We start from the raw sequence: 72,089 nt of genomic DNA on the forward strand, positions 1-72,089 counted from the left end.
CGACTATCAACAAAATTTTTGTGTTCTAAAGCTTGTACACCGCCTGTTCTTGAGGACACCTTCTAAAGCCGAATTCTTTAAGTGTTTTGTCTAGGCGTATATTCCAATGCCCTTGGAGCTTGTCGTAGCCCATAAAGGGCTTTGTTCAACCGATACACCATATGTTCCTTTCCTGTAATCACAAAACCATCAGGTTGAGAAACGTATACCTCTTCTTGTAGTTCCCCGTTCAGGAAGGCTGATTTTACATCTAAGTGGTGAACCTTCCACCCCTTCTTCGCTGCCAAATCCAGTAATAGTTGAATAGTTTCCAACCGTGCCACTGGGGCAAAGACCTCATCAAAATCTATTCCTTTCTGTTGTGCGTACCCCTTTGCTACCAAACGAGCCTTGTGCTTCAATACTTTTCCTTCCGCGTCCCGTTTCAGCTTATACACCCATTTTAAACCGATTGGTTTCTGCCCCCTTGGGAGAGTGGTCAGATTCCATGTGTGGTTCTTAACGATAGATTCAATCTCTCTTTTCATTGCCTCCTGCCAATCTTGATCAATTGCTGCTTCTGAATAGTTTGTTGGCTCACCATTTACAAACATTAATTCTTCTAGTTCAACTTCTATTGGCTCCGTTTCATCATAAATTTCAGATAGGTTTCGAAAACCTCGAACAGGTGTATGATCATACCTTGAAGAACTCTCGTCTTGGTGCGTATCTATCGGTGAATTTTGCACGTTCGTTGTGTAGGGTGTGGCATCTGATGCATTTTCTGAGTCGTAACTAGCTCCAGGTGATGCGAGCAGTGGTGAAGGTGGATCGTTTACATTGTCTTGGTTGATAGGGTTTTCAACCCAGCCTCCAATTGTTTGCTGATGGGCTTCTCTTTCGTATCCATTATTCATAAATGTTTCAAACCAAGATTCTTTTGATGTGGGCTCATGACCTTGGATACCGGCCCAAACCCATTTTCTTTTCTCTTCAAAGATTACATCACGTGATACCACTACTTTATTTTCTTTAGGGTTGAAGAAACGATAAGCCTTTGTTCCAGGCTCACTTCCTAAATATACCATCGTCGTGCTACAATCACTGAGTTTCATGGTCTGATTCTTGGGTTTCTTTACGTGTCCGACACGGCCAAACACTTTTAAGTGCTCAAATGTTGGCTTCTTGTTCTTCCACCCTTCGTATGGAGTCATTCCCTTCACCCCCTTTGTTGGAACTCGATTGATTATGTCGACAACATGTCGAACTGCCTCCCCCCACAACGTATCTGGTACACACATCGTCTTCAACAGAGATCTAGTGGCTTCGAGGATGGTACGATTGCGACGTTCCGCCACCCCATTCTGTTGCGGGCAATACGGGGCAGTTAATTGTCATTTGATTCCTTCCTGTTTACAAAAATCAACAAATTGTTGGGAGGTGAACTCCCCCCTCGATCAGTCCGCAACCCCTTTAGCTTCAAGTGACCTTCACTCTCAACCTGTGCTTTGAACCCCTTGAAGGTTTTAAGCGCTTCATCCTTACTTTTAATCATGTAAACCCACATATACCTACTATAATCATCGATAATCAACATAAAGTATCAATTACCTGCCATTGTGGGTGGGTCGATTGGACCACATAAGTCAGCATGGACCAATTCAAGGGGTTTAGTTGCATGCCATTTTGTATCTTTCGGGAAGGGTTGACGAGCTTGTTTAGCAACCAGACACCCTTCACAAACTTGTGTTGGATGCTTTATATTTGGTACTCCTCATACCAAGTTGTTTCTTACCATTGACTCGATGATTTGAAAGTTTATATGCCCCAACCTCGCGTGTCAAAGCCAAGCTTCATCATCAAGACTTGATGCGAGACATACTGGTTGAGTTGTGCGAAGCGCTATCTTGTACAGGGGGTTCTTTGACCTTTTCACCTTCATCATTAACCGACCACCTTCATCATGTATTCTCAAGTATTCATGCACCATCTCAATTTTATATCCAATTTCAGTCATCTGTCCCAGACTCAATATGTTGCTGTGTAGTGTTGGGATAAAGTACACCTCTGTGATTAGTTGTTGTTCGCCATTTTTGCATTCCAGCAAACTAGAGCCCCTCGCTGCGATTTGAACTCTGGAGTCGTCACCAAAACGTACCTGCCCAGTTATATTTTCATCAAGTTCAGCAAAGAATTCTCGCACCCCTGTCATATGGTTGCTTGCCCCATTATCTAGATACCATATATCTTCACCCTTCTCATTATTTGCCTCGTTTTGTTTTGGAAACACCTTCTCTTCATTTAGCAAGACCATGGTGGCATCTTCCTCTCCATACACAGTTAGAAGCAGTGTCGGTTCTTCTTCTTCTACTCGAGTCAAATTGGCTTCATCACCGTTCTTCTTTGGTGCCTTGCACTCAGATGCATAATGGCCATGCTCCTCACAATTGAAGCATTTTATATGCTTCTTGTCCCTGTTCTTTTGGTAGTTGATCCCTGAATTCCGCTGCCAACTGGAACCTCCACGGCCTCCCCTACCTCGGGTACTTCCTCTACCACGTGAGCCACTCCGACCACCTCTGTCATGATATTGTGAACCACGACCTCTTCCATTCGATGAACTTCCTCCTGGAGTTTTCTGAACATTCTTAACATCTACTTTAGTGAGTAGTAGAGTGCCCTGCTCATTAGTTGACCCACTCCGAAGTCGTAAGCGGTCTTCGTATGCTTTCAGTCTACCGATTGCCTCATCAAATGGCATTGTGTCAATATCTGCATATTGTTCAATCAAGGCCACCAGTTGGAGGTAATTATCTGGAACTGAGTCAAGCAACTTTCTAACCAACACACCATCTTCAAGAGTTGCCCCGAGACTGTTCTATTTTGCAATCATACCACTTAATTTTCCTACAAAATCATCAATGAACTCTCCGTCCTTCATCCGTAACGCCTCGAAATCACTTTTGAGTGTATGCAATCTTGCCTTCTGTACCCTATCTGCTCCCAGCTACCTTAACTTCAAAGATTCCCAAACCTCTTTTGCTGTCCTTTTCTTCGCCACTTGCAGCAGAATGTCTTCCGGTATTGCTTGAAAAAGAAAAGCCTGAGCCGACTTGTTCTTTTTCTCATCCACAGCTTCTCCGTCTACTGGTTCAATGGATTCCCATATTCCTTGGGCATCCATTATAGCTTCCATTTTGATCGCCCACGTGGTGTAGTTCATGGGAGTCAACATCGGACATTGAAATGACACTCCATCATTGTCTCTTGTAACGGTTTGACTTGAAGATGGCATTGTTTCGTACCGGATGTATTTGTGCATAAACTGAACCTGGTTAGCTCTGATACCAAGTGATGGAAATCAAGCTTCTACAGGACCTGATCACACTCAAGCAACTGAAACGAGAAGGAAGAAAGAACACTCCTTTGGAGCAATTTTCTCTGGTTTATTACTTTGAATCAAAATTGAATACACAGGAATAAAATGCAAGATATTACTACTATTTAAAGGCTAAAAACAATCCTTATTTTACTCAAAAACAAAACAGAAAACAACGTCCACTTTCTCCTAAATAGCTGGTAACCAAATGCCCATTTTCTCCAAAAACTCGGTCAAAAGCAGGACCTAGTCAGAGTTGACTTCCAACGTTGACGAGCTTCATTGGCCCTGTACCGGATGGTTTTGCGTTGATGTTTCGATATGTTAACCTCCATTACATTATCTCTACATTTGATGCCTTGTAACCCATTCTCCAAATCCTTGGCGTCTTTGATGTTAATGAACCTGACGAAAGCAAAGTTCTTTCTATAGTAATCTTTCTTCAGAGCAAAGTATACGTCCACAACCTTCCCTAATCTACCGAATGATTTGCATCACTCTTCCTTTCTCGTTCCATCATGAAATCCCGCCACATAGATATTAGAGATGTCAAATACCTTCTGGTGTCTGTTGTCAATTTTTTTTCCTTTAGACCTCCGTCCAGTCACCATTTGGGAGAACCATTGCTACTTATATTGTTACGATTCCAACAATATCTAACTTATATATATATATATATATATATATATATATATATATATATATATATATATATATATATATATATATATATATATATATGGTTAGGTTAATGTGAGACGACCGAGACCGTGAGACGTATTTTTTTTATTTTTTATTATTTTTTTTAGTTAATTCAAGTTCCGAAAATAATATTTAAAAAAAATTTGGATTTTTCCATTTATTTTGCATTTTAAAATTAATTTTTAGAATATGTACAGTATAATATCCTATTAGAATATTTTACTTATTTTTCAAAAAAAAATGGAATTATTTATTTATTTATTTTAGTTAATTCAAGTTCCGAAAATAATATTTAACAAAAGAATTTTTATATTTTTCCATTTATTTTTCATTTTAAAATTATTTTTTAAAATATGTACAGTGTAATATTCTATTAGAATGTTTCACATACTTTTCAAAAAAATGGAGATTTTTTGAATTATTTTTTATTTATTTTTTATTTTTTTTAGTTAATTCAAGTTCTGAAAATAATATTTAAAAAAAGAATTTTTAGATTTTTCCATTTATTTTGGATTTTAAAATTATTTTTTAGAATATGTCAGTGTAATATTCTATTAGAATATTTCACGTACTTTAAAAAAAAAACGGGATTTTTTTTATTTTTTTATTTTTTTAATTAATTTAGGTTCCGAAAGTAATATTTAAAAAAAAGAATTTTTGGATTTTTCCATTTATTTTGCATTTTAAAATTATTTTTAGATTTGGTCTCACGGTCTCACAAAATTAGAATGGTCTCAAATGAACCTGAACATATATATATATATATATATATATATATATATATATATATATATATATATATATATATATGGGGATAGTAATATATATTACAGCCCCACCAAAGCTTAGGTACTAAACCTCTAAAATTTGTCGTTTTAACTTGCTAAATATACCCGGTTTGGTTTCACTTGGTAAATATATCATCCTTCCTAACATTTCTTTTTTCCATTATCGTTTTACTATCTCTGGTTTCTTTCCTCCAATATCGTTTATTACTTCACCTAAGTGAACATTAGTAAACCCTAAACCTAAACCATAAACCCTAAACCTAAACCCTAAACCCTAAAACCTAACCCTAAACCCTAAACCCAAAACCCTAAACCTAAACCCTAACCCCTAAACCCTATTGTGTCAATCTTGAATTTATATCTTGAAGTATTAATCGTGAATCCATTAACGGTAATCTTTTTATAGTAAAACAATGTATTTTCAAGAGGTTTAGTACCTAAGCTTAGGTGGGGTTGTAATGTATATTCCTTTTTCCATATATATATATATATATATATATATATATATATATATATATATATATATATATATATATATATATATATATATAGAGAGAGAGAGAGAGAGAGAGAGAGAGTAGGTTAAAAGTACCGATGGGTTTCATGTTAATTTTTAAATAGAATTAAAAAATTAATTATTTAATAAAATAATATATCATTAATTTAGAAAACTTATAAATTATATTTTATGTTTTTTTTATTAACTTTATAATTTATAAGTATTTAATAAGTATGTAAGTTCAAAAATTTGATAAAATGCATGAGTTTGTACAATGCAATTAAAGACAAATAAGCACAAAAAGTCATTGAAATTGAATTGCTATAAAACAATCAAAACATTTCAGTAATGTAATTAACATAAAAAAAAATACATATTTATAGATAAATTAATTAATACGATGGATGGAGTGTGGTTTACTAAAAATGACTAAAAATATGTTTATCCTAAATTGATATACTATTGATAAAGTAAAATATGAACAAATAAAATTTATATTAGACACAATTAATATTTGTAATATGTAAACCCAAGACAATAAATATAATTTTTTTTATTATTATTAGAGTAGAAATTAGTTAATTATTTAATATGATTTTTAACATGAAATAAATATGAACATTAAAAATCATTGATACAAAATAAAAAGTTCATAAATTTTTGGTAAAAATTCAATTTAAATGTAATAGTTATTTGTAAATTTGTAGTATTATGTTGTTTGGTACGTTTCGAGAAATGAATCCCCTAAACCACATACCTAAATTCCACTAAATGGTTCGACCCTAAACCACATACCCTAATTATACGGATGAATCCTCCATTTACTCTATCCAACAATCCGATGTCCTAATCCATCGCTATTTGATCGAGTTTCATAATCGGATGATTATGAACGAATCATACCAACGGTTTGGAATCTCCTACGGTGAACTTCCGATTATGTTAGACACTGACGAGTTTTAGAGTTCAGACACTGTTAGTCTTCTATGTTGTGCGACAGCCTCTCATCGGTGTTGCATCTGGAAATGAGAAATTACATTTAGTCATTTGGGTTTCCGGTTGATTGCAATAGGTGGCGAGCCACCACTAATATTATAGATTATCCGGTGGAGTCGTTATCGCCACTGCCGCCAGACTGATCTGATACTTTCAGACGTCGGACGGTAGTTGATTTTAAGTTTCCAACTCCTGGTTGAGTTCGTTAGAAAGATGACGGGGTATAGGCTCGCAGATCCAGTGAACAGAAAAGAGTATTTTGATTACTCGAGGATTCAATGTATGATTGATATTTACTACATTAATTAATTCTTAAAAAATTATCATGAAAAATACCATAAAAACCTGTAGAAATTTAATTATATCCATGCTTTGATCCATCAAAAACCAGAAAAAGGAGAATAATACCCTTTTAAAAATTTACTACATTGATTCTTAAAAAAATTACAACAATCACTTATTTCCTTAAAGCAATGATATCGGTTATTTAAAAATTAAAACAATCATTTTTCATTTGATGCTATCTCATTTGTATATCAGGTACATGTATGGATGTTATCTCATCATGGTAGAGAATATTGCTTTTGTTTTTCTATAAGTAACTAAATATATAAATACGAAATATAGTTCAAATAAGCAGATTCAAATTACATGAATTTGTTTATAGTTCAAAAAAAAATGAATGAAAAATAGCATGACATTATCAGAATTTTCATATTTGCCTGTGTTTATGTACAAAAGCTTAACTCAACTCAACTAACAATAATGGTTGAATTGGAAAAAATAGAATTATACCTTTGTTTATTGGATTTGCTGCAGTAGAAAACGAATGGCGAGGAAGAAAAGCAAAGACAGAAAAACTTGAAAGAATGCTTATATATGAGAAGGTTATGAGCCGATTGTATTTTTAATCTCAAATAATATGTGAATGATGATTACAATCGGTGAAGATACAATTGAAAAACTAAAGGGATCATATTTTTACAATATTTAAGGTAATAAGTTGCGTGATTTTTATTGATAATAATTAGGGTGTTATATATTAAGGGGTAAATTTATGTAGATGCCAAATAAAATTGAAATGTTGTTCTTGATTTTCTGGGATTTTTTTTTCTAAACTATATATCTTATCCTTTGTTATCGACAGTAAAAAACAAATACATAATAACAAAAAAACGAAATAGAGATGATTGTTGTTAGCTATAACTTGCAGTAAATACAAAACACAATGAAATAAAGAACAATGACAAATTCAAAAGGCTAACATGATTTGCAATGTGTGGCAGAAGGCTATATATATGAACTTCAGAAACGTGAAACAATGAACGACAGAGGGGAATAAAATCGGGTGAGAATGACCGAACATTTTAAATAGTAACTTGAATTTAAATGAAATCATAGAATGATATTATCCCATTAAATATGTCATCTTTAATGCATTTCCTTTTATAAATTTGAATGCAGGTAAAAGCTTTATCAGAATTTGAATTTATTTACATGTATTTTCGATCAGTACAATGTTATTTCAGTAAGAATAGCCAAGCAAACAAAAGGATATTTATTAAATAATAGATCAATTTTATATGAAGTGATGTGAAAGTACAATGCTATTAACAAAAATTAATTTTTGTACTTTCACATGGCCTGTGAAATCGTACCTTAGAGCAAAAAATGGGAACTTGGTAGGCAAAATCAAATTATATAGGTAAAGAAATTATTGTATGTTGTTTAAACAACAATTGTTCTTTATACATTCAATGTACAATTTTTTTAATGAAAATTTGAGTAAAAACTATAAATCATAAACATAAAAAACGAATTATGAAAATACCAAGCTGCTGTTGTTTGATGTTTGTCTTTGGAGGAAGAGGTGAAGAAAACGAAAACAGTGAGAGTAGGAAAACCACTATGATATGCAAACAAAATGGCAGGGACAACGTATTCTGCAACCGCAATGAACATTTAAGTTCAACATGTAAATAAATAATATATGAAGAATACATGGATTGAAATCTATTTCCTGATTTTTTGAGATTCACTCTATTCTAAACGGAATGGAATGATGAAAAAATGTTGATAATCTGAACAAGAAAAAAAAACTAATTAAAGGGGAGAAGAAATGGTAATGTCGAATTCAATATGGAATATATATATATATATATATATATATATATATATATATATATATATATATATATATATATATATATATATATATATATATATATATATATATATATATATATATATATATATATTGTGGATAAATAGATTTTTTTATTGTTATGATTGAATTATATAAATTTTAAAATCATAGATGATTTACATGGATTACAAAAGAAAATGAAGGACATTTTAGGCAATTTAGTTTAGTAAAAGAAGCGGGAAAAATTGATTTTGGGGTGTTTGAAGATTGCCACGTGGCGAAATTATGCTTATTTATTAAATTAGGGGATATATATATATATATATATATATATATATATATATATATATATATATATATATATATATATATATATAATCATCTTATTAAATTACATGACATTAATTATGTTTTACTTACAGTCCAAAAGAATCTATATTTTTTATTTGAAGTCTAATATTCTTTTCTCTCTCTCTCTCTCTCTCTCTCTATATATATATATATATATATATATATATATATATATATATATATATATATATATATAATTTGTTTATTAAAAAATAAAAATAAAATAGAAAAAATGATGAATTAAATAAAAGTATTTTATTTTTGTAACCAATCTAAATATTATTTTTACATAATATTATAGATATGCCTATATACATCAAATATTATATATCTTTTTTACCAATTTTTAATTAAATAATTCGTTATCTTACTATATAAATAGATTTGTTATTAAACCCTAATTTCCACGGGTTATAATCTAGTAGACAATAGACTTCTATCCATTAAAGTTACCCATGGATTTCCCCTAAAATATAAACTTTAAATTATATACATATTAATATGGGTAGCATTTATGAATAGTGTCAAGGGTTTTCTTGGGTGGTTTCTGATTTTCATTTCGTTGGTTGGGATGATCCGCTTATCGGCTCTAATTTGTTTGAATTTTGTTGCATGCTCAATAGATGTTTCAATGTCGTGCATTAACTTATCATTGCTCTTTGGGATAATCTTCTGATTTTATGGCTTTGATTTCTTTTGCTATTGTTCTACGTTTTATTTTGGTCACTTTGGATTGGTGTATGCTTTCTTACACTTCTCTCTACAAAATATTGTTGCCTTAGATGGGTTTCAATTTTGCTTGCTTCTTTGATGGCTTCTGATTTTATTGAGGCAATGATTTTCTGATTTTGATTGTTCTTTACCAAGATTGAGATGATGATGAGTTTTATTTGTGAAAAAAGTTTGATTATCAGACATCGTGTGAAATTCACGGTCGTGTTTTGGCAAGTCAAATCATAAGGCATATTCGATTAGAATATGCAACCACTGTTCACAGCCATACCGGTGTTGGATCCCTTTCTTTTAGCCTCCTTTACATATTCTTTGTCGATACTGGGTATGTGTGTATATTTTTTATTTAGAGTTTGCTTTGAATCTCAATTTCGCTTTAGATGCTTTTGAAATTTGAAATTTCACGTGATTTTTGCAATGTTTGATGTATCCATGCAAAAAGGTGTTGAATAATGGTGCTCAAAACTTCCAGTAGCTTCTGTCCCTGTAACGACCGTCACTTGAGGTAATAATTATTTAATATTTCTTTAATTAATTGTTGGGCTAAGTATTTAATAGATGGATTACTTGAATGGACCATTAGTGAGTGGGTCGAATAGTTGGGCTGCCCAGAAGACGTACGTTGGGCGTAACCTTGGCGTATGCGGGGCGTAGAGGAGGTTCCCGAACTGTCAACATGAAAACAACACCCAATTAATGATTGGGTTCCAACACATAACCATAAGTCCATGCTTGGGGTAAAAGACTACTTTACCCCCCCCCCCCCCCCACCACCCCCATCTTAGCTTGATTCAAGCCCAATGCCCAATCCAAAGGCCCAAAAGTCAAACTATGAACCAAAGCCCAACATAAAATTAGGCCCAAACCTTTACATGGTCTTACCATAAGGCCCAACCATTTATTCCAGTCCAAACATTTGGCCTTCTAATAGTCCAATATCTCACAATCATCAAGGCCCAATTATGGCCCATTTATGACCTAATTTTCCAAATTAGGCCTAAACCCCTCACATGGGCCTTACCCTAAAGCCCATCCAAATATTCTAGTCCATATACTTGTTCTTGGATGGCCCATCAATAGCCCAATCACCAAAGCCAAATAGAAAGGCCCAAGTAAAATTAGGGTTTTCACATAAAATGACGATTAGGGCTAATTGTTTCTTACTTAACCCATTAAGGAATTAACCCATAAATTCCAATATTGTGTTACAATAATTATAGGGGCATTATTATGTATTATTTAGAAATTTAATTAATGACTTCAATGCGGGTCCCGACAATCCAAAACTAATCATCACCAAAAGTATGGTTTTCTAAACCCTAATTAGGGTTTCCAACCCAATCGTGTGTCAATCAGTCCAATGGTTAAATTTTTAGATTAATTAATGTTAAATAAGTCAGGTACCACCCACTACCACCTCGGGTATTGGTGGTCAACGGTGGCAGCCACCACCTCGTGGTGGTGGTTATGATTCTAGACCAAAATACATCAAGCCCATCCCAAACAACGGTCCAATCACATGTAAGAGCACACAGCTATCCAAAGTGGCGGTTGGTGGCGGCGAAATGACAACGTGAGGTGGCAGCCACCACCTTACGGTGGTGGTGGTGGGTGTTCCGGCCAAAAATCACACATACACATCGTACCCTAATAAAACTCATAAAATACGCTCCCACACACACACACACATAATCACGCTTCACGGTGGCTGGTGGGGGCAGAAAGAGAAAAGGTGGCGGCAGCCATGGTGGGTTTCAAAGCTTTCCGGCCAACAAGCACACACACCTGCATCCGACATAGCAGAAGAAACCCACCTACATACGAGCGAAGACACCACCGAATAGTTGCATGGAAACGCACCCTATCATAGTCACCATCTAGGTGACTAGTGGAAGTTGGAGCAGTAGCAACAAGAGGAGCAGCCGTTCGGAGCAGCAATGTGTAAGTCCCCAAAATTGCTTGTGTATCAATCAGATCCAATTGATGGTGCGGAATCCCAATCAATTGGATGATGTTAGATCAAATAGAAGAGAAGGAGAAGAAGAAATAAGATGAATCTAATGATGTATTCAGTAAATTGAGTGATGCTCCATATACATAGATTCTCTCACACACACTATTCTTCTCTCTAGAACATGCTCTTCTTTCTCTCATCTAGCCTTACACTCACATGACTCCTCACCCTATATATATGAGATACGGGCCACCAGCAGCACACGAGTGTACAACTGCAAAGTTACGGGAAAAATATATTTTCTTAGAAAAGCAAAGTATAAACCATCTTTTTGACCCAACAATCTCCCCCTTGGTTTATAGCTGTGTTTTCTAATTGGCCCAACAAACTCCCCTAAAAAGTGGCTGGCGTTTCTTGTTAATCGTCATTGGGAGCTTGGCTTCAGCTTTAATCTTCAAATTTCTTCACAACATCAAGATAAACATATGAATCTTCAATAAATGAATTCATCTTGAGCAGTTGGGATTTCTGCAGAATGTGACATTGAACGCACATTGGGTGAGGAGGCTTCTTGTAGAGATTCATGAAAGATGGCACTTTCAGCTTGAGAATCTTTAGAGAGAACAGAGAGAACGAATCTTCTGGATCACATCAGCACGTTTATAGATAGCATTAGATTGATTGAGGAGGCTTCAATGCAATCTGTCACATAATCTTCAATCACAGCTTGACCATGCTTCTGGGGTTGACAGATTGAATGTTGAAAGAATAATCTTCATTTCTTGCTCCTTCGAATGAAAATTCTTCGATGCTCACGGATGAAGCTTTGGCTCAAAAAATCTTCAATACAGTCTCCACGACTCTCATCTACGCCTGAAATCACTTTTCAAGACAAAACTAAACTAAAAGAAAAATTAGCACACAAAAAATATTTTTGGATTTTTAATATTTTCTAAAAAAAATAAAACAGAAATAACACTATTTTTTATTTTTAATTTTCTATTTTTTTTTTGAATATTTTTTTTAATTCTCCCCCTAAATTTGTGCATAGAGGAAAAATATGAACAAATTTAACAAAAACAAAAATATTTGGGATCAAAGTTGTTAGACAGTCTTAATCCGTTTGTCAGTACCTTCCCCTGCATGAATAGATCTGGTCGATCGTCGGTATTGTGGTCCACTTAAACACGAAAAATTATGACAAATTTTGGACATGCTATAAGTGACAAGACAAGTTGATCCTATGTTCCTAGATAAAACTTCTTAAGGACCATTCATCTGACGACGACCAAAGATATTGTTGTCAACCTAAGTTGAGCAGCGAGATCTACAAACAGTCTAGAATTGTTCAATTTTAGATGTACTAGAACATGTTTCCCGCTTCCTGATATACCCCAATAATCAAGAACTTTCGAGATACTCCTTACTTTAGGTGAGCAGACTATTATTCATAGAGAGGATAGATTTAGATTATGATTAATTATAGTTTTATGGGGATTGAGAAGTAGAAGGTTGCATATGCTGTGTACCAGGTCGGAGTGTTAATCACACAAAGGAGATAGCATATAGCTAACAGATAGGAAGAATTTCATAGACATAAGATGCAGAGAAATAGATTTGCATATGTTGCAGTCCAGGTCAAATATCTTCCAATCACATATAGGAGGCAACATATGACTAATAGTAAGAAAGAAAGAAAATAATTTTCTACAGACCTACTTTATTGGAATTCCCTAGTCGCTCCGTCAATACCAGAATTAAGGACAGAATCCGTACATCGAGGAAAAGTAAAACCACAGTTCTAGATACGGGTTCTTTAGTGTGACTGGTGGATTGTCATGTATATCTCCCTGCTCAACCTATCCGAGCGTTGTATTGTCAAGCTAAACGGATCTATCTAGGTCAAGAATTGTCAATTCATTTCATTTCTTAAGTTCATCTTTGCCTAGTCAAGCCCATTAAATTATTTTTGCCTACCAGCGCATCGAACACAGAGCCTAGACAATTCAGCTTTGGTACCTTACACAGATCCAGATTGCCTGTTATCACCTTTTGATATCACTTCCCAATAATAACTACTAACGAAAAACTATTAAGATAATGAAGAATTGTCTTTAAAATGAATCAGAGTAAGATAAACTCAGGAGTATAGAGAAGAAAAGCTCAAATTGTAAGTCACCGATTGAATTTGCATCCAGAAGGTCTGAGAACAGCACGCATAAACTCAGAACAGATCCGAAAATTCTTCACATCGTTAAGCACAAACCCTAATGTGTGATCCCTTCCTTTCTTCCTTTCCCGCAAATGACACATACTCTCAAACAAAGTTTTGAGTGTTGCACAATTGAGAGATGCCTTCTATCATGTGCCTGGAACAACCACTATCAACACACCGATGTCTAATGATATGCCTCCATAGCTGCTCCGACACATAGCGAGATCAGTTGGTCTTTGGAAACCAGTCCATTTTGAAACTGGGTCGACCTATGTCATCTTTGCAAGGAACATTCTCCCACGACATGTCCTGCTTATCACATACAGAAGATGTAGAAATATTAGAATCGTTAGAAGATTTGGGAGAGTGAGCCTTTGGAACCCATTTGTAGTTGGGTTTAACCCATTTCTTTTTCGATCTGATGGGTGGCTCAGTACTAGCTTTTGATCTTGATGTCGGCCGTTGAGATGACTTTGATTTTGGCTTCACGGGAGCATCTTTTGGATTTTGCTTCTTGGTCGGCATTCCCTTCATGCCTTTAGGATTCAGATTCTTGGCCTTGTGGGTTTGATTCTTGGCCTTCTGGGCATTCCAGTCACCATTTTGTGATTGTGATCTCGAATGATTTCCTTTGGAGAATCTCACTCTTGGCGCATTTTGCCATCCTTGTCCGTAGTAGGGAACATATACGCGATTTGGAAAATTTATGGCAATGTGTCCAGGTGTTCCACAGTGAAAGCAATTCTTTTTCTTCACTGGGAAGTTGTTTCTTCCTGCCCCTGGTGGCGTATCCTTGTCTTGTCTCTTGCTTTTCCCACACGCAGAATTGCAACATGCACTCTGTTTAGCTGTAAATGGTGGCCTGTATTTACCTACAATAGGTTGATTAGAAGCAACAGATTCAGAGTTTAAGGGTTCGTTTGTTTGTTCATTAGAACTCTCCTTGTTCTCATCCTCTATTACTTTGCCTGCACAAGAAGTAGAAGTATTAGTATTGTTCAGGTCAACACCCTCAGTTGTCTGTTCAACAGCTGGTTTACCGTATACCATAAATGGTTCTTGGTCAATCTCTTCCTGAGTCAAAGGTTTTGCAGTATAGTTGTGATTGAAGGGAGGAGAGACACTCTCAAAACCTAGTCCTACTTTCTTTTGGTTTCCACAAGTGACATCCTTCCACTGCATTTGGTTTTCTATTATTTTCGCAACAACTTCGCTTGACCCATCAAATTTTTTAAAATTGAATTCAGCATTTTCAAAACGTGTTTTCAATAAGTCAAGTTCAGCGGTCACAACTTCAAGTTTTCGTTTGATATGGTCATAGTTCTCACATTTGTTGCTGTAATCCTCTTGTAATTTCCTAAAGTCCTTTATTTTATTTTCTAGTTGAGTCTTTAAGGGTTTTTGGTTTTTCCTAAGTGTGTATCCCTCATATTTTAAGTCCTCGTTCTCTCTCTTGATTATATCTACTGATTCTCGCAAAAATTTCATAGTTTTAGCACAAGATGGAGAGCAATCGGATTCATTTACCTGAATTGTTGTGGAACTCATTTTCTTTTTTTTAATTTTTTTATTTATTTTTTTTAATTGTCCTTTGACTTAAAAAACTGAGAAAGTCAACCTTAAAAGTCAAATTTAAAAAGTCAAACTCAAAAGTCAAACTCAAAAGTCAAACTTGAAAAGTCAAACCGAAAAGCTAAATTTGAAAATTTAAAAGTTAAACGAAAAAGTCAAAGATTAAAGTCAAAGGTCAAACTTGAAAGTCAAAAACAAAATATGAAGGTCAAAAGTTAAAAATAAAGTCTAAAATTTAAAACTAAAATTTTTGGGATGAAAATGGAATTTAAAAATTAAAAAAAAATGATTTTTAGGGTTAAAAGTGTCAATTTTCGAAAGTAATAACCGAGAAAGAGTCTTTAAGAATTGAAAACGGGAGGAGAAGAACATCAGGGTTGCTAGAGCAGTTGGTAGGGCGCTGTGTTGTTGAACCAAGGAACCCGGGTTCGAATCCCGGCAGCCCCAATTCCCTTTCCCTTTTTTTTAAATGCGAAGGTTGCTGTGCGAGGATGGCTGCGAAGCGAGGACGAAGCCGAGAACGATGTTGCTGAGCCGTGAACCAGAGGCGAGACCGAGTCGTATATCGAAGCCGCACACCAAGGCCGCACACGGAGCCGCACACCGAAACCCTAGCCGCACACCTTCAACAGCTTCGTGAAAAAAACGACGTTTTTCACCCTTTTTTGTTCCAAAACTCGATCAAAAACTCGTTTTTATGAAAAATACAAAGAAGAACCCCTCCTCCCCCCCCCCCCCCTCTAATTTTCAGAGATCTATCCAAAAACGCTATTATCTTTTCAAAATAAGATCAAATAAGCTCCAGAACATGCTCTTCTTTCTCTCATCTTATCACACACACTATTCTTCTCTCTAGAACATGCTCTTCTTTCTCTCATCTAGCCTTACACTCACATGACTCCTCACCCTATATATATATATATATATATATATATATATATATATATATATATATATATATATATATATATATATATATATATATATGAGACATGGGCCACCACCAGCACACGAGTGTACAGCTGCAAAATTACAGAAAAATATATTTTCTTAGAAAAGCAAAGTATAAACCATCTTTTTGACCCAACACAACGACGATGGACATGGATAGAACGTAGCATCATGAACAGAGAAGAAGCTAAGACTACGAGCGATAGCAACAACAGTCTGATGAACGTCCGCTCGGGTCCTCGCTGTTGTCGGTAACGAAGCAACGATGGAGCTGAACAATGACCCACAATAATGGCAAGGGTGTCGGTCGATAATGGTGTTTGCTCGAAGGCGTGACTGGTCGGAGGAACGTGAACAAATGGCGATGACGGTTGAAGAGTCACACATGGCGGCTGACAAAAGTTTAGGGTTAGGGGTATGAATCGGTATCCTCCAAAACGAGAGGAAATGCGAATTTGACTGATCCCGTGAATTCAACCAAACATAGATCCATTTTTCCAATTCTGGTCCCTCTCGACAAAATCTTCTTTCAATTTAAGTCCCAATTTTACCAAACAGGCCCCTACCCTTAGAAATCTTTTCAAAATAAATTTGGATTTTACCTTTTAGCCCTTGCTTCCAAAAAATCAATTCACAATAAGTCCATAATTTACCAAACACACCCTCACTTCTGAAATCCTTTTCAAATTAAATCCATAATTTACTAAACAACCCTCAACCTTCAAAATTCTTTAAAACTAATCCGGAAATTACATTTTAACCCCCAAACTCTTAATTATGACATATTCAGCCCTTTCTTTTCTTTTTCTTTCAATTAAATCCAAATTTACCCAAATAGCCCCTCCTCTTAAAATTATTTTCAATATAAGTCCAAAAACTACAAAACGAGCGTAATTCATTATCCTTTAGCCATATGTTCAAATATTCTTTCCACTAAGAATCCTAAAAGCACTCTTTAGACCTCCAAAACAAATTATAACGCCAATTACACACTTTTTCACTAAACTCTTTATTTAAATATATACATCTATCAGAATAAAATAATACTTAAAACACATCTTCAGATTTTAAGGTTTGTCTTGGAAACGGGGGGTTACAACTCCAATGGATCCTTCAGAAACGTAATGAGGTGTAACGACCCAAATTTCACATCCAAAAATTTTCTTTTCAAATCCATACTTTAGAAAACGATTGTAATTAAAACATTGTCGGGTGAAACCATTTCATAACATACATCGTATCTGAAAACCGAAACATGAAAACAATCAACTATCAGAGTACAAAATCCCAGAATGACTCATGGTGCAGAAAACAAGGTGCGTGTATGATGTACCGCTACCGCGCCAGCTCCTTCCCCCTTTCAGAAGAGGTACCTAAAAACAAATCTATAACTCGTAAGCACGAAGCTTAGTGAGTTCCCCCATAATACCTCATACCATACAAACATACATTGAACAGCTAGGAGATACGAGCCTCAGCCACACTCCGCTAGCTGGGAGATACGCGCCTCACCCACACTCCGCTATCTGGGAGATACGTGCCTAGCCCACACTCCGCTATCTGAGAGATACAGGCCATGCCCACACTCTTCTATCTAAGAGATATGGGCCTCACCCACACTCCACTATCAGAGAGATACGGGCCTCGCCCACATTCACTGCTCAACCATAACATACAAGTATCACACAGACAACTAGTATAAACAACTCTATCATACTGGCATATATCATAATCAACTCAACTATGAGATACGGGCTCCGCCCACACTCCGACACTAACATATCGTTTATACAGGCCGACCTTGGTGCCTTAGACCCGTTGCTAAACTCACCTCGAAGAGTAGCTACCGAAAGTCTGATTGCTATACGTCTGGCTGCTGCACCGGCAATCCTCCGGCTACAAATCCATAAACATAGATTAGCCACTTATAAATACCCTTAGGTCAATTGACTGACCAACCCCTGGTCCGAGGTCAACTCCTTGGTCAAAGTCAGCTTCCAGTTGACTGGACTCGCCGAGTCATGGCACAGACTCACCGAGTCCTTCTCTTACTAACCTGGTCCTACTCGCCAAGTCCCTCTTCCCACTCACTAAGTCACCCTTAACTCACTACTCGGGACTATAGAACCGACTCGCGATCCGACTCGTCGAGTCCAAGAACAACTCACTGAGTCCCCACGAGCAGATCTCTCACTCGCTTCCAAATCCTCACCAAAGCATCCCTTAAGAGGATTTGGGGTTCTGGGACTATTGCTACACGTTAAATTGCTAATTCTGCGTGCAGATACAAAGGGTTGGACCTTCAACACTTAAACCCCTCTTACCCAGTGACAGTTCATATTGCTCGCCGAGTTTAAAGAACCAATCGTTGAGTTCCAGGCAATCTTCATAGGACTCGCCGAGTTGTTCATCCAACTCGCTGAGTCTAAGACCATCTTCATAGAACTCGCCGAGTCCCTTCGACCCACTTCCCATACAGACCAAAACTGAGACATGCGACGCTTCTAAACCATAGATCTATGCTTCTAGGGCATGCTTATCACGTAAAGTTGCAAACTTTACGTGCATGCATGGCCTTATTAGCTCAAGAAGGCAAATCCAAGCTCTTTAAGAGGTCATATACTCAATAGGGACCCCAATAACTCCAACCACAAAGACTTTACACTTCTAAGATGTCCATAAGGTCCCAATCTGAAGTCCTTTCAGAACATAGAGCATAAATACATGGAGTTTGAGGTTTTCGGGCTTGAAAACCACTAATTTGAGAAAAAAAAAGGGGTCTAATGAACTAGTGATCAAGGTAAGAACTTTTCTACCTGAATGGAAGCTTCCCATAGTGTAGATTCCGGATCTACCTCCCCTCCTTGTACACTTCAACCTCTTCCTTCTTCTTCTAAGCTCCAAACCTTCTTCACAAAGCCAAAATCACTCTCAAGAACAATATGGGGGCTAGGGTTTCGTTCTACAGCTCTCTAGAAGTGTTAGGGACAAAGGAGGCCAAGTTAGAGCGTTTAAATCGAGTGCAAACACCCGGATTAGGGTTTTTTCCCAGACAGGGTCTACTCGCCGAGTCCGGGGACCGACTCGCCGAGTCCAAAGTTCAGACCCCGCGACTTATCCCGCTCCTACTCGGCGAGTCGGTCCTTCAACTCGCCGAGTCCAAGGCTGTAACGCCCGTAGATCCGGGCTAGTCAATTTAGAGGCAATAGGGATCGAAAATGACTTTTCAACAAAAGATTATTTAGAATAAATAATCTTAAACAAATTGTATAATATGTCACAAGGTTTTCGTACATATAAAGAACGCCGAAATCCGAGTTATAACGAAGAAGTTATGACCCGTCGAAGTTTCGCGACAGAACCGGCACGACACCGGGAAGCGTAAATAGTGAATTTATGATAGAGCGAGATTTAGCCTTAGCGATCTAAACGAAAATCGTATAGTATTTTAAACTAAGAACATCGATAAAAAGAACTCCCAAATCTAACTTCGTATGAAGAAGTTATGATTTTTCGAAGTTTCGGATTAGCGGTGTACAGCCTGAAATTCGAATTTTAGTTCGAGCGGTTTTTGGCTTACGCGTCCTAAATGAGAGTTGAAGCTATCATTAATAGGAACTCAACGGTAAAAAGATAGACGAAAACGGAGTCCGTATGAAGGAGTTACGAATTTTTTGCGGCCATATAGCAGTCTAATCTCCTCCTACTGTTAAATTTAAGATCGGTCAAGAACTAGCCGATGGAGTCTAAATGAAAGTTGTAGATCTTGTTTTTACCTACGCGTGGAAAAAAATAACGTCAAAAACGGAGCTCGTATACGAGAGTAATGATTTTTCTAAGTCGAGAGGTTGTTGTGCGAAATCGGGTGACGTGGCGCAATCCTGGCCGTTGCTTCCTCCCCAAGGCTAGCCACCAGATGGTGACACCTGGCCATAAAACTCGACGAGTTTGAGGTAAACTCGACGAGTTTTGGTGATTTCCAGCCTATAAAAAGGGTGTCGGGGCATCCTCATTTCTCACACCTTCCAACTTCTCTTTCTCTCTGTAGAATCTCTCTCTAAGCCTCCTTAAGCCTCCTAAAGTCTAGGAAAACCCCCTAGCACCCGAAGGAAGCCCCGAGGCTCCCGGAGTCCCGAGAAAAGGGGTCTTTCGACTCGGGAACGCTGCTCCAACGAAGCCCGGTTTTCGAGAAACCCGCTGTAAGTGAGCTACGCCTAACCTATCTTTATTTTAGCTTACGTTTTAATATAGTAATGTTATTAGGACCTTATAATAAGTACTTGGGCTATTATTATGGGTTATATAAGTATCGTTTAATGCTTATATAATAATAATAATAGCTAGACTATTAATTAATCGCGGTTATCGTTAGACTAAACCCTAGTGGCAATGATACTAGGTTTTGCCAAAGGAAAAGTGTGTTAAGAGTAACGAAGTGCTGTCCAAGCGCCGAGTCACCACCTACTCAGGTGAGTGCATAGTTACTTTCAGCTTACACATAGATATGAAGTATTTTATATAAATTACGTGCTATGTGTGCATATTATTTGAATACTTGCTATCTATGCTGGATGAACATTGTTATACATGTTTTCAATGATTTAAACTGTATATGTATTTTATATCTACAAAATGTGTTGGGTAAAACATGGGTAGATGTAATAGTTGTTGTGTGACGAAATAAAATAATGAGAGGCCTCGTTATAGATGTTATTGATGAATCAGTCATCTAGCGGAGTATAGATGACGACCACGGACTATTCTAGACAGTCCAGTGGAACACTAGCAGGCTCACAACCTATAGATGTTTATTCGAACTGTGTGTTTATTTGAACTGTGTGCTCACCAGATGTACTCCATCCCCCACATGGTTGACTCAAGGACATTTATTGCTGAGGAATCCCCTTAGCAGTAGTGTCCGTCCCGATGATAATCCTTAGGGTAGGTCCCTTATGATAGATGCTTAGGGATGTAATGTGAGGATAACGGGAACGGGTAATCGGGTTTGTTTAATTTAATGAAGTTAATAAACTTATTTATTGTGGGTTGAAAACCCTATGTGCTCACCAGGCTCCCAAGCCTGACCCACTCAGTTTCTTGTATTACAGGTAGTGGCGCATGAGCATAGATGTGATGTCTTGGGATGAGAGATTAATTGGATATAGGCCTGTAGATATGTAATAATGTAGTAAGGCTTATATTGTACTGTTTATGCTTTTGATCTGTACGAACATGACATCCCAAGTCTTTTAATGAAATACATTTCTATGGAAATGCTTTTGATAAATCTTTATCATATTTTGTTTTGGGACAAATCCGCAACACTTTTATTTAAAATGTTACTCTGATTTTTAAACAAAGCATAAACAAACCGGTCTTTTATGGCCGTGATTTTGGGGATGTCACAGTTGGTATCAGAGCATTAGTTTAAGCGAACTAGGAATATGGATTTATTTATAGACTTAAACTTAGAATGCTAAGCAATGATTGTGAGGTGTGAGCACTAGATTATTTTAGGAATTATGCCTAAAATGCTTTATGTGCTAAATGCTTTGTGCCTGATATGCTATTATTTGTTCGGATCTATGGTCTGTTGCCGACCGGATCTGGAAACCTTATGTGTTTAGGATTCTAAACGTACGACTACGATATTAGAACTAGCATGTAAACGTTTCGGGGGTGATAAGGACGATTTGAACATCAGTCCTAAGTAAAGATCTAAATTCACCTTATTCGGTGTATAGATCAAGATGGCAAGGACCCGTAGCGGAAACGTGAATGCAAATGGGAACAGAAACCAACCCCCAGTGATTGAGCAAATACCGGTGATGGAAGCCGCTGCTGAGCCAGTCACAATGGCCGGAGTACAAGCAATGATCCAAGCGATGTTGGATCGTCAAATGGAGGAAACTAGACGTTTTCTCCAACAAAATCGAGAGGAAGCCACTATTTAGATCGAACAGGCCGAGTTGAACGAAGGGCAGACTGAGGAAGGAGACTACAGTGAAACTGTTGGTCAAGTCAACCCACCAATAGTTCAACAAAATAATCAAGATGACGGATTCGAAAGAAATAGATGCAAGTACAAGGATTTTCAGACTTGCAAGCCATCGAATTTCACGGGAAAGGAAGATCCAATTGGGGTCATGGATTGGATCTCGGAAATGGAGTTAGCTTTCATGACATGCGGTTGCAGAGGGAAGCTACAGATCACATTTGCAGTGCGTCAGTTTCGAGGAGGCGCTGTACGTTGGTGGAACACCTTGGGGAAGACTCTGAGCCCCAACCAGCCCCTGCAACTGACATGGGCAGAATTTCTGGTGCAATTCAAACGAAAGTACTGCTCAGCTCAAAACCTGCTCGAGCTAGAGAACCAGTTTCTAACCCTGAAGAAGGGGAGCATGTCAATCGATGAATACACGAACAACTTCACAGAAAGGATGGAATTTGCCTTGCGTCTTGTTCTGGATGAGCTGACGAAAATTGATAAGTACGCAAAGGGATTGCCATGGGAGTACGCGGTGCCAGTGCGTTAGGCACCTACCTTGGAGGCAGCTATCTGGGCTGCCAAGTCCGTGGAGGATATGATCAAGGGAAGAGCCGCCAACAAGACCGAGGTTGGTGAAAAGAGGAAGTTTGAGGGGTCTGCAAAGCCCGATGAGAGAAGCAAGACCAGTACCAGGAATTTTAGAGGAAGGAGTGAAGAAAGATGGTGCGAGAAGTGCAAAAAGAAACACTCTGGAAAATGCGGTGAGGAGGTGACTTGTTTCAAGTGTGGGAAGCATGGGCATTATGCCAACGAGTGCAAATTCAACAAAAGGGTGTGTTACGAATGTAATGAGGAAGGGCACTTCAAGCAAGATTGCCCAAAGAGAAAGGGGGGCTACAAAGCCAAATGTGTCGCCAAAACCAAAGGCAAGAGCATTTCAAATGATCCTTGATGAAGCAGATGACAATGCGAGGATTCAGGAGTGAAGGCTTGACATCCGAAGGTCGAGTTATGAAGTAGCCATAGAATCATATGATGTATCCTGATAAAGGCATAGTCTAGGGTGAACTTGAACACCTATGTAATAGTTTCAAGGAATAATAAAAAAAACCCCTTCGTCTTGATATTTGATGTGTTAAGCTGGTATGTGATTTTCTTGTGTGGTGACTTGGAAAACTACGGGACAATACTTGGGACGAGTATGAGTAGGTGTGAATGGTAGTAGAGGCCTATACTACCGGAAGCACATGACTCACACTTGGATCAGGGAAAGTCACAAGGTTACCAAGAAGCTAGTAATTGATTTCGTTTTATTCAAGTATGTCGTTACCATTATTTCGGTAATGACTAAGAAGATTGTTGTTATCCCGACCCTAGTGGTCATATCCCATTGAGTCCGACTACGATGAGTAGGTTACGTGGTTCAGAGAACCAAGTTTGATGTAGCGTCCGACTTAAACCAAACGATTGAAATCAAAGCGATCAATAGAAGTATCGTGCTCGTTGTTAAAGAAGTTGGTAGCCAAAATGCCTAATGTTAAAGTGTGATTATATCACATTAGAACATGAAGGAAGGCATAGTCTGTTTTAGAATTTAACTCTAAAAGACCTGAGTCTAAGCGATGCAACATACGATAATGGGTCATTAGAATATGACACATCGATCTATAGTAGTAATAAAAGAACTCATCTCAAGTTCGTATCCAGTAAGGATCGAGATTGTGACTTAAAGGTCATAATTAGTCTAACCTGAGGTAGAGAGCAGGTGTACGATCGAGTACTGCTTACAGTCAATGAGTCTAAGAGATAGACTTGAAGGAATATAGAAGTTATAATTATTACCTAGGATGAAGAGATGACGTATGGGGTCATTATATGAGCCCTTTTTCGTTGATGATTCCGGGACGTAATCATCCTAAGGGGGAGATAATTGTAACGCCCGTAGATCCGGACTAGTCAATTTAGAGGCAATAGGGGTCGAAAACGATTTTTCGACAAAAGATTATTTAGAATAAATAATCTTAACCAAGTTGTATAATATGTCACAAGGTTTACGTACATATAAAGAACGCCGAAATCCGAGTTATAACGAAGAAGTTATGACCCGTCGAAGTTTCGCGACAGAACCGGCACGACACCGGGAAGCGTAAATAGTGAATTTATGATAGAGCGAGATTTAGCCTTAGCGATCTAAACGAAAATCATATAGTATTTTAAACTAAGAACATCGATAAAAAGAACTCCCAAATCTGACTTCGTATGAAGAAGTTATGATTTTTCGAAGTTTCGTATTAGCGGTGTACAGCCTGAAATTCGAATTTTAGTTTGAGCGGTTTTTGGCTTACGCGTCCTAAATGAGAGTTGAAGCTATCATTAATAGGAACTCAACGGTAAAAAGACAGACGAAAATGGAGTCCGTATGAAGGAGTTACGAATTTTTTGCGGCCATTTAGCAGTCTAATCTCCTCCTACTGTTAAATTTAAGATCGGTCAAGAACTAGCCGATGGAGTCTAAATGAAAGTTGTAGATCTTGTTTTTACCTACGCGTGGAAAAAAATAACGTCAAAAACGGAGCTCGTATGCGAGAGTAATGATTTTTCTAAGTCGAGAGGCTGTTGTGCGAAATCGGGTGACGTGGCGCAATCCTGGCCGTTGCTTCCTCCCCAAGGCTAGCCACCAGATGGTGACACCTGGCCATAAAACTCGACGAGTTTGAGGTAAACTCGATGAGTTTTGGTGATTTCCAGCCTATAAAAAGGGTGTCGGGGCATCCTCATTTCTCACACCTTCCAACTTCTCTTTCTCTCTGTAGAATCTCTCTCTAAGCCTCCTTAAGCCTCCTAAAGTCTAGGAAAAACCCCTAGCACCCGAAGGAAGCCCCGAGGCTCCCGGAGTCCCGAGAAAAGGGGTCTTTCGACTCGGGAACGCTGCTCCAACGAAGCCCGGTTTTCGAGAAACCCGCTGTAAGTGAGCTACGCCTAACCTATCTTTATTTTAGCTTACGTTTTAATATAGTAATGTTATTAGGACCTTATAATAAGTACTTGGGCTATTATTATGGGTTATATAAGTATCATTTAATGCTTATATAATAATAATAATAGCTAGACTATTAATTAATCGCGGTTATCGTTAGACTAAACCCTAGTGGCAATGATACTAGGTTTTGCCAAAGGAAAAGTGTGTTAAGAGTAACGAAGTGCTGTCCAAGCGTCGAGTCACCACCTACTCAGGTGAGTGCATAGTTACTTTCAGCTTACACATAGATATGAAGTATTTTATATAAATTACGTGCTATGTGTGCATATTATTTGAATACTTGCTATCTATGCTGGATGAACATTGTTATACATGTTTTCAATGATTTAAACTGTATATGTATTTTATATCTACAAAATGTGTTGGGTAAAACATGGGTAGATGTAATAGTTGTTGTGTGACGAAATAAAATAATGAGAGGCCTCGTTATAGATGTTATTGATGAATCAGTCATCTAGCGGAGTATAGATGACGACCACGGACTATTCTAGACAGTCCAGTGGAACACTAGCAGGCTCACAACCTATAGATGTTTATTCGAACTGTGTGTTTATTTGAACTGTGTGCTCACCAGATGTACTCCATCCCCCACATGGTTGCCTCAAGGACATTTATTGCTGAGGAATCCCCTTAGCAGTAGTGTCCGTCCCGATGATAATCCTTAGGGTAGGTCCCTTATGATAGATGCTTAGGGATGTAATGTGAGGATAACGGGAACGGGTAATCGGGTTTGTTTAATTTAATGAAGTTAATAAACTTATTTATTGTGGGTTGAAAACCCTATGTGCTCACCAGGCTCCCAAGCCTGACCCACTCAGTTTCTTGTATTACAGGTAGTGGCGCATGAGCATAGATGTGATATCTTGGGATGAGAGATTAATCGGATATAGGCCTGTAGATATGAAATAATGTAGTAAGGCTTATATTGTACTGTTTATGCTTTTGATCTGTACGGACATGACATCCCAAGTCTTTTAATGAAATACATTTCTATGGAAATGCTTTTGATAAATCTTTATCATATTTTGTTTTGGGACAAATCCGAAACACTTTTATTTAAAATGTTACTCTGATTTTTAAACAAAGCATAAACAAACCGGTCTTTTCTGGCCGTGATTTTGGGGATGTCACAAAGGCAAAAATGCACTATTTTAAAAATATTAATCACAAGGAGTACGTACCAGGAACCAGGTACTACATGAGGAAACTTCCTAACCATGAGAACTTTAATGTTAGCCTACATTCCTTCTCTTTTTCATCAACAAAACTAAACCAAAACCTCGTATACTTGAACCACAAATTCCTCTAAATCATTATATTAAAATCACCAAAATCAAATAGACCAATGATCTTCCAAATAGAATACGAAATTCTACTTTACTTAGGGTTTGAACCACCACACTGATTGATGTCTAAAATCAACAAAACCTCATACCAGCTCAACTAGATACACACCAACCTTGACTCTCGGAATGCATAACATAACATGATATGATCCTCCGAACAATAACCAACCAATCATAAGAAAACTTCGAATCACAGATGGATACCTTGGAAACTTTCGTTATTATTACCTCCTCTAAAACATTAAGAATCCCATACAAATACACAAGCAATAACTCTGACAGTCCCAACGTAGCACCAATTCTCTAGCTAGCACAAATAGGCTAACCATACACCTCGCCTATAATTTCCTATCGAACAACTAATCTCAAGAATCAATCATAAATACAGGAGGCATCATTCTCATAACAAGGACACACAAGAGAAAATGGAAAGTGTTGGTACCAAATCTTCTCTCTTGATTACCTGAAGCACTCATCTAGAAAATGACCTAATTGATTTCAAAGAAGGAAGACCCTTGATCCTTCCATTTACAGTTTTAACTGAAATGAATCTGTTTCCTACATCTGAAATATACCGACGCAACCATAACACGAGAGCCCTCTTGCCCACTTCCACTCTTATAGCAGCATTCACAACCATCTAGACCATCCAAACGAATATCCATAGTCTTAACCTCTCACTTAAGTAGTTCCTGGACATATACTCACTCACTAGCCCCACATTGGGGCTATTCCCCAAATTTGAAAATATGCCCGACCTCTCCTCCCCTCGAACATATGATACTGGAAGAACATAACCTTGTCGTAGAAAACGACATCCCAACCCATCGGCCAACCACCCAGCCTTATGTTGCAATCCTCGATTCGATCATCACAATCGCTTCCTACTTGAGTATCGAGACTCAAACTGTCACTACTTATAACAAGGCCCTCAAGACCTTAGAATCAACTAACTCACATAGGTTTGTACCATTCAAACCTAAAATTCCATGACTACTAAGTCCTAAACAATTACCAGACTCGTCCTATTCCTAAACAACCATAACCGAAATACCGATAAAGACGAAAAAAATATTGCAACGGATCATGGTACCAAACCATGCTATTTACCCTCAACTAGCTTCTTAGTAACCGTTTTCAACTCTTCCTGATCCATGTACGGATCCTGTGCTTCTGGTAGTATGCCTATACTACATTCCACACCTATCCGTAATCGTCCCAAGAATTTTCTCACGGTTCCCAAGTTACTACTCATAACAAAAACCAATCGATCTAATCACATATACCTACGCTCAAACAAGTACACACCGTTAGTCTTCCTAGATTCTCCTTCTAGGATTTCTCTTACAAAAGTGCTCACACTGACACACTCTAACACTATTACTAGGCCACTAGGAATTGCCACTCCACCCTGATATCAACCGTAAAAGAATCTTCTATCAATGTCAACTAACTATCTTACAAATACAATTACATGCAATAAAAATTAAACAGTCCTTCAACTAAAGGATCTAACACTACAGAGGTTGGACTCAAACAATAGTTGCACAATAGGGCCAATTCAAGCATTCTAAAACAATTTAATCTTTGAGGCATACAACCTAACTTATTCACTTAATAGTTAATTAATATCAATATGGGTTTCACATAGCACAAAGCAAGAAGCATTCGAGAAACAAATCCATAAGGCAACAAGGCTTCATACATATTAGAAAATTCTAAAATGCAATTCCTTAAGGTCCTTTGCCTACACACTTATCATGCATCTCTAACAATTCACATATAAGGCACAAAAAGCCATCTCTCTTAAGGAGGTGTCCTAGCATGCAACCCTGAGCATATCCTTATTCGAACCTCTAGCATGTGTATCATACTATAACATATATAACATATCAACATGTATGGGTACTCTGGGAATCATTTACTTGAGCTCCAACTGATTGCACGCGTTGCATCCTTTCTTTTTTAAAAACTTTATAGAAAATGTTTTTGTAAAAAGAAATCCTTCAGTACACAATTTGAGTTCTTACACACTATAGAGTGCGCCCGGATCCCTCAAACTAAGGATCTGATACCAATTTGTAACTTCCCAAATTTCAAACAAAATTTTTCATTTTAAAAACATAGGAAACCATACCATTAAACAATAAAAAAGTGACATTCAATTATTTGATAACATAAATCAGAGTAATAAATTCATAAGTGATGAAAATCTCAAAACCATAAATGCAGATGCGATGCAATCATATCGTGCTCTTCCTCGTACTGCCAAAAACACCTGCAACATTTAAACTTAAAACTGTAAGCACAAAGATTTGCGAGTTCCCCAAGATACCACATACCAATATGGAGCTCACTCAACATACATATTGGGCCTTGCCCAACATACATAAGAGTCCTCGTCCCATAATATAACGGGTCTCACCCAACGGGACTCGTCCAATATGCATAACGAGTCTCAACCAACATACATAACATACATGCAAGAGTTACAAAGAAAATTTAGCATCTTCCATAGTATATTGAAAAGACTCACCTGAACTACTAAACAACAGAAGCTCAATAGCAACTTCATCAATATAACAACTAACCTGAGCTACCTAATGTTAAACCGAGACTAGTCCTTAGTTAAATACTAAATTCTACTAAAGTTTGACCAAAAGTCAAACTGGCCAAAAAAATATACGGTCAACCACTATTAACCACTGTGCTACCACCGACTCCTTGGTCACACCACTATCATTAGAAGACATGACAGTCACAATACACATTTTGGAGAGCGTTGTGACAAACCTCCCACCGCGTCGTGAAGAACAACATGCCAACATAATTCATTAAGCTCCTAAACCTTAACATCCAATGTTTCAAAGCTCAGATCTGAAGCTTCTAGTGGACTTAATGGATAAAGTTCCTGACTTTTATTCATTACACCATCAAGCCAAGTCCAAAACTCAAACCCTAATTCTCACACTAATCCAAAATGACCATTAAGATATGCAAGACACTTAAATGAAGATGAAGTCCAGATCTTAGCACCACAACGGGTATGGAATACTAAAAGATCCAACTTTTAACCCTGGAGTTGTCCAAACCCAACTCAAATCCGTTAAATGGAACCAAAACATGCATATAAACCAAGATCCATCAAACTATAAGCATAAAGGTGTAAGCCTGAAGACTTACAGAGGTACAAAATGAATCAATAAGGTCGATGAAGCTTGGATAAGAGCTAAGAACACCAAAAACTCTTGAATCTTCACACAAAAGGCTTCCCAAGACACAAAAATCACCAAATAAGGAAAAAAGGAGTGAGGAAAGGATATGGTTTCATGGTTAGCGTTTTTTAAAAATGGATGCTAGAGGAAATGAAAAAACCCTAAACAAACATTCCTTAAATATGACCCCCATGGCTCAAGACCTACGACTTTGGGTTGTGGAGGCCACTGCACCGTGCAACAAACCTGCACCATGCCACTAACATCAAGCAAACACGATCTTCATTTAATTGATGTGGCCACACCGCGAACACCAAGCAACAACGTTGTGACTTAAGGTTTTTCTCCAAAACCTCATTCTTGAAATCTCAAAGTCTTTAGCTGATCGAACATGGAAATGGATGTTACAACACCATAGCGTCTTCAACTACTGAATACATTTTCGTGAAAACCATAGTATCTTAAATACTAATCTAAGACATGGTAGGTACCACATTCCTAATAAATGTATAAATAGAGGGACCACTAAACCCGGTTCGGGTGTCTGGCTAATATTCTGGAAATGTTGCTCCTTTTTCTAAAACTAGGACTGGTTCATACGGTAGGCAAGAAGGGTGTCTGCCTAGCCTATCTCTTCAAAGCTCAGATCTGAAGCTTCTAGTGGACTTAATGGATAAAGTTCCTGACTTTTATTCATTACACCATCAAGCCAAGTCCAAAACTCAAACCCTAATTCTCACACTAATCCAAAATGACCATTAAGATATGCAAGACACTTAAATGAAGATGAAGTCCAGATCTTAGCACCACAACGGGTATGGAATACTAAAAGATCCAACTTTTAACCCTGGAGTTGTCCAAACCCAACTCAAATCCGTTAAATGGAACCAAAACATGCATATAAACCAAGATCCATCAAACTATAAGCATAAAGGTGTAAGCCTGAAGACTTACAGAGGTACAAAATGAATCAATAAGGTCGATGAAGCTTGGATAAGAGCTAAGAACACCAAAAACTCTTGAATCTTCACACAAAAGGCTTCCCAAGACACAAAAATCGCCAAATAAGGAAAAAAGAAGTGAGGAAAGGATATGGTTTCATGGTTAGCGTTTTTTAAAAATGGATGCTGGAGGAAATGAAAAAACCCTAAACAAACATTCCTTAAATATGACCCCCATGGCTCAAGACCTACGACTTTGGGTTGTGGAGGCCACTGCACCGTGCAACAAACCTGCACCATGCCACTAACATCAAGCAAACACGATCTTCATTTAATTGATGTGGCCACACCGCGAACACCAAGCAACAACGTTGTGACTTAAGGTTTTTCTCCAAAACCTCATTCTTGAAATCTCAAAGTCTTTAGCTGATCGAACATGGAAATGGATGTTACAACACCATAGCGTCTTCAACTACTGAATACATTTTCGTGAAAACCATAGTATCTTAAATACTAATCTAAGACATGGTAGGTACCACATTCCTAATAAATGTATAAATAGAGGGACCACTAAACCCGGTTCGGGTGTCTGGCTAATATTCTGGAAATGTTGCTCCTTTTTCTAAAACTAGGACTGGTTCATACGGTAGGCAAGAAGGGTGTCTGCCTAGCCTATCTCTTCAAAGCTCAGATCTGAAGCTTCTAGTGGACTTAATGGATAAAGTTCCTGACTTTTATTCATTACACCATCAAGCCAAGTCCAAAACTCAAACCCTAATTCTCACACTAATCCAAAATGACCATTAAGATATGCAAGACACTTAAATGAAGATGAAGTCCAGATCTTAGCACCACAACGGGTATGGAATACTAAAAGATCCAACTTTTAACCCTGGAGTTGTCCAAACCCAACTCAAATCCGTTAAATGGAACCAAAACATGCATATAAACCAAGATCCATCAAACTATAAGCATAAAGGTGTAAGCCTGAAGACTTACAGAGGTACAAAATGAATCAATAAGGTCGATGAAGCTTGGATAAGAGCTAAGAACACCAAAAACTCTTGAATCTTCACACAAAAGGCTTCCCAAGACACAAAAATCGCCAAATAAGGAAAAAAGAAGTGAGGAAAGGATATGGTTTCATGGTTAGCGTTTTTTAAAAATGGATGCTGGAGGAAATGAAAAAACCCTAAACAAACATTCCTTAAATATGACCCCCATGGCTCAAGACCTACGACTTTGGGTTGTGGAGGCCACTGCACCGTGCAACAAACCTGCACCATGCCACTAACATCAAGCAAACACGATCTTCATTTAATTGACGTGGCCACACCGCGAACACCAAGCAACAACGTTGTGACTTAAGGTTTTTCTCCAAAACCTCATTCTTGAAATCTCAAAGTCTTTAGCTGATCGAACATGGAAATGGATGTTACAACACCATAGCGTCTTCAACTTTTGAATACATTTTCGTGAAAACCATAGTATCTTAAATACTAATCTAAGACATGGTAGGTACCACATTCCTAATAAATGTATAAATAGAGGGACCACTAAACCCGGTTCGGGTGTCTGGCTAATATTCTGGAAATGTTGCTCCTTTTTCTAAAACTAGGACTGGTTCATACGGTAGGCAAGAAGGGTGTCTGCCTAGCCTATCTCTTATAGGGACCCACATTTTTTAGTCCATATTACGTTTTTTGTTTAACAAAATAGTTTTATGGGCCCAAAACATCAATATTGTATTGTAGTGCATGAATTTTTTCTCTTTGAAGAAATTGATTGTCAACATGAAGACCAAGAGATAAAGAATGAATACATCGAATCAGAATTCGGAGGCTAAAACCGAAATGAAATGGGAAAACGATATAAAATTTACTACGTGTCTTGTTATTACTCTATGGAAACAACAATTCACCCTCCTAAAGGGTGTCCATCCCCATGGTTCTAACGGGAAGAAATGAATGATTCTTGTTTTAAAAGTTTAATCTATCTCAAGATTCTCACATCTAAGTTTCATATGAGAGGAATTTAATTTTTTGATTTTGGTTTGTTATATTATGATTATATTATACAAGTTAGTAATAATTTCTAGATTATATTGTATATAGATTAATTTGAATGTATGATTTTGTTTATATTTATATTTTCTTTTTCAATTTGGTTATATAATCTAAATAGGTGTCTTCAATCTTTTTTTTTCATTAATTCATAGTTTATATTCATTAGTCTTTGTTGATTTAGAATTTTTTTTCATTAATTCATAGTTTGTAACTGCTTATTTTGTAAGTTGTGTGAATTACAAATTGGTCTTTTTTTCATGTATTTTAATTTGTTGCTGTTTTTAGTTTATTTGTTTTTATAGTAATATTTGAAGTTTCAAGTAAAAAAGTTGAACAAATATACAACTAGTACAACTTTAGTGATAAGGTGTTTTTGTTATTTTCTACTTGCTAGTTATTTTCTTATACTCTTACTAGTGATTTTGCATCAAAACTTTTTAACAAAATATTTTCTTAATGAAGTAATGGATTTTTTTTAAGTTACATCTTAAAGGGACCTTAGTTTTTATTTAGTCTTGGGCTCAAAATATATTTGGACCGCCGTATCTAAGACACCTTATTAAGAACTCTATTTAATTTATATATAATCGAAAATGGTTTTCCGTTCTTCCTTGTTACCCATTTTTTTTTATTATATCCTTCTGCCATCATATTTCTACTTGTTAGTTACTTTAATTGTTTTTATTTTGAAACAAAACTATAAATTTCCATAGTTACAATCTTTTACCAATATATGCTTGAATATAGTTTTACATTAAACAACTATAACAATTGGTAACGCTTAGCTTATAACAACACTATGAAGTAAGACTATAAAAATTATTCTTTAGAAAACTAACCAAATGTTGCACGGTTTATTCAATTACTATGTACACGTGTCATATCCCCTCTCTTTTTCTTTTAATATTGCATTTTTAGTTTGATAGCAGCATTGTTTTCAACGGATCCGATCCACAAATTGCCATCTCTCTCCATTACTTCACTAGCATATTTCCATTTTTTACCATGCACATCCTCCAAGATTTCTAATATCTCACCATTAACCCCTAACTTTATTGCCAACCCTTCACCTTTTCCTTTAGCGATGTGTGAACTCACTCTAACAAAGTTAATGGGAATAATCTTACTCAAAACATATACAATCCAAGGTTTTGAGTGAACCCATCTCAAAATTTTACTTTCTTTTGAATAAATTGCCACCCAAAATTCTCCTTTTTGGTTTCTCTTAATATTGTCAGGGTACCCTGGAAGATTAGCAAATACTTCAAGTGTTCCAGCTTTCGATGTTTTAAGCCAAAACCTCATAATTCTACATATTGTTGTCTCGGCAACAAGAAGAAAATTACCATCTTGACTTAATGTCACTCCATTTGGAAATGTAAGGTTATCGAGTATTACAGTGACCTTTCTGCTTTCAATGTCATATTTTAGTAATCTTCCACTTTTTTCATCAGTGAGTACGACAAGCATGTGATCCCTACATAAAATGGATACAAGATAAGAGATTAGAAAGAGAAAAAAAAATGTAACTTATAAGTTATAAATTAGTTTTATGATAAATTATTGATAAGTTAGTTTATAAGCTAAAAATTAGTTATTAGTTACATTTTTATAAGGCATTTACCTACGGGTGTAACGTTGACTGCTGTCAGTAAAGTAGACAACTCCATTGGTTTGGTCAATGTCTAGCGAATTTGTGAACATTAATGGAAGACCTTGGTCTTTTGATACCAGTGACGTGGCTAACCCACCATTTGGGCCCAATGAAAGTAGCCCAAAATAAGCATCAGCAATCAACAATTTTCCCCTGCTATTGTCAAACTTTAAGCCCAATGGTCGTCCACATATATGTTCCATTTCTGGCCCACCACACCCTTTCCTGTGAATAAAATAATACTTCGAGATATTTTATTTTTAAATAAGTAATATCATTCAAGAAAAAATTGTAAATACTATCACTCTAATTTTTGTTTGCTTATATTATCAAGTAAATTCTATACACTTAATAAAAAAATTTTAATTGAATTTAAAAAAAATTGTATGTACGAAAATATTGATGCGTCATTGTTGGGTAACATATTCGAGTTGGTCAAAAATAGTTATCCAATAACTTAAATGAAGCATTTATATGTATAGAATTATATGATATGTACAACAAAACGCTTGTAGAGCTAAAATGACGAACAACCACGATGTTTATTTATTTATTTATTTATTTATTGAGTAAATTACACGAATAGTCCCTATGGTTTGGGGTAATTTGCAAGTTTGGTCAATAACTTATTTTTTTAACTCGGAAGATCCCTACTGTTTGTTTTTATTGCACACTTGGTCTCTGTCTTACCTAAAAAAGACTATTTTTGCTCTTGATTTTTTAATTTATTTAAATAAAAACACCCAACCCCACCTCCACTCCACCTTACCTTACCTTATATATCCCATCTTATTTAAAATAAGTTAAAAAATCAAGGGCATAATAGTCTTTTTAGGTAAGACAGGGACCAATCACACAACAAAACAAACAGTAAGAACATTGCAAGTTAAAAAGATAAGTTAGAGACCAAACGTGCAAATGACCTCAAACCATATGGATCATTCGTGTAATTTACTTTTTTTTGCCCTAAATAAAAATAGATTGGGAAAACTATAAGATTGAATAAAATAACTAAAACATTTATTAAATTGGTTATGATGACTAGTTTTAAAGACTTTTTTTGTTATATATATATATATATATATATATATATATATATATAACAATTAAGTTAGTCTTTATAGCCATTAATTATATTTGTAAAATGTTGGACTATAAATGTTGTTGTAATTATTATTAGCATTTGGAAATACACAAAAAGCCAACATAGGTTAGGATAGATATCAAACACTATTACTAACATACACTTATTTACTAATTTTTGTTTCTCTTATTATCTTTATCTATTTATGCGGTGTGAATGAGCCTAGGCGGCTGTTGTGGACCACGGTGAAAAGCGCTCTCACCCAAATGTTATTGTAGTGTTTTTCTCTCCATTGTAAGACCATAGGACGTACATGACACGAACATCCTTACATAGGGCACACATGGCTCGAACGTCTCATGGTGATGAGCCGGAGAAGGAAAATCATCGTGCACATCATCCCGATAGTCTTGTGGTAATGACCTAGAGCCACGATCGTGGCCTCATGTGGTATATACCACGAGAGATGACAACCAACAATAATCTTCCTCTTTGTTCCTCTATCTTCATCTTTCGTCTCTGTTTCTTTATGTTACAATATCTTTCTTTATTGTAGGTACACCGACAATAGTCTCGTGGTAATGATCTAAAGTCAGGATCATGGCCTCATGTGGTATATACAACGAGAAACCACAAACCAATGATAATTCTTCTTCTCTGTTTCTTTATCTTCCTCTTTCTTCTTTATTCCTCTATATGTTCCACTATCCTTTTTCATTAGTAGTACACCAACAATGGTGTGGAAGGAGATGGTGGTAAGGTGGACCTGTCTGATGTGTCGGTGGCCTATGTTTCTACCAATCTACTCTCTTTTTCTATTTTCCACTTCTATTTATAGAGGTGATCGTTTTTTTTGGAGAAATGAAAAAGTGAACGAAAAATATGCTAAGGTGTAATGGCGGACCTTAATGGGGCATTTGGGGTCCCGGGCCACTGCTCAATTTCCGGCACGCAGTGTAATTTTTTTTTTTTTTTTTTTTTCTATTAGGTACATCCGTTTGAAGGACGAGGGACATTCCTATTAAAACAGTTTGCGGCCGCCATTAGCTAAGGTGACATGTAAAAATAAATAAATTTGTGGCACACCGTGCACCCTAAAGCCTTAACCGTCATATTCTTTTTTTAATAGTTTTTAATAAAATATTCAACTTAATATATAATAATACACTTTTAAAGATCACCAATAAACAAGAATGCATGAAGTTGACATAAAACGTGTTATATTGTATTGTTGTGAAGTTAAAACAATATTATATCATCATGTAAATATAATAATTAAATGTTATTGTTTACTTTTAGTAAATATAATACTCAAAAGGAATGATTATTTTGTGACAGAATATCAAAACTATAAATAGTATATAATACATAGTCGGTGTTGATTCACCTGTTCGGCGAAGTGATCGCAAAATCAGTCCACCGCCCTTCAGTGGCGATCCATTTGATGATCCGGCCATCAGAAACGCCGGTGTAGGGACCTGTTCCGTCAACAGGATTGAAATCAAAGCTCTCCGGTCCAATTGCACCACCGTCTATCGGAATAACTTCAACATCTTTATAAATGGAGTGATTATTAGAAAGGAATATTCCGAGAGATAGCAACAGAGATATGAGCAGAATAACCGTCGATACACTCAGGAATAGCTTCGAATTAAGCATGGCGAGATAGAGAGAGAAAAAAAGAAGAAGAAGAAGAAAGAAAGTCCAAGCCGATTCATGTTTAGCTCAATGGATCAACAACCTGCCTTAATAGTTGGGGACTTCAAAACGAGTTTGGTCGATAAAAAATAAAAAAGTTATTTCTAATATTAGACCAATGAATTTAAACTGTCGTCAAATATTTAAATATATTAATTTAAAACTGCTGGTATTTTAAAACAGTAAGATGGTCTATAACTTTTCATTAATATATGAGTGTTATAAATGCAACGATTTGAAAATGATAAATATATAAGTAATATTTTTAAAAGCAATTTTGTAAATTTGTTATAATAGGTATGAGTTTTTAAGTAAATCATACTTGAAATTAAATAGTTTTGGATTAGAGATTTTTTATTTAAAATAAAAACACAAAACTTCTAAGTCAAATGAAAGAACTTTCTTTTTTAAGAGTTGTTTTTAAAAATAAAATAAAAGCTAAAATACCCAACACGCCCATAATTTAGCAATTTGTTTTTATTCAATTTATTTTAAAATAAGTTTCTAAAATTAAAATAACAAAATAATATACGTGTAAATAAATTTGTCAAAATTGTCATCTTGAGTTTTGTTTTTATTCTTTATTATTAAGTAGTCTTTCTTTTACGTTTTGTCTCGAGCTATAAGATGTTTGTATTGATTGTGATTTGTGATATACTTGCCTATGTGTTACGTATTCATTTCACTGTTCTAATTTGCAAGCAATACAACCATAGATGAGGGATAAACCATGCCATGTTGCACCAATCAACACATGTTTGTTGCTACCACACATTTGTAATCAACACCATTTAGAATAAACTGCCACCACCCATGAAAAACTTAGGCATGTTTGTTTTGTGAATTTATGAAATTCAAGAGTTATTATATGAAATGCTTTCATGTATACTCTATCACAAAATTACACGCTTGCGGTTTGCAAAAGGTATTACAATGAGGATAATTATGAGAAACATTACATGGTGGTCCTTGTGGTTTCATGTTTTTGCATTGTTAGTGTGTCATCCTCTATTTTTCAAAACCGAAAAAAACTTATTCTTTATGCTTTAAAAACCATAACATCTTTATTTGCGGAAAATCACAGTATATTAAAGCATTTTAGAGTACATATGTTTGGTACAAAATAATAAGATTCTAAGGATGTCATAATTAATACATAACATAAATACAACATAAAAACTTAACAATCGAGAATACTATTTCAAGTCTTCTCTTTAATCACTCAGCATCATATTTAAGTCTTCAATAGTCTTAACACCGTTATTTGTGATGCATATAACTTGAGTGGGTCAGGTTTGGGAAAACATGGCGAGACACATATGATTTTCAAGCCCATGATATTATTATGATCATAATCCATAATCAATAACCTGCAAAACCAACTGTTAACAAAACTATAGATATATACTCCAACAAAAATATCTATAACACAATATACCCTTCCATACCCTCGCTCAATCGATTCTCACGAATCCTAATCAACGATCATCTGGAAGAATCACCTTACCTGACGAATCATTTGTAAATTGTAGCAACAGTTTGACTACACAGCTAGGGAATTCATTGGCCGATGTAAGTCATAAAAGGAAACCATGGGGGGATGGATGACTCGAATGAACACACAATCCATACTCCCTGATAGTATGATTCATTAACACCTACATGTAATGAGCTGCTAGTGTTCCACCAGACGGTCTAGAATGGTCAATGGTCATCACCTTACTCCATAAATGACTTGTACGAAACCTGCACCCAGGTTCGCGATAGTGACACGGAAACAGAACATGCTTCTCCATTGTAAACACACACATACACACCACAAAAAGTAACTTCCCAATATCCAACTTACCAGGTAACTCTAGTACGTAACCCGTACCCTAACACATGATAATGACATAGAACAAAGCTTTACTTTTTGTTTCAATCTTGCATTCATCACTTGTATGATTACTACTCATGTATTCAACTTACTTCAAACTAAGCATCATTTATGTTAGGTCCCAAAAACCATAGTAAAATTTCTCCTTTTCAAATGACATTTTCATAGAAATCATAAATCATCCGATTCATTGTTTCAAAACATAATAATAAAATCATAGTATTAAATAACGTTTCTCAAACATAAATCCATGGGATGACGTGTACGATCACGCCTTTGATTTTCCCCGATCCTCAAAAGTACCTGAAATATTTAAATTGACAACTGTAAGCCAAAGCTTAGTTAGTTCCCCTAAAATACCCCACAAAATAATACACATGTAATGCATACACACATGAGCCTACAGTCTAACTTGACTGCTCTCCTTGGGCCTACAATCTGAATGGAGTGCCTCGTAAGGCCTATAGTACACCTAGACCGCTCGGGTATCTTGGCCTACAACACAAAGCATGACCGCCTCAACCCAACCTCAATATGTCAACATACGCAAATAGATAAACAATAACCGTGAAACACATGTAATCATAACATATTTACCAATCTAACCGATCACTACAACATACCAACATCCTACACACAAGGATACATATTGTAATATAATGTATAGTGAGAAAACTCACCTTATAGTCTAGCGGATAAACAATACAACTCACATGAATCAAAGAACTAGTACTATGAGTCATCTATACACAAACTTGGACTAATCCTCAATATATAACATAAAAAACCCTCAAGCTGGCCAAAAGTCAACTTGGTCAAAAAGTCAACGGTCTAAAGTCCATTAGACGCCCACCACGTCGTGGCAAAGCATTTTCCACGTTGTGGTGACCTCACGACAAAACAGTCGCAAAGACTGCCTATCGCCATGTTTTCGTGGCCAACCAACCACGTCGTCGAACATGTTCTGGCCAGCTTAATGTATTAAGCTCTTAATCCTTCAAACTACTCATTCATACATTCTAGGAGACTTTTTTACACCCAAAGCATCATAAAAATTGTTGCTTTATGGCCATGCATTAACAACGCATGTCTTGAACTCTATTTAGGTCAAAATGGTGAAAATGAGGTCAAAACCTTATGCATGGAATCAAAATTTCATAATACTTCCGATTTGGAACATAGAAATACAAAGAGACGCCAAGGATCCATAAATTTGCCAACTTTAGGGAATCCATTCACTCAAACTCTCCCAAACATGGAGAAACATACATACAAGCCTAGATCTAGAAGCATAGTACACAAAGATCATATCTAGAGGACTTATAAGAATCCAAAATGTGTGTAAGAAGATGATGAAGAGATTTGTTTGCTAGATCTATGCACCAAGAACACTTTCTTCTTCTTCTTCAAGACACCAAAAACACCACCAAAAGCTCACAAATGTCAACAATGGAGGCTAGGGTTGCTTTAGGCCGAAAAGGGAGGTGATGGAGGTTGAGGGTGTGAAAACCCTAGCCATCACATCTCTTTAATAAGACCTATAACCTGTAAAATTAAAGTTTTGCACCCTGGCGGTTACCACATTATGGCTATACTTCCACGTCATGGTGCGCATAAATGATACACATCTCCTCTAGATATGATAATGATGTGGAGACTCCTTCTCCACATCGTGGTCACCATAAATCGACAATTTAGGTATTTAATTGACATAAACTCAAGGGAATTATTGACTTGGAACTGGTGTTACAAATCTCCCCCACATGAACTATATTTCTTCCTTGAAATCCGACTCGTTTAGAATTTCTGGAAACTTCACTAACATAATTCATATGCTCCATCCAACCACTTCATAACATCAACACATCAAACTGAAAACTAGAGATACCATGTGATACCCAGCTAATGCCATCAGTCAACCAAAACACTTGAAAACATTCCCCTAATGGTACGACCACATTGAAAGCAAAACTACTCAAACCAAGAAAAATTCAAGTTTGTGAATGAACCGATTCATACTTCACAAAACCAAGAATCCAACATCGTAAAACTCCAGGGACATACATAATAGTTGAGGATCATCCACTTGTCATACCACCCCTCCCTGAACAGGAACACCACTATACTGTGCAGAATGAGTACTCCAACCAATTTGGTCGTGAACCCCAACCCACATCCTATAACGGCTTAGGAATACAATCATCTAAGGATTTATCCAAATACCTGATACAAAACCCATCACTGGAAGATTAATTTTCATGAAACCATTATAACATGAATCCACAAGAAGAAACTCAACAAGGAGTTGTTGATTTGACCTTTCCCATAAGTCGACATCCTACCCAAGCCCGACTCGAAATGAAACGTCCCAATAATTTCATTTTTGTATTAATAAAACCATCAACGAAACATGTTTATGAAATTCATAAGGAAATCAGAGTATGTCATCAATCATCCAAAATTACATCAACATCACATAAAGCGTAAAATCATGGTGTGCATGATGTGATCATCCTAAGCTCTTCCCATTCGAACCATATGTACCTGAAATATAAATTGGAAACCGTAAGCAAAAAGGTTAGTGAGGTTCCTCCAAAATAACACATACCATGCATACAATGAGCCCCGCCTAATCTCCAACAGGCCTTGCCGAACATTGGGCCACAAATCTGTCGATAACATACGACGGGCCCCGTCCAACACACTCACCAGGCCTCGCCTGGCATCGTGCCCCGCCCTACACATATAAAAATACATACAAACCATGCAAGAGTCACACAGACAGCTAGAATTCTAATAACAATAATCTATGGGTCGGCATTGGTGCCTTCAACCTGCTAAAAACTATGAGAAGACTCACCTGGATAGCTGATAAACAAATAACACTCAGGATGTTGAACCGTAAAATCCCCACACTAAATCACAAATAATAAAACCCTAATTAATAATTAGATCATTAACCGAAACCGAGAGTCCAAATCCTTAATCCCGATTCCTCGGGTAAAAGATTATTTTACCCTTCCTTTATTAGGCCTAACTTATCACAATCCAATCCTAAAATAGCCCAAGGTCCAAGAAGGCCCAAGAGACCTAAAGCCCACCATAGCGGGCCCAAAAAGGCATAAGATCTAATAACGGCCCAAACAACTTGAAACCCATAAAGGATTCTTTGTGAGTACACTAAGCATACCACCAATACACCTTGTATACTAGATTGTGTCACTAGAATAGGTAACCCAGACGCGTATGCTCAAAATACACTTACGTACGCCCGACGTTCATTCTAGTTAGACAAAACGCCATTAAGCACTTAATGCTTTAAGTTCAGACATCTTATTTGAAGATCAAGTTCTTAGGGAATGTCTTAAACGATAAAGTCACTAACTTGATGCCTTTGCATGGCTCAAAGAGACTCAAGTCCAAGATTTAACATTGTACTTCCATCAAATGATCATTAACTCATGCATTGTTAATATAAAACCATCATGATGCAAACTTTATGAGCTAGGAACCTCATGAACATCAAAGGGACAACTCAAATCTTCTGGAGTAACATTTACTCATAAGAACTCACCCATGGGACCAAAATGTGCTCAAAACTTAACTAGTCCTAGATCTAAGCATGGAATAGACAAGGTCAATACTTTATACATCTATGAAGCTGAAAAGGATGGATGTAACCTAGATCTACAAGATCCTACTTGATCAATGCTCCTCAGCTAAGCTTCTTCTTCTTCAAGATACACCAAATGCACACCAAAACACACAAAAATATCAACTCTCTTTAGAAATGGGTTAGGGTTTCGAGATAGTGCTTAAAAGGGGCAATAGAGGTTAATATGGAGAGAACCTTGGGACATAAGGTGTTTAAATAGGGTGAAAACCCTAAAAATTATGGTTTTTTTCTAACTCACGTATGCCCAATGTATTAGGGGGTTAACCCTGTGTCCAACATCCTTTGAGGTAGGCCCAACGTACCTCGTGTACGCCCAATGTATGAGGTCCTTAAGATAAGAGAAATTAATAACTAATGGTCGTTACAACTCTATCCCACTTGAATCAGACTTCTCCTCGAAGTCTGCCTCCGAAAACAACTCTGGGTAATGTTCTTTCATCTCTTCCTTAGGCTCCTATGTGTATTCTGACCCTTTCGATGCTCTCACTACACCTTTACCAATTCTACACCCTTGTTTCGAAGAGTATTTGTCTTCCTTTCAAGGATCGCCACTGGTCTCTCTATCTAATTCAAGCACTCGTCTACCTGAATATCCTCGAACGGAACCACTACGGTATCATCGACCATACATTTCTGCAACCGAGAGACGTGAAATGTGTTATGAATCTAACTGAGCTCCTAGGGCAGATCCAAACGATACGTAACCCTGCCCACCCGAGCTACAACCCTGAAACGACAAATATACCTGGGGCTCATCTTTTCCCACTTCCTGAATCGGATGACACCTTTCCAAGGTGACGCATTCAGGAGCATCTTGTTACCAACTTGGAACTCTAAGTCCAACTGGCGCTAATCGACATAGCTCTTTTGTTGACTATGTGTTGTCTGAAGTTTGCTGCGAACCTGTTGAATCAATTCTGTCATCTTGAGTACCACTTTCGTACTCCCCATCACCTGCTGGACAACCTCACCCTAATATATCAGGGTCCTACACTTCCTCCCATAGAGCATCTCGAAAGGAGGTTGATCAATGATGGCATGATAATTGTTGTTATATGAAAACTTTGCCAAAGGAAGATACGTATCCCAACTCCTGCCAAAATTTACTACACATGCCCGAAGCATGTCCTCCAAAGTTTGAATAGTCCAGTCACTGTAGCCATAAGCCTGCGGGTGGTAAGTCATGCTAATATGCAAACGAGTACTCAAATCCTCATGAAATCTCTTCCAGAACCTGGAATTAAACCAAACATCCCTATTTGAAACAATTGAAACCAACACCCCATGTCGTGCCACAACCTCCTAGATGTAGATGTTTGCCAACTTCTCCGTAGAGATACTCTCCTAAATCGGGATGAAATGCATGCTCTTGTCCATTCAATCCATGATGACCCATATCGAATTCACTCCTCGTGCCGTCCATGATAACTTCGTAATGAAGTCCATCATGATATTGTCCCATTTCCAAAAGGGAATACCTAACGAATCCATTTTGTCGTGAGATCGCTGGTGCTTGACCTTCATTTTCCTACAAGTCAAACACCTCTCCACATACCCAGGCAACATGCCGCTTCATGCACAACCACCAATAATCTGGATGGAGATCTTTATACATTTTTGTCTCTCCAGGATGAATGGAGAACCTCGAATTGTGCACTTCCTCCATCAAAACTTGATGCATGCCACCCCAATATGTAACCTGCACCCTCTGATGAAGAGTCAACAAACCCCGACTATCATAATCGAATGAAGACACCTAACCCACTATACACTCTCTGTTCTGGTGTTCCTCCTTCATAGGTTCAACCTGTGCTTCCCGAATCTACTCCAGAAGCGGAGTAATCATGGTCATCCTCAGACACACATCTCTGATCGGGGAGGTAGCCACCTTGCGGCTATGAGCATCAGCCATCACATTAGCCTTCCCCGGGTGATAAAGGATCTCATAATCATAATACTTCACCACATCCAACCACCTACGCTGCCTCAAGTTCAGATTTGGCTGATCTATCAGATACCTTAAACTCTCGTGATCTGTGTAAATGGTACATTGGACCCCATAGAGGTAATATTGCTAAATTTTGAGGGCGAAAACCACAGCCCTAACTCCAAATCATGCGTAGGATAGTTGGCCTGATGAGGCTTCATCTGTCTCGAAGTGTAGGAAATCACATGACCACACTGCATCAGAACTACACCCAAACACGTGATCAACACATCACAACATACCACAAAGTTCTCAACAACCTCCGACAGGGTCAAAATTGGTTCTTCACACAACCTTTGTCTCAGAGTCTCAAAATTTGCATGTTGCTTAGGCCCCCAATGAAAGGTGATGGTCTTCTTCGTCAACCAGGTCAAAGGCACCTCTAGCTTGGAGAAATCCTGAATGAATCTCTAATAGTAACCTGCAACCCAAGGAACCTATGAAACTCATATGGAGACCTCGGAAGCTACCACCTCATTACTTCCTTAACCTTGGCCGGATCGACCATGATACCATTCTGGTTGACAAGGTATCCTAGAAACAACACCTCGCGCAACCAAAAATCAAACTTCGAGAGCTTTGCATACAACTTCTCCCTCTTCAAGGTCACCAACACCTCTCTTAGATGTTTCTTATGTTGTTCCTATGTCTTGGAATAGATTAGGATGTCATCAATAAATACAATCATAGACTGATCCATCATAGGCCTGCATATACGGTGCATGAGATCCATGAATGCTACTGGAGCACTGGTAAGCCTAAAGGGCATCACCACGAACTCGTAATGACCATAACGAGTTTAGAAGGGTGTTTGAAGGTTTGTATCGATCGAATAAACTTCAAGTATTAAGAACAAACATAAAACTAATGTAAGCAAAAAAATAAATAGAAAGTAAATAACACAGAACTTCTCCAAATTGTGTCTTTCACAAAGAGAGAGTTTTGTCTTCACCAAGAAGATGAGTTCGTCACAAAGACGATTGACACAAATCCACGAGCACAACATTAGGTTATTCCCTAATGTTATATATAAACTAATCTATACATGTATATCCCATCATTCAAGGGATTGCTTCTAATCTATAATAAGAATCGATCTTATCACAAAGATACCAGATCTATGATCTATTCTATACTTATCTATATCATTACCTAATATACAAAAGATTATAATCAGATAACTGTAATATAATCTGACGATGATAAGCTTGAAATGTTGGCACTATAGATGTAGTAGATGCTAATGCTGATCTATCAGCTTGTCATGTGTTTGACTTATCATATCATAAGTTGTGCCCTTACAATCTCCCCCTATCTGATGATGTTAAAACTAATCTTCAATGAATGGTTTTGGATCGTGCTCCTCCTGAGAGTAAGAGTGAAATCTTGACTCTTGCAGTTTTAACGAATTCTCCCCTTGAGAAGATGAATGAATTATCAAGCACTTATGAATTGCAACAGAGGGTAGATGAATAGATAATGAGCTTAAGCTGAATTGAGAACGTTGACATCGGCTTGACTTGACTCCCCCTTAGGATGTGCTTTTATGTAGTTCTAGTAGCGAGAACATTGATATCAGCTTGACCTGACTTCCTTTTAGAATGTGCTTTTTTTTGTAGTTCTAGTAGCGAGATTTCTTCAGCGAGATATTTAGTTTTACCAAGATTTTCTCCCCCTTTTTGACATAAGAAAAGAACTTCGAGCATAATAGAGTTTCAACTTGTAGTCTAGTAAGATTTTGATGTCTCCTGATAATGTGGGCTTAAACTACCATTCAATGACATAGTATTGTGTGATATCATTAGTGTTTGGTTTCATATGTTGAATCATTAATCACTTTTGTTAGAAGAAAAAAGGCAAGAATGGTATGTTACGTGTAATACATTCTAGAATGAAATGTACCCATCAGCAAAGATTTTTTGAATTCTCATCAGCATTTCGTATCATATGCTGAATCATAAAATTCTAAAGACGAATATCAGTGAAAGAATGGATTGGTGCGTATGATAGTCTTTGGTACATAGACTAACCATCAGCACATGCTTTCAAACTTTTATCAGTGTGTGGTTTTACATAGTGAATCATCAAGTTCTGTATTAGAAGACTTGTAGAGAGAATGGATGGTTTTAGTCAGACTGAGGTGAAATCAACGTGAATCATTAACAGTATAACTCATCAACATGAAGTGGTTTAAACTTCCGTATCATGGAATAAGTTGTAATATAGAATCAAAGATTCACCGTTAAATCATAACGGTACCATGTCATACCTCAGACTAGGAGGTCAGGGACATGAACAACCCTTTTTCATTTAAGAACCAGAAAAGTAACTCTTACACTGATAACTATGCAATCAGGGTAAGTCATTGGGTTATGCTTAATGTTTCAACAAAACATGAGATTTGATGCATACGACAAGCATTCTTACAGGGATAGGGCCAGGTAAAGATGGTTAAATTAAAAACGAACACCCCAACCTTTCTATCAATATTTTTATTATTTGGACCAGGCAATCTCACTTTGAAAGTTTAGACAATGCTAGACAATCAGCGTGAGAGGGTGACTCAATGTTCTCAGCAGATGGTCTCACTAATGAGAAACTTAGAGAGATTTAGTCACATACAACATGCTTCTAGGGACGATAATGTGTCAAAAGTTGCATACTAGGATTAGAGTTTCCACCATTGGATTCCTTTCCAAAATGGCACAAAAGAATACACAATATAAGAATACAAACAAAAGAATTAGTCGAAAGAGAAAATAGTTTAAACAGGGAAATATGTTCAACTTTTTCATAAAGGTGATAAAGACTAATTCCATCAAATCTTTGGAATTGAATGGTCATTAATGCATTTCCATTTTTTGAGATATCTATTCTTAGAAGCTGACTATAAAAGAAAACATTAGTGGGGATAAATACATCAATATACAACTCATATCACCATAAATCATGAATGATGAAGCTATTTATCATTAAGACGTTTTGGATAAACTTCAGTATTCTTGTTTATCAAGAGCATAAGAGAAGCCGAGATAAGTCTTTGTAACCAACAAGTTAACTGGATCAAATCCATTAAAACATTGTATCCTCAAGATCAACATGATGGCATTCGAGGTGTAATCAGATTACAAGTCAGTATACGAAAACAAGACTTACTGCATCAATGGTTGCTCTTTGCATCCATAACCGTTAGTGGATGAGAAAAGGGTTTTTTGCAAAAATAAGAGGACATGATGCCACTCCTTTTCTCAGCTCCAAGAGCATTGAGATCTTTCAGGATCTTACAAATTCTGAAAAAAAAAAGATGCAAACAAGATTTAGATAGATCGGAAAGATGAAAAGAGAGAAAAGAGAATACATGTAAATACTAGAAGCAGGATTAAACAAACTTTTGTAAACGTCTGTAAAATTAATAAAAATAACATTTGTTTTTGTATTTTTGTGTTTTTTTAGATATCAATCATAAGCAATCAAAACAGTTAGAAAGCAGTTAAATCATTGAAAGCATGCCAAGATCTGCAATTAATTTGTTTAAATTCTTCTCGTCCAGCGATTTAGTGAAAATGTGAGCCAATTAATCAGTGGATGGGATGTAAAAAACTCCATTTTCCCTTTTTAACTATGGACCTGATGAAATGATGAAGGATGTCGATGTTCTTAGTCTTAGAATGCTGCACTGGATTTTGTATCATCTGAATGGAACTAGTGTTGTCACAGAAGATGGGTATCTTTGAGAAGTTTAGACCATAATCCAAGAGTTGATTTTGAATCCATAGAATCTGAGCACGACACCTTCTAACAACAACATATTCAGCCTCAGCAATAGAACAAGCCACTAATGTCTACTTTTTGCTGGACCAGCTTACCAATCTATTTCCATGAATTTGAGCTCCTCCTGAAGTGCTTTTACAATCAATGCTACACCCTCCATAATCACAGTCACAAGGATACCATAACCCAAGTTTGGGTGTGTGCTATAAGTACCAGAATATCCTTTTCATAGCGTGAAAATGAGATTCCTTAGGACTGGCTTGATAACGAGCACACAATAGGGTAGCAAACATAATGTCAGGGCAATTGGTTGTAAGATAGAGTAGAGAGTCTATAATTCCTTGAAATAGAGTTGCATTCACATTAGTGCCACTTTCATCAGTACCAAAAGACGTTGATGAAGACATCAGAGTCTTTGGTAGTTTGCAATCAGAGAAACCATACTTCTTCAACATATCTGCAATATATTTAGATTGTCAAACAAAAATACCATTTGTTAGTTGTTTGACCTGCAAGCCTAAATATAAAGTCAGTTCACCCATTATGCTTATCTCGAACTTCTTGCCCATGACCTTCGCAAATTCTGAACTTAGCTTTTCATTAGTGGATCCGAAGATGATATCGTCCACATACACTTGATCAAGAATGATATGAGATCCTGATTGCTTTGTGAATAGAGTGTTATCGGTCATTCTTCATTTTCATCCACTTGAGAATAGACAGCTTGCCAATATGTCATACCATGCTCTAGGAGCCTGCTTTAAGCCATAAACAACTTTATCAAGACGATACATATGATCTGGAAACTCTTCATTTTGAAACCCTAGCAGTTGTTTTAGAAAGACTTCTTCTTGAAGATTTCCATGTTGAAACAAAGTCTTGACGTCTATTTGGTAGACTTTGAAGTTCATAAAGGAGGCAAAATCTAGGAATAGACGAATCGCTTCAACTCTTGCAACAGGAGAAAATGTTTCATCATAGTCTAACTCTTCAAGCAGACAAAACCCTTGAGCCACAAGGCTAGCTTTGTTTCTTATGATGATTCCGTCTTCATCCATTTTGTTCTTTAAAACTTAGCCAGTGCCAATGCTAGTCTTTCCTTGAGGTTTGGGAATAAGAGTTCACACACGATGACGTTCGAATTCATAAAGCTCATCCTGCATGGCTTTAATCCAATCAACTTCATTCAAGGAGTCAATGAAATTTTTGATGGGTTTGAGCCATAAGAACATTCCTATATGCACATGCAAACCCTAATGCTTGGATCTAAGTTTCTCTAATTGAACATGCATTGTATCCAAGACTTCTAATGATAATTCTAGTAAAATAACATAAGAAATCAGATCTGAAAGATCACCTTGAATTACTTGCTTGAATCTTCTTGTCCTTGGAGCTTAGAGTCACAAATGTCACTCCTATAATGGCTTACAAACACCAACTTAGCAAGAGAATGATTAGAGATAGAGGAGAGGGGAGGAAGTCGGCCAGGGTTTCTTCAAAAGCAAGAGTGCTGATTTCCTTGACCCCAAGGGTCTATTTATACTAGTGAGGATCCTAGGGTTTCACCCTTAAACCCTAATTGGATAACTTAGGCCCTAAGCAATCCCATCTCCTTATGATAAGCCCTTGGATGATTTCTAGGCCTATCCTAACCTTAAAATCTTCCACCCCTTATCCATAAGGGATTATAGCCCAAAGTACAACTATCAATCAATTGGCAGTTTATACCCCTTTATTCAATTAATCTCTTTAAGTCACCAAATTAATTCCTAATTAATTTATGACTTATATTAATCAAATAACAATATTATTATTCCTTATATTATTCTCATAATATATTAATAATATTTCTTCTCTCATTATAAATCATCCTGTCAAGTTGCTATGGTGAAGGCAACCCAAAAGGACCATGCACAACCGGGTCAAATACTTGCCTAATATAGTTGTAGCCTTAGACACTATTCCAACAGTTTCCCACTTGGATAAGTCTAGTAACTATATACACAAGCACAATCCGATTAGCAATCGTAACTCTTAAAGACGCTGTCAAACTCTGATCTTATCAATCTTGTCCTTTAGATAAGGGATCGTACAGTCCTCTGTTTAGATATTATGCAGACAATTCTATGGAACCAATTGTCCGGCAGTTGGTTTCACGATCTTAGATTTATTTGACATAGAACTTAATCAAACACATCAATTTAGTTCTGACCGGGCCCAACACACAAGTCAAATCAAATCATCGAGCAGCCGAGATATCGCTTTTACCCTCTTAGGATAAAAGTAACAGATAAACTTCGACTTAATATGCATTTACTTATTCATTAATCAATTATACACAACAATGCGTTTTATAACATCAATTTACTGATGCGGTTTCGCATTATCAATGTACAAGCAATTAACAAATAACAAACCATATATCTATGTTTTAAGACCATATGATATTATCGTCTTGCGATCAACCTTTTCGTCAGATTCCATAAGGTGATTCCAGCAAGCGCGGGTTTGTTCCAATGCTCAAAACTAGTTCATAAGCATTCATGAACGTTGCAGCAAACTTTTGCTATGTCTAATACCATTTAGATAATCTACACACCAATTCATGACAATCTTCATTCATACCTACTTCCAAAATATGAACGATTGTGGACTGTTTGAATAATTCGATTATTCTAAATAAACTCAATTATTTTGGAAATCAAAACATGCAAAGTGAAACAATAGTTAAACAATTAACATAAGACAATAGCTTTACTTATAAATAATACTCCTTTATTTAATCATCAAATGTTAATTACATTTATCTATTACAAGTTTCTAAAACTATCTAATCTAATCTAATATTATCTCTCAGTCCAATACTCATAGCATGCTGCAAATTCTTAACCCTACTCAGTCCCTTCGTAAGCGGATCTGCTGGGTTATCTTCTGATGATATCCTCCTAACCACGAGTTTTCCTTCTTCTACACGATGTCTAATAAAGTGATACTTTCTGTCGATATGACGAGATCTACCATGATCCCTTGGTTCCTTGGTCAAGGCAACCGCTCCTTCATTATCACAGAAAATTTCCATAGGCTCCTTTATGGCAGGCACAACTCCAAGATCACCAATGAAGTTCTTTAACCATATTGCCTCCTTCGACGCTTCTCTCGCTGCAATGTACTCTGATTCGCATGTTGAATCAGCTACGGTTTCCTGCTTGGAACTTTTCCAAGTTACTGCTCCTCCATTAAGGGTAAAGACCCAGCCCGACTGCGAACGGTAGTTGTCCCTATCGGTCTAAAAACTGGCGTCACTATACCCTCGCACCTTCAAGTCGTCACTCCCCCCGAGGACTAAAAACCATTCCTTGGTCCTCCGAAGGTACTTAAGGATATTCTTGACCGCAATCCAATGGGCTATGCCAGGGTTCCCTTGATATCTACTAACCATGCTCAAAGCAAAGGCTACATCAGGGCGAGTACAAGTCATAGCATACATGATTGAGCCAACTGTGGAAGCGTATGGAACTCGGCTCATCTCTGCTATTTCAGCTTCGGTACTCGGACTTTGAGTCTTACTCAACTTGGCATTACTTTGTATCGGTAATTCTCCCTTCTTCGAATTTTCTATACTAAAACGTTTTAGTACTTTATATAAGTAAGTGTTCTGACTAAGTCCTATTAGTGTCTTACTTCTTTCTCTCACTATCCTTATTCCTAAAATATAGGAAGCCTCTTCGAGATCCTTCATAGCGAAGCACTTCCCGAGCCAGGACTTAACCTCCTGCAGTGTTGGGACATCGTTTCCTATGAGTAGTATGTCATCAACATACAGAATGAGGAAGCTTACTATACTCCCACTGGCTTTGACATATACACACGATTCATCTTCGCTTCGTACAAATCCAAACTCTTTGACTTTCTCATCGAAACAAAGATTCCATCTGCGAGACACTTGCTTAAGTCCATAAATGGACTTCTCAAGCTTACACACTCTATTTGGATGCTTCGGATCAACAAAACCCTCTGGCTGATCCATGTAAACATCCTCAGCCAACTTTCCATTAAGGAAAGCGGTCTTGACATCCATTTGCCAAATCTCATAATCATGAAATACGGCAATAGCTAGCATCACTCTAATAGACTTTATCTGCGCAACTGGTGAGAAGGTCTCATCATAGTCAACTCCGAGAGTTTGAGTAAAGCCCTTTGCAACCAATCGCGCCTTATATGTGTGTACGTTTCCATCCATGTCGTTCTTCTTCTTGAAGATCCATTTACACCCAACGGTCTTACGTCCGGGCACATTATCAACCAAATTCCAAACTTGGTTGTCATACATGGATTGGATCTCGCTGTCCATTGCCTCTTTCCATTTCACAGACTCCGCTTCCTTATAGCTATTAGGTTCATCTAGATTTATCAGTGTACCATCACTAATATACGTGTCCCCTTCGGTAGTAATCTGAAAACCATAAAACTGGGGTTGAACTCTAACTCTTTCGGAACGGCTAAGAGGTAAGGATTCGTCAATCGGTTCAACTGGAGTTTCCTCCTCTGGTTGAGCACGAGCGGTAGAGGTTCCTTCATCAATCGATTCTTGAATCTCTTCAAGCTTGATTTGCCTCCCACTACCTCCTTGGCTTATGAGTTCTCGCTCTCGGAAAACTCCTCTCCTCGCAACGAAGACAACATTTTCCTTCGGTCTATAGAAGAGATATCCAAAGGATTTCTGCGGGTAGCCAATGAAAATACATCGCTCACTACGAGGTTCGAGCTTGTCATGAGTATCTCGTCTTACGAAAGCCTCGCAACCCGAAACCTTGATATGTGCTAACGAGGGAGCTTTCCCTGTCCACATCTTGTGAGGTGTTTTGGCAACCTTCTTAGTAGGGACTCGGTTAAGGATATGGGTGGCAGTCTCTAAGGCATACCCCCAGAATGAGATAGGTAGTGAAGCACGACTCATCATAGAACGGACCATGTCTAACAAGGTTCGATTACGCCTTTCTGCCACACCATTCAACTGCGGTGTCCTAGGTCGCGTCAATTGTGAAACTATTCCACACTCTTTTAGATAGTCGTGGAATTCAAGACTTAGGTACTCTCCTCCTCGATTGGATCGAAGCATCTTGATTTTCCTGCCCAATTGATTCTCCACTTCATTCTTGAACTCTTTGAACTTTTCAAATGTTTCTGACTTTTGTTTGATTTAGTAGATATACCCATATCTACTATAGTCATCGGTAAAAGTCACATAGAAGCGGTTCCCATCCTTTGTGGTTGATCTAAAGGGTCCACATACATCGGTATGTATGAGGTCCAATAAACCTTCACCCCTTTCACATGTGCTAGTGAAGGGTGACTTGGTCATCTTTCCAAGTAAACAAGACTCACATGTGTCATATTCCCTAAGGTCGAATGACTCCAACACTCCATCCTTTTGGAGTTGGGCTATGCACTTCTTGTTGACATGTCCAAGACGACAATGCCACAAGGATGCTCTATCCATACTATTGGAAGAATCCATACATAAAACATCATTTCCTAGGTTATCTACAATCATAACAGTTTCATAAATTCCATTACATGGCATTGCTTCAAAATATAAGACACCATTTAGATAAGCATAAATTGAACTATTCTCATTATTAAAAAGACAATCTAAATCCTTGTCTAAACAAACCATGAAATGAAATGATGTTTCTTGCCATTTCTGGCGAGTAGCAACAATTATTTAATTCCAAACATAATCCATTACTAAGCACTAGAGAATACACTCCAATCTTGGTCACAGACGACGATCTTCTGATCCCCATGATTAGATTTATTCTTCCATGCTCCACATCTCTATTTCTTCTTAGTCCCTGCAATTCAGAACAAATGTTGTAACCACACCCGGTATCGAGGACCCAAGAAATAGCATGAGATGAATCATTAGATTTAATTGTGTATATACCTGCGAAAGACGGCTTGATCTTTCCTTCCCTGATGGCTTGCAGTTATTCTGGGCAGCTTCTCTTCCAATGCCCTATTTTGTGGCAATGGTAGCACTCTACCTCCTTTGGGTTAGGGTTAGGCTTAGCAGGATCAACTTTGGTCCCACTAGAAGAGGAACCATCTCGGGACTTTCCCTTGCGGTGGCTCTTAGACGGAGCCTTCCTCTTCTTGCCTCTTCCCTGCCCAATGGCCAAAACAGGAGCAGCGGGTGGATTGGGAGTGGGTGCAACAGATTTGTCCTTGAGGTTGCTCTCAGCAACCCTAAGGAAACCTTGGAGTTTATTTAGGGTGACCTCTTCCTTGTTCATGTAGTAGGTCATCCTAAATTGGTTGTAACACGGAGGCAAGGAGTGAAGGACCATGTCGATAGCCAAATCTTCCCCAAAGTCGACATTCAACTTGTGAAGACGATCGACATACCTTTGCATCTTTTGCAAGTGTACGGTTAGAGATTCACCATGTCCCATTTTAGCGGAGATCATGTTAGTGAAGATCTCGTAACGTTCCTGCCTCGCGTTTTGGTGGTATCTCTCCAACAAGTCTTGGTGTATTTCGTACGGATACATGTCCTCATAGGACTTTTGGAATTCAGCGTTCATTGTGGCTATCATGATGCAATGAACCTTCATCACATCAAGTTCATGACTCTCAAAAGCAGTCATTTCAGCCGGAGTAGCGATTTCTGGGTTGATTTTCTCGAGCTTCTCATCAAGGACATACTCCTTGTCCTCGTAGCGAGCAATCGTGTGAATGTATCTTATCCATTCAATAAAGTTTGTTTCATCGAAAGTCACCTTTTGGCAAAGGCTCATCAATGTGAACGAGCTAGCAGCAGCGTTGTTCGCATTCGACATCTACAAATAGAAAGGACAAAGATTGATTAGAATTTAAAATCCCTAATTATCACACAATAAGAAAAATTAGGGCTAGGATCCAACAACATTATTTACATATTAGAAAAGGGATGCCGTAATCTAACATGCAAACAATTTGAAGGTAAGTGAATGACGATTCACTAATTCTCCACCATGAAAACCTAACTTTAAGTTCTAAATGTATTGAGAATTCCTAGGTTTCGATGAGATTCAATGAACTTTTTAATGGCATGTTTAAATCTCGATATGCCCCTCTCGTTTGTGACTGGGATACCGAGGATCACAAAGTGGGTGTGAATAACCATGCAAATGTACACGGTGCCTTCATTGTAACAATCACCTATTCGATGTGCCGGTAAACCACACACGCTCCATCGAACTATGATAAACAATGAATCACCCTTTGCCACCTTTTCTTAGAACCAATTAGTGTGCCGGTAAACCACACACGCTCCACTAACTTCTTAGTAAGGGTGCAAAGTGTAATTTCATGGGATTGCATCAATTCACTTTTCCTAAAGTAACTAGGATTGGGAATTTGAAAAACATGTAGTTACTTTATATTTAATAGTATACTTTTAATGAAGAGATTGAGTTTCCCTATCCTACCCGTTCGGCTAACGAACCTCCACCGATTAAGCAAGCGGTGGGTGAGAGTGTACACCCATTAAGCGCCATTTTATAGGCAGCAACCTTATACCCACCTTATAGATCGGCTTCGTGAATGAGGCCTACTAACGGTAAGACTAGCATTTTAATTATACGTACATACATATATATATATATATATATATATATAAATCTTGTAATATTATATTAGTATAGGGTTGAATTTTAAACTTGTAAAATTCTAGGGTTTGAAATTTAAATTGTCTAAATTAAACTTTTAATCACAAAACATATTTTCAAAACTTGAGGACAAGTTTTGAACTTTTCAAAACATAAGGGACACTACAAGAAAAAGACCCTTTTATGACGCGCAAACCACGACACTCATTGATTTATGTTACGCAAAAGAGAGTGACATTAAAAAAGTGTCATCTCTTCAAAAAAATTAAGGATTTAAGTCACGCATTATTGCGTGACCTTAAATTAGTGTCATAAGAAAAAAATTAAGAACACGGAGGGCGCTGTATCTTAAATGGGTGTCTTCTATAAGTGTCGCTTTATAATTTTAATGAACGCGTGTGTTTAGTAGATACGGGTGAAAATGAAATCCCCAAAATTTTGAAAAACCGCCTTGTTTTTTGCTACCTTCTATCTTTCATCTTCGCAATCGATTCTCCCCTCTCCCTCCTCTCCTATCCGCTTCACCACCATTGAACCCTAAAAAATCAATCCACATTTCATGCTTATGTGATTCTCTCCTCTTCGGCTCTCCTATCTCCGATTTCACTCTAAAAACATCGATTGAACTCCTCACTTCACCTATCTTCTACCAAAAATAAATGTTGATTGCAACCACCTTCAAGCACGATGCCTCTCAGCTACACATCCAGAACAAGAACATACATCACTCTCAAACACCCCCTTAGCTTCTTCATTATTCTCGACGTCATGTGGTTTCTAGGGCTTGAAGCAACCTCCTCTATATTACATTGAAAATCATTTCCCCATCACATCACTGACCCTTTTGGAGCTATTTCTAGGGTTTGAATCAACATTTACCCTTGTCAACAAGTCGGCCTTAAAATCCCCTGGATCGCCTCACATGTTTCCTACTATTTTAGCCGTGATTCATTGGCTTGGACATATTGCAATGTATAACGAGCACCTTGCAAATTCCACGCAGTCACACTTGATTTCTGGCGACAACATGTTCATCTATACTCTGAATACTTACCTGCTTTACATAAGGGGTGACGACGATGCAATTGAAAGGGATGATGAAAATTTCATGGAGAAGTTACACCAGGTGTTAATCACTTTTCTTCGTATAATAAAAATACCTAAAAATTAGGTTACTCAGGTTAATTTGGGTTCCTGAAACGCTGATAATAGGAGAAAATCTCTTTTGAGGAGAATATATAGGTCAAATCAGGAGATGTGAAGGATTTGGAGGCAAAACCGGAGACAATGAAGTCTGGGCCATCAGAGTTCGATCCGGGAGGAAACAGTGTTTTCCTACATTCATGGTACTCCTTCGGCTCAATTTCAAATTGACTTGCTCCAATGTTTTCATAGGATTGAAACCCATAATCTCTAAAACCTTCGATGTTTCATGAGGAACCCAACAACTCTTCCCCATAGTCACAGGGATCGCTCTATCATCCATGATCCATGTTCTAAACGTTTCGTTCCCAATCATGGTACGTTATCGTTCCGATCGTAGGCGGAAACGTACTTCGGTACGGAAACTCAACGACCCCACTGAATGGCAAAATCGATTGCTGGAACGTGTTTTTAGCGAACGGATTTGGTCTAATACGTGATTGGGATCGCCAATTTGGAGTTTGGGTCGCCAATTTTGCATTTTTGGAACGCCAATTTGGTACCCTGGTACCAACGTTTTGTCTAATTGGTCTCAAAATCTACCAGTTTTGCTATTGATTTTTTATTTTCCTTATAAATTAGGATTCGATTGAAGCAACTGGTATGATTGAATTTATTGATTATACTCAATTTATTGATTTCAATCGGTTCACAACTTCACATTAGTTAATGAATCACTTAATTGATTTCAGATTTCAAATGCCCATTAGGCGATTTCACATCTGCAACTAATTAGAAATAATTAATTTGTTGGGTCAAGGAATACATGGCCGAATTTTATTGTTTAGCACACAATCTTAATTTCAAGTTATTAATGTTCCTGCTTTTTTTTTTACTATTCCTGTTATGGTGTTAATGTTGTTGTTGTTGATTTTACTTTTAGGACAGATCTTAAAGCTGGAAGGGGAAATTTCATACATTCCAGTGGTCGTGGATACTAACAACAAACTGGGGAATGAAGAAGGTAATCACTACTTGTTGGATGATATTTCTTTAGGCATGCCTTTATCTTTACTACTTCCATTGTGTTCCCTTTTTCAATACCAAACTCCTGCCATGATCAAACCTTTGAGAATGTTTTATTACAGTGAGCTTCAAATATCTACATATGGGTTTTCTGATTTGAGTGTTGTGGCAGAAAGTGAATTAGGGGTTGTTTTTCTTGTACCATGTTACCTCTTAATATACCAATTATTTTATAACTTTTTTTTGCTTTATATAAGTTTAACTTTTTTTTAATGCTCTTTTAGGTAAGATTGAACGAATTAATAACTACTGGAGTGAAGGCAGCACAGACAAACGGATTATCTAATAAAAACCATGGATGGTTGATGGGGCTGGACTTCCACTTAATGTTGGAGACCTTCTATCTACACTGGTAAAATATTTATTTAATAGGTAATTTAGGCTGGAAAAATATTTAATATTTATTTAACTAGTTTAATATGTGATTATTAGGTAAAGCTGACTAAAAAAGTTACTGAACAAGTGAGACTTCTAGCAGGTCACTACGTACCCCAGCTTGCTTCTCTCATTCTCTCAGAAAACAAGAAAACTAATGGAACAAACATTAATCTTCGTGGGATTGCGGTAAGTAGTTAGTAGACGAAACAAGAAAAAACAAGTCTTGTCACATGTAACAGACGCCACATAAGCACGAATACAACCAATGGGTGTTTTGTATTGTGATTGTACAGATTGGGAATGTTGTGATAGATGACAATGCAACTGATGAAGGGATTTATGATTACTACTGGACACATGCTCTAAACTATGATGAGACAAATGCAGGGATCAACGAGTATTATGGCTATGGTTTTGGGAATTTCTCAGCAGAGTGTTTTCATTATCCAAGCTAATCAGGTAGTGAATATGGTGAGATTGATAATGTCATATTATTAGTTAAAAAGAAAATTAATGTGAGCAGGTGATTTTGGGAGGTCACAACCTGTATCTGATGCATTGTCAAAAGGTGCTTGGTATGCATCAGTGTAGTATCAAAAATGTCCGTGGAAGTAACAGTTCCCCTTGTTAATATCCTTAAGATTTTCTTTCTTTTTTGTTTAGGTCTTGAAGAGAGAAATAGATGTCCAACAACTTCGGTGGTATGGCTACTATTTATTTTCCATGATACCAGTTAACATTTGGTATGAATCCCTAGAACCCTAGTTGAAGTGCTAGAAGGGAAAAGTCTAAGAGACAATGGCTGGAGGAACTGGCTAAAATTTCAGAAAAGGTAAGCTATATTTTAAAGATGATTGTCAACAAAATTAATAGAAACTTGATATTTCATGTTATTTTTATTTCTTCCAATCTCAAACTGCAGCCCTATACTCATGTAACCCGAAATGTCTAAAGACAAAAACAAATATAAATATTCGTCATTTTTCCAATCCTCAAACTGCAGCCTTATTTCCTCCAATGTATATTTTCTCAATTTTAGCTAAAGCATGATCATCTAGATGGTCCCTCTCCTTTCCTTTTTCCAATTCTGCCCTTATAAACTAATATAAATATTTGTCATCGTCATCATTGTTTGTTTTTTTGTTTTTTTTCTTTCAGAGGTGAGCAAACAAATGTTGGAACTATACGAACAAAACAAAGTGGCACCAGCTCAGACAAGTGAAGTGGTTGACGGGACTACAGGTGGCAGGGTGAATCAAAAGGGGGTTGCTACCACGAGAGCTGTTGGATATTTTTTGATGAAATGCTTTGGTTAGATATTTTTTTCCATAAAAGACTAAGTGAACTGCTTGAAATCTAGAGAATATCAAGGCTGCAATTTCAGGTAATTGATTACAAAATGTGTCTCATAGAGGCAGGAAAGTAATACATCAAACAAGGGTATATAAGGAATTTGGTAGTATCAAATTAGTCACTAAAGAATCAAAAAATCATAAGCAATTTTACCCTACTTATCAATCTAATAATCCTATAAGGGAAATTATAAGTAGGTTAATAAAAAAATACATTGTATTTATGTATAATAATGAGTTTTTTTAATTGTGGGGTTACATATATTGGTAGATTTGGGCTAGATATTGCATTTGTTCGAGAGGAATTTGGTAGAAGGTCAGCAACAAGTATGTTTAGTGGGAAGAAACCCGTTGCAGCTGCTGTGAGTCTCTCAATTGCATCAATTCAAACTACATTTTGTTATTTTGTAGCTTTGAATACCGATTGAGGGTTAGTCTTGGACCTGTTGGAGACTTGCTGTTAACATCTCGTGTCAGAAATACAAACACAAATCGAAAACCATTTTCTTTCACTGTTGCGTATAAAACCTATTTTTCTGTTTCCGATATTAGGTATTAGGTCTTTTTCGTTCTCTTCCATGTATATATTACATATAATCATGTTAGAATTTGGTTTATATTAGTTCCTATCAAATGGACTTAATATCATGTTTTTTATTATTACATCATCTTAGTTGTTCCCAATAGAATGGTGTAGCTGTGTGTTTTCAAAAAGGATTTCATTCTCTTGTTTCAGTGAAATCTGTGTAGAAGGATTGAAGACGCTGAAATTAAGCACAAGGTACAACCAACATTCAACACTCTTATTTTAGATCAGATCACAAATTCATAATATATTTATGTGTCTTTGTTATACATATAGATAAGGAAGGTAGATCAGACTTGGGACATGGAGGCTGATGAAGGAGACAATTCCACACATATTCCAGTAAGAAACATAGTTGGATGATTATTTGATAGTTTTATAGGAATGTATAACCCATGTTAGCAATGTATTATTTTTGTTTAACATTGGAATGATTATTTGTATGACATATTATAATTTGTGCAATTTATTTTATTTTTTGTGTATGAAATTTTATTTTATATTATGCAATGGATTGTATTTTTTGTATATGATATTTTATTTCTATTATGATACATTAAATGAAAATTTAATTTAAAATCTATAAATAATATTTTTTTTAAACATTTAAAATTATGATACGCAAAAATGTGTGTAATCTTCATTTATGACATGGCCTTTCTTGACAGGGGCTTTCTTGATACGCATTGCGTGTCATTAACACGCTCGTCGTAAGGTTACGACACATGAATGCGTGTCGTCTTCCTTTATTACAGGGTCTTCCTTGATGCGCATTGCGTGTCGTAAACGCGCGTCATAATTGCGCGTCGTAAATGAGCGTCGTAAATGCGCGTCATCTCTCTTTATGACAGAGCCTTCCTTGACGCGCATTTGCGCGTCGTCTGATCCTTTTACGACGCGCAATGAGCGTCGTAAAAGGCTGTTTATCTAGTAGTGGGATCAAATAACAAATAATCCAAATTAACATTTAATCACATAATTATCCATATTTGATTTATTTAATTATTTCTTGCAAAACAATTTACCAATTTAATAAAATAATCAATCAATTATCACATAAGGAAATTATTATTCAATTTATTGGTAAATATCTTTAATTAGGTCAAGGATATACTCAAATATATGTTAAAATCCGATTTATATTGACCCATTAAGATAAAGGCAAGTTTCCTTAAGATAAACAACAAGAAATCCCGAACTTAGCTCCTTCTGATGCTCGAACTCGCCGAGTACCACAATGGACTCGCCGAGTTGAGGCCTACTCGTTGAGTACCACTATGGGACTCGCCGAGTTCATCAGGCAGAAGACAAAAATCGAATTTTGCAATCAACAATCAAGCAACTAGTACATCAATTCAATAGAAACCAATCAAGGCTCTGATACCACTGATGGGTTTGAGCCATAAGAACATTCCTATGTGCACATGCAAACCCTAATGCTTGGATCTAGGTTTCTCTAATTGAACATGCATTGTATCCAAGACTTCTAATGATAATTCTGATGGGTTTTAGTCATAAGAACATCCTATGTGCTCATACAAACCCTAATGCTAGGATCTAGGTTTCTCTATTGTACATGCAATTTATCCAAGACTATAAACCCTAATTCTAGCATACAAGTAATCATATTAACATAAGAATGGGTTTAAGATATTACCTTGATTGTTATGTAGCAATAACAATCCCAAATCTCCTTGTATTGACCTTAGAAAGCTTAGAGTCACAAATGTCACTCCTCTAATGGTTCACAAACACCATAAGCAAGAGGATGAAGATGAGAGAGGATGGAGGCTGCCCAAAACGTGTTCTAACCCTAGAAGGAGTCATGTCCACGTTTTTGGTCCTTAAGGGATCTATATATAGTGAGGCTATTAGGGTTATCTAACAAGGAAACCCTAATTTGGATGCTTAAGCCCTAAGCAACCCATACACTCCTTTAATTAAGGCCTTGGACGATTTCTTCTTGGGTTTCCCCATAGAATTCGTCCACTCCTTAATACAAGGCAATCCAAGGCCCAATTGCAATTATCTTATAATTACAATTCCAGTCCCTTAAGTTTAATTAATCTCTTTTAGTCACAAAATTAATTACCAATTAATTCTTGACTAATATCAATTAAACAATATGATTTCTCCTTTAATATATTATTCTCATAATATATTAATAAATCATATTTAATCCTTTCTCTCCATAATTCATCCTATCAAGTTGCTTTGGTGAAGGCAACCCAAAAGGACCATGCACCATCGGGTCAAGTACATACCAAAATAATTATGGAGTTAGACACTAATGCAACAGTCTCCCACTTGGATAAGTCTAATAACTATTCTGCGTATGACTTCAGATCCTGATCTACAATCGTAGCTTTCCAAAGCCGCTGTCAACTCTGATCCTATCAGATACGCGTGTCCTTTAGATAAGGGATCATACATTCCTCCATTCTAGATATCTTATGAGACATGATTTCTAATCATTCTCTTTGTACTATATCTCGATTCCCGATTTATGACGACTGACTAATTGAACAAATCAAATTAGCCCTAGCCCGGCCGAGCATTTACGTTTGTCATCACTAAATCATCGAGGGGCCCACATATATCGCTTTCATCCTACTTTGGATGAAAGGAACGGATAAACTTTGATACAATGCTTGCTTGCACTCACTCACAACAATATGTTTTATAACACCAAGTTACTAGTGCGTTTACATATTATCAATGTGCAACCGATTTGCAAGATACAACTCACACATCTCGGTTTCAAGAATATAAGATGTTATCGTCTCACCAATCACTCGGGATATAATTCATGGAGTGATCCAAGTGAGCGTGGGTTTAATCCAATGCTCAAATCATATTCATAAGCACTCATGAACGTTGCAACAAACATTTGCTTATGTCTAATACTGTTTAGACAATCCACACATCAATTCACGACAGTCTTCATTCATACCTACTTCCAACATATGAACGACTGTGGCCCGTTCGAATAATTTGACTGTTCTTAACCAATTAAATTATTCAGGAAGTCAAAACATGCAAAGTGAAACACAAGGATAATACTAATACCATATGGCCTCAACCCTTTGAGCATAAATAAAACACCTTTTACTTATCACCATATCGATTACTCATTATTTGTCGTTTCGGGTAATCAACTTCTTACTTGAATTATTACACTTGTCCCATGCTCTTAGCATGCACACAATGTTTACCTATGGTTCTTACTTTGTGAAATAGATCAAATGAACACATTTCCAATCATACTCATTTCATAACTCCAAATCCTTTTTCATAAGTGAAAGAATATCAAATTCTTGCCACTTATTGAATATGCTAGATTCTAACATTTTATGCAATGATCCTTTCGTAATGTCACTGCACCAAAGTCACAAAGACTATTGCCAATGATATTACAAAGTCCTCTATCGGAGATTGTTTCAAAACAATTCCTTAGATATGATGTCTCTCACTCAAAGTACATTCCTTTGAACATCCTTTTGCATAAAAGTTTCTAATCTAGACATAGATTTTTTAATATTCAATTCCCAATATGGACACGCTTCCATATTTTCCATATGACAACTCATTCTTAATAGAATCTTATCTATTCATAATAATGTCGATATGGTCCATCCAATATGGAAACATTTCCATATTTTCCAATACTATATTTCCAACTACTCACAAGTAACCAATCCTCGTCGAACTTTGGATTGTCCTTTGATAGTTGTTTAATTATTTTAGTCAAAACCGATTCTAGTCCTTTTTCCCTCTAAATGCGCTAGACATTTGGAAAATTTTAGAATGGTCAAACATTAAAGCATTTGCAATCGATCCTATACCCGAAGCGTTAGGGACACGACACATAATGTTTTATTTGCTATGTTCTCAAAATTCGAATTGTGAAGAGGAATGCTGTAATCATAATCGAAATTTTGAGAACACACTATATACCTTTGACTAAATTTATTAACATTCCACAAGACAATTCCATAGACGTGATGTCTCTCACTCAAAGCACATTCTTTGAACATCCTTTTGCATAGAAGTTTCTAATCTAGTCATAGATTTCTCAATATTCAATTCCCAATATGGACACACTTCCATATGTTCCATATGACAACTCATTTTTAATAGAATCTTATCTATTCGTAATGATGTCGATACGGTCCATCCAATATGGAAACATTTCCATATTTTCCCATACTATACTTCCAACTACTCACAAGCGACCAATCCTCGTTGAACTTTGGGTTGTCCTTTGATAGTTGTTTAATTGTTTTAGTCAAAACCAATTCTAGTCCCTTTTCCCTCTAAATGTGCTCGACATTTGGAAAATTTTAGAATGGTCAAACATTAAAGCATTTGCAATCGATCCTATACCCGAAGCGTATGGGACACGACGCATAATGTTTTATTTGCTATGTTCTCAAAATTCGAATTGTGAAGAGGGATGCCGTAATCATAATCGAAATTTTAAGAACACACTATGAACCTTTGACTAAATTTATTAACATTTCTCAACCTAATCCTTTAGATTTGAAATGAAGCATAATATTCTCTCCGTTAATTATAGCAAAACAACCTTTCAACTCTTACAACTTTGCAAAGTATGACTCTTGTTTTCTATAATTAACATTGCTAACTTTGCAATACTTTCCTTAATAATCATTCAATCATAACATTTATGCTCCCACTATCATGATGATTATTATAAACATAACACTTATGCTCTCAATAGCTTCGACATGTATTCATAAACATCTTAACTTTCAGAAAAACAATACCTATTGAATTTCTTAAGTCCATGTTTCTAATACTTAATGCTTTGATAACCTTTTATCAAGGCTTTTTGAACTTATACACCTTTGCCTTAGATAGTTCATATGTGTGTCTAAACAATTAATAATAATTGCCAAACCTCACAATTCAAATTATGGAAAGAGATACCGTAACCATAATCGAATTCGAGAATGCAATTTTACAATCACTATCTTCTTAAAATCTTTGTTAGTGAAAGTATTTCCTCACAATCATTTTCATGAAGGAGGAAATCTTATGACACTTAGATTTAAACGGTGTATGTGTTCCTATCCATGTGAATTTGTTAAAACCAAAGTTTACGACAAATTCAAACTCATATGGACCGAACTTTCTTAATCTTGATTTCTTGCCTTATGGTAGCACATCTGCCCACCATGTCTTCCAAGTAGTTAAGCAGCTCACCTTTTCCTATCAATGTACCTTTAATTGATTAAGGTGCTTTGACTTTTATGCGTTCAAGATGAGAACTCATAGAACTCACATGCATAATTAACTCAATTGGAACAGCACAGAAACAAAATAATGTCAGCATGATAGGTTGTAAACCTCAACTCGTGTGCTAGTGATGATCGATAAGGTCTAATTTGATTTGTTCTTGAAACCTTTCAAGACCATTATGACTCCCACTGACTCCTTGACATATAAGATTCTCTTGTCAATAAACATTTCTTGACAAACAAATATTCAAGAGTTAGTGCAATGTTTATCAAAACACTTCATAAATAGGTCCTAGTTGGTCTTTGTCTTATCCAAGACATCACAACTTTCCTCATTTGATGAAGTTATAAACCTTCTTAATATTTATCACTCAATGTCACAATCTTAACTCTAAGACTTGTTTCGGAACGAAGTATGATTGACTTCTTGATTTAACCATTTCTTCAATTCTTGATTCCTCTTCTTAAACATACAATTGTACTAAGACTCACTTAGAGGATCAATTGAGATATGGTTCTTAATCATTAAGACCTATCATAAAGCATAAAAGGTACTCTCCCTTCTTCTTAGAATGGAGAAACTTTTATCTTTCTTCCTACTTAATTCTTCTTATTTGTTCTGCTATTGATTTAAACTTTTTCAATCAATTCAGAATTACACTTAATCTTGTAAGTATGATCATATTTACTAAACCTTTAGTAAATCATGACAAATGTCCTTGTTACTCTTGTGGTAGACTTGATCAACACACAACTTTGTGTACTCGATCTCTTAGTCCTTCACTTGACACTTTGTCAATGAATTAGTCTAATTTCCAAATATGAAATTTCTCATTCATCGTGCAACCAAGTTGCATGATTCCAAGTTTCTGTCCAATTGAAACTTGGGCGATGAGAAACTCTCCCTATTTGGTAAATTCTCGAAATTTCCATAACTAAGAATCAAATCCATTATTGCTAATAATAGAAACATCCAAACATCAATTTTTCATATATGTCATTGCAAGGATAAATAAAGAATATAAAATTAAAATTTATTTTATTGCGGAAAAATTTTTGTCCTTACAATGCAATTCATTGAAAAACTATGCTAATACATCTTTCTTAGCAATCTAATTCTAATTCTAAGTAGTAGCTCAAGAATCTAATCTCCGAGAAATGCGATCGAAATCCATTCCTTCACGGTTAGATTTTGCTCACTTCTTCCCTTAAGCTTCATTTCTTTTCTTCGATCCTACAAAACATCAATTGTAATCTTATCACATTATGTATTAAGACTCTAGAACAGAAGCTTAAAAGAGTTAGTTACTGGATTTTACCTATATTAGAGCCATACGTTTCGACTCTGCCATCTCTTAGATCTCTGAGGTAAATGGGGCAGCTTCGTCTCCAATGCCCCTTCTCTTGGCAATAAAAGCAGATTGACTCTTTTGGAAGACATGGAACTACTTCAGACATTGCCATTCTCTTATGATCAAACTTTTCGATCATAGCATGTCTTTCGTTGCCATTGTCTATATCCATAGAGGTCTTGAAGGTAGATTCACCAATCAACTTTGCTTTTCTATTGCGCCAAACCATTTCAGATTCAACAACTATAAGCATATAGGTGAGATCTATAACGGTCACGTTGCAGTTCATCATATAGTACTCTCTTACGAACTCACTATATGAGTTAGGAAGTGAACAAAGAACCCAATCAACAACCATTTCCTCACAGACAACGGATCCCAACATTCTTAACCTATCAATGTGCGACTTCATCCCTAGGACGTGTGCACACACCGACTTTCCCTCTTCATGTTTACTTGCCAAAAGGGCTTGAGTGAGCTTGAACTTTTCAAGCCTTCGAACTTGTGGGTTAGGGAGAATAAATTGAGGAGGTGGAGGAAGCGAAACATGATCTCTTGTTCCTCGATCGAATCGTGGAATATAAAACATTTCATAACATAAGGATCAAATAACAAATAATCTAAATTAACAATTAATCACATAATTATCCATATTTGATTTATTTAATGATTTCTTGCAAAAACATTTACCAATTTAATTGAAATAATTAATCAATTATCACATAAGGAAACAAATATTTTATTAATTGATAAATATCTTCAATTAGATCAAGAATATAGTCATATATATCAAAAAATCAGATTTATATTGATCTAATGCGATAAGGCAACTTTCCATAAGCAAAAACAGCAAGAAATCGCGAAGATAGCCCCATCTGACGAGTTGACTCGTTGAGTCAAGCATGGACTCGTCGAGTCAGCATGGACTCGGCGAGTTCAGCTATGGACTCGGCGAGTCCAGCCTCCAGAACACCAAAAATTGAATTTTTTTAATCATATAATGCATCAATACAATAGAAACCAGTCTAGGCTCTGATACCACTTATGGGTTTTAGTCATAAGAACATCCTATGTGCTCATACAAACCCTAATGCTAGGATCTAGGTTTCTCTATTGTACATGCAATTTATCCAGGACTATAAACCCTAATTCTAGCATACAAGTAATCATATGAACATAAGAATGGGTTTAAGATATTACCTTGATTGTTATGTAGCAATAACAATCCCAAATCTCCTTGTATTGACTTTAGAAAGCTTAGAGTCACAAATGTCACTCCTCTAATGGTTCACAAACACCATAAGCAAGAGGATGAAGAGGAGAAAGGATGGAGGCTGCCCAAAACGTGTTCTAACCCTAGAAGGAGTCATGTCCACGTTTTTGGTCCTTAAGGGATCTATATATAGTGAGGCTATTAGGGTTATCTAACAAGGAAACCCTAATTTGGATGCTTAAGCCCTAAGCAACCCATACACTCCTTTAATTAAGGCCTTGGACGATTTCTTCTTGGGTTTCCCCATAGAATTCGTCCACTCCTTAATACAAGGCAATCCATGGCCCAATTGCAATTATCTTATAATTACAATTCCAGTCCCTTAAGTTTAATTAATCTCTTTTAGTCACAAAACTAATTACCAATTAATTCTTGACTAATATCAATTAAACAATATGATTTCCCCTTTAATATATTATTCTCATAATATATTAATAAATCATATTTAATCCTTTCTCTCCATAATTCATCCTATCAAGTTGCTTTGGTGAAGGCAACCCAAAAGGACCATGCACCATCGGGTCAAGTACATACCAAAATAGTTATGGACTTAGACACTAATCCAACAAATTCTAGTAAAATAACATAAGAAATCAGATCTGAAAGATCACCTTGAATTACTTGCTTGAATCTTTTTGTCCTTGGAGCTTAGAGTCACAAATGTCACTCCTCTAATGGCTTACAAACACCAACTTAGCAAGAGGATGATTAGAGAGAGAGGAGAAGGGAGGAAGTCGGCCAGGGTTTCTTCAAAAGCAAGAGTGTCGATTTCCTTGACCCCAAGGGTCTATTTATACTAGTAAGGCTCCTAGGGTTTCACCCTTAAACCCTAATTGGATAACTTAGGCCCTAAGCAATCCAATCTCCTTATGATAAGCCCTTGGACGATTTCTAGGCCTATCCTAACCTTAAAATCATCCACCCCTTATCCATAAGGCATTATAGCCCAAAGTACAACTATCAAACAATTGACAGTTTATACCCTTTTATTCAATTAATCTCTTTAAGTCACCAAATTAATTCCTAATTAATTGATGACTTATATTAATCAAATAACAATATTATTATTCCTTATATTATTCTCATAATATATTAATAATATTTCTTCTCTCATTATAAATCATCCTGTCAAGTTGCTATGGTGAAGGCAACCCAAAAGGACCATGCACAACCGGGTCAAATACTTGCCTAATATAGTTGCAGCCTTAGACACTATTCCAACAATTTTTTGGTTCAATAATTGAGATGAAGTTTAAAAACATGCATAAGTTGCTGCTAACTCTATTGCGAGTGAGAATCTCAAAATTTACTGTTAGGGTTTTGAGCATTGTAACACTCCTAAGTGTACATGAAACCCTAAATACCTTGGATCTATGTTTTCTCTATTATACATACAAATATGAATATTCCAAGGTATTACCCTATCTAGAATTCAATCATAAGTAATAGTTTAACAAAACTATATACAATACATACCTTTTTGATGTAACTTGATTCCATGGAGCTCAAGATCCTAGTGCCCCAAGTGTGACACCTCAAATGGTTCTCACAACATCAAATACACTTGGAATAACTTAGAGAGAAATGAACCACTTCATGAAATTGGCTAGCCCTCACCATTCCATCATAGTGCATGATTTTTGGAAGAATAAGATGATTATATAGTGTGTCACAATTAGGGTTACACCATGTAAACCCTAATTGTCATGGCCTTTCATTTCCATGATCCATGGGTACAAAAACACCATGGAAAATCCATGGAGCATCCTATGGGTTTTAGCCCAACTTGATAATCCATGGAGCACTAGCCCACTATACAAGTATGGATGATTTACACAATCAACCCATATATTTAACTAGTCTCCTTTTGATCACTTAATTAATTCCAAATTAATTCTTGATCAATACTAATTAAATAATCTTATTAATATATTAGAACTTATAATATATTAATAAACCTTAAGTGTTATTTCTCTCATTTTAGTCTATCCAAATGCATGATGTCATGCAACCCAAATGGACCATGCCAATCGGGTAAAGTACATACCAAATATAGTTATGGACTTAGACACTAATCCAACATTTACATCTCCAATGATTTGGGATTCAGGATGATCTCGAAGGATTCTTAAATAAGAACTTTCATTTGAATTTCTTTGGGTAGAGTCTTCCTGATTGGATGGTTTAACTTCTTTAGGTATAACAAGATGATCTTCAGAGATAGGTTGTGAATTTATTAATTAATCAACATTGGGAACTGATGAGATTATAAACCTTTAATCTATGAAGATCGATTAGATCTCAAACAGGTAAGTAAATATAAAACTGTAAGAACACGAAAATAAGAACGAAACAAGAGTGAATCAAACGTGTCGAATGATTAAACAAAATCCTCAGAAGAGCTCGATTAAGAACATCAACTGTAGAGGATTGGTAGGTTACAAGAACGATCAAAGAAATCTGTAATACTATCGTTACGCTCTAGAATAATCGTTAACCTAATATGCATGCAAGCATATACTTATATATTAAACAAAATGGGCTCTCGGTTGGACAGGCCCAAACCGGAATACAAATAAAATAAATAAACTATCGAGCCCAACGACGCAACACTTAAGCAAATCTTCAACCCAACAATCTCCCCCTTTGCGTCAATTGGAGCGAGACCTTCATTTGTTACTTGGGCCAGCAGCGGAGCCAGGTACCTTCTTCTTCACAGTGTTAAACAGACGAGAGATTAAAGCCAGAATCGTCTGCCTAAACCTGATGTACCACTGGGTCATGTCATTGAAGTACTTGACATCATCCGCTGTATTCTCTTTACACCTTTGAATGATCGATAGTACATGCTCTAGACAAGCAGTGATGTAGAGATGTTTGTCAGCTAAAGCAAAGAGACATTTCTGTCCTTCTGCTCTAGTGAACATGACCGAATTGTGTCTCGGTTTGATCTTGCCCATCTTCATCTGATTGAGATCACTGGCCGATCCCACAGGAGCTATCTTCGGTTTCTTCTTGAAGACAGTAGCAACCTCCTGATCCATCAGGGCAACCTCCATGATATAACAGACAATCATCCTCTTGATATGGTCTATAATCGGACCATATTCAGCTTCATTCATCAAGAGGATGTTGTGCAGAACAATCCAATCATGAGGATTTAAGTTCGGTAGATCCGCCAGGGAGATGTGATGTGCAGTTCTTGCAGATCCCCGAATCACCTTGAACCGAACGTTTATGAAACGACCTTCGGTGTAAGGCTTCAGTACACGAACGCTTACTATCTTCTGTGCGCTCCAAGTTAGATATTGAGGACGAGCAGCCGCCAGATAGAAGTCGATGAGCTCCCTATCAAGCTCAGCGTTCGGATGAGGGACTTCAAAGATATTAGAG

The 72,089-nt window shown here is 36.7% G+C and overlaps 1 protein-coding gene across 1 annotated transcript; it reads right to left on the reverse strand.

The window, feature by feature from the left end:
* Positions 1-33,561: 33,561 nt before the first annotated feature.
* LOC111878347 (protein STRICTOSIDINE SYNTHASE-LIKE 10) lies at positions 33,562-37,335 on the reverse strand. The gene is made up of 3 exons (XM_023874856.3): positions 36,987-37,335; positions 34,486-34,740; positions 33,562-34,338 (listed from the first exon to the last, which is right to left on the reverse strand). Exons 1-3 carry the CDS (start codon positions 37,256-37,258, stop codon positions 33,762-33,764), a joined length of 1,104 nt encoding a protein of 367 aa, XP_023730624.1. The 5' UTR covers positions 37,259-37,335; the 3' UTR covers positions 33,562-33,761.
* Between the last annotated feature and the right edge of the window lie 34,754 nt (positions 37,336-72,089).

This window comes from Lactuca sativa, chromosome 5 (assembly GCF_002870075.4).
Source record: "Lactuca sativa cultivar Salinas chromosome 5, Lsat_Salinas_v11, whole genome shotgun sequence".
Taxonomy (NCBI): Eukaryota; Viridiplantae; Streptophyta; class Magnoliopsida; order Asterales; family Asteraceae; genus Lactuca; species Lactuca sativa.

Excerpts from the sequence above, each read along its gene's own strand:
- LOC111878347 (XM_023874856.3), bottom strand. The coding sequence starts at position 37,258 with ATGCTTAATTCGAAGCTATTCCTGAGTGTATCGACGGTTATTCTGCTC. Across the intron at positions 34,741-36,986 it reads GCGATCACTTCGCCGAACAG|GAAAGGGTGTGGTGGGCCAG; the intron begins GTGAATCAACAC and ends TTTTATTCACAG. Across the intron at positions 34,339-34,485 it reads AGTCAACGTTACACCCGTAG|GGATCACATGCTTGTCGTAC; the intron begins GTAAATGCCTTA and ends CATTTTATGTAG.